The sequence below is a fragment of the Lolium rigidum genome, chromosome 2, assembly GCF_022539505.1.
Source record: "Lolium rigidum isolate FL_2022 chromosome 2, APGP_CSIRO_Lrig_0.1, whole genome shotgun sequence".
NCBI lineage: Eukaryota > Viridiplantae > Streptophyta > Magnoliopsida > Poales > Poaceae > Lolium > Lolium rigidum.
Window position 1 is genome coordinate 129438142 of NC_061509.1, and position 71168 is coordinate 129509309.

Genomic DNA, 71168 nt, shown 5'->3' on the forward strand with positions numbered 1-71168 from the left:
TTCCCACAACTTTACTTCCTTTTTCCGATGAACCTTCATCTTGTCTTTAAGATCTTCGTAGTTCGTCACTTCCTCACACGTTTACCATTACCCTCTAGATCTATAGCATCAAGTAAGGACTTGATATTGCAACATGCATTTGCATATCAACGTCAAACTTCATGTATGGATCTAGTCAAACAATGAAAATCCAATAAAATCCAAGAAGATTCAGCTTTGTGCATATAATACACACCATCATAAGCCTGAATATACTAGTTGAGTAAGACATCTCTAAACATCAGGCTGAGATGTGTAGTATATAACACCACATACGATAGGTTTATATCGTGATACTTAGCACGAATATATGGGATTCTACTATTTGTTTCAACCTTTACCTTAATTGCACATTTCCAATGAGATAAGCTTGAAACAAGTTGGTCTAGGATAGTTAAGGTTAACCTAATTTTCTTTGGAAGTACTACTTAACTTCTATTTTGTTGAGGACTATCTCACATGATATGTCTAGGTTCTAACATTGCTATTCTAAACACATAACTATGGAAATATAGCTCATATACTTTCATATGTTCTTACCATATAACTAGGGTTCTGATGTACTTGACACAGTTCCCATGGTTTTGGAACACAATCTTACTCTATTGTTTCGCGTCTAACTTCTTATCAAACTCCTCCTAAGTATTTATGATATTCTAGCCCATCACATAACGATTCTCAGGTGAATCATATATGATTTCTATCTCTACCATGTAAGTAGTCATATATTATTCCTATCCCTCTTCCTTTCCTCCCATGATTGACTCATCATGGTTTATACAACCTCATATAACTTGTATTCATTCCTTACTATCAGTTGTTTTTACACGTTTGGATAATTTTCTTACCAATTACATGTGTTGGTACACATCTTCCAATAAGATATCTTCCTTATGGTTGTATCCTCTCTTTGGACTACCTTGTATTGTATACCAACTGTGATCTACCCATCTATTCTTTTAAGACTTCAATGGTGTGCTACATATTTGGGATTAGCTAACTAACTTTACTTAGGAAAGATAGGTAAGAAATGTTGACTCAAGTGTGTCAGGATTATTCTCAAGTGAATATCCATCTCAAGTCATAAAAATATTTGGTTCACCTAAGACAACTTCCTATAGACACTACCAATCCTATAGGTCTCCTTTAAAGGGTTTTTAATCCTAAGGTCAAAGCATTTGCTCCGATACCAACCGTGGTGACCCGGCATACCACCGCATGGTGTAGTATGCAAGTCCGATATAACACCAATGAAACACCGTTCCACTAGTATTATATCGCTCGAGTGGTACAACGAAACATATGCGGGTCTAAGGCATGTCTATAGAATTACATACATTGACTCTGTTACATAAAATCATCACGACCTCCTACTTTACAATGAGGTAAAGCTGCAAATCAACTCCGGAAGAACGACTCGTAGCCTAGTCCTAACACGAACTCTATTTGTAGAGTATTTCACTAACTACGAGAGGCTAAGAATAGATTCTAGCTAAATAGGAGCTAGGTTTAGGGAGCTAGTCCCCTTCTATTGCTAATCTAGGTTTTCTCCTTGTTGGATGCGGTATCGACTCTTCGACATGGTCCTTTCTCTTGAAGTAGTTGTTGACTCCTCGGCCTTTGAGTTGCACGGTAGATCCTCCTTCGATGCCTCCATATCTAAGCGGGGATTTAAGAGTGGGATGAGTACGAGCGTACTCAACAAGTTCATTATAGGAAAGAGGTGTTTGATGCACTAGCTACGGCATTAGACCGAGAAAGTCTAATACCAATGCAGGTTTTCATAACCATTTCTTCAAGAGGTTGCTTTTATTCGGAAGAACTATGTCCGTCGGCCTTCACCGGTTTACTAGAACTTCATGGAGCTCCTTTCCGGCCGCGTTCGCAGTTCCATATCCCGGAACAGGGAGTGACAGGTCACGATTCATTACACTCTGCGAGGTGTGTTGCTTTACCCATAAGAGATCTTAACCTTGGTGCCAACCGGGCATATGTTCCCGTCCACACTTCCTTTGGTGTGAGGCCCGGTATAAGGTCTAGCCAATCATGTTCCTCCGCTACCTCGAACACCCACCCTTTGTTGCATGCGCCGACCACGGGTCCACGTCGGTCCCATTATTCCCTGTAGATTTCAAGGTGGACCCCGACCACGACGACGATGCTTGGGCTCTACCATACACTCCTACGCCGGTAGCTGCAACCCATCATAGACCGCAATACCGTGGGGACTTAGGACTCCCCAGCCTCACCGCTTGCTCCTTCGGGCGACAAGTGTACTACGGACAATGCCGTGGGGACTTAGGACTCCCCAGCCTCACCGCTTGCCCCCTTGGATTACAAGTGTACTACGGTAAAGCGCATCCGTTGATGAACGAGAGGTGGAAACACTTTTGACTACTCCGTCCCACTCCGGATCTTATGGTTAACACGGGTATTACGGCACAAGAATCACTGGCGACATTTGTTGTTTAATCCTAGATGGATATAAACCAGTGCAATGGAACCTCCACCATATCAACACAATCCATGGTTCCATTGCCCACCACATAGTCATATTCATAGTTATGAAAGTAGTGGTTTTGATTTTTATGCAATAGTGATAACCATAGTACTTTGCAATTAATTTGATAGAAATACTCAAATGACATGAGCAAGTGATGAACTTGCCTTTCTTGACTGCAAGATTATGCAGGCAAGGTCTTCGATACGTATTAACTCCAAATTCTGAAATAGCATCATCGTCCGGTAAGGACGATGTTTAAAAGATTGGCAAGGATGCAATAATGCATAAGTATGAGATGCAATCGCTCTAAACTTGACCTAACCCCGATGATTTAGGATTAGTGAGTTGTACTGATTAGTTTTAGGGTATATTGCACTTTTAGAGTGATTCACAAACAAGGTTCTTATTAGGGTTGATTACTTGGTATTATAAATAAGTAATGCAATATATCACAATAATAATATTACAAGCACACATCAAGGAGAATTGGTATAATCCTAACATGTATTGAACAGTGGTTGATTTAAGCACTATATGGCATGGCTAATGATTAATTATCATATACTTCAAAAGAATAACTTTTGAAGAACATGTTCTTTAATAAAGAACAAGTATGATAATTAGGGTTGTGGAGTTCTATGGTTTATTATGGTTTAATCTAATTTCTGGAGTAAGTATTAGATGGATCACAACATAGTTGGATTCATCAGTAACTAGGCTTGTTTGGTTTTACTTAAGCATAAGCAAATTAAGCAATTGTTAGTGTTTGATTGATATCAGGGTTGGTATACCTGATTGGTGCTAGATAGTTAAGGTTTATAGGTTCTATAAGACAGGGTTGCTGGCTACTCTTAGTTTTCTTCAAAAGAATAACTTTTGAAGAACATACTTCTGAAGTAATAAGAAGTATTGCAATTAGGGTTGAGGTTGTCTAGGGTTTGTTATTGGATTCACTAAGTAAGGAATGGTGGTTTCTTAAATAGGATGTTTAATAAGTATCTCACACTAGTAGGTTTTAGTGGAACAGGGTTATGTAGTGCAAAATAATAAGTATGGGTGCTATTTGGGTTCATCACCATGGTTTGATGTTAAGTAAGGATGATTAAAGATGATTGTTTTGGTAATAGGATCTAGGGTTTACACTTGGTTAACCCAACTTAATTATTTAGGTCTGATGAAGATGAACACATGGGTTACCCATATATTAGTGATAGGTCCTCTTCATTTTATGTGGACAAGTCAGGTATTTACTTGCTACTAAGGTTCTATGCTTTGAAGAAGGTACCATGATCACATGTTCTAACCTAGGGTTTAGGTTAGAAGCAGCTTAGGGTTCACATGTAATAATGGAACTAGGGTTCCTAATTTATTTAGGGTTTTAGGAGTCACATGAAATGATAGGGTTGTAATATCTTTCCATGTGGAATTTAGGATTTGCTATTTACAATTTAATTCTATGATTAATAACTTCATGCTAAAGTTGAAGTTATTAATAACTTTGAAATAAAATTAATATTTAATTTGGCTTTTTATTATTTTTAAATAATTTACTAATTAGAGTAGTTATTAATTAGGGTTTAAATCTCTCTAATAATTATTTAACAAAATAACAAATAAAGAAAATTAGTTTTAATGTTTTCTTTATTTAGTTACTGGTCTTTATTTAATTTTATAATCTTTTCCTAATTATAGAATTTTTAATTCAATTAGGAATAAAAGAAAATGCTTAAATGATAAGTATTAAATACTTAAATTTTTATTATAAATAAAAATTTCATATTATATTTTTATTGGATAGGTTTTTCTTTTCTAAGAATTTTTATATCTCATTTATATTTTTCTGACTTAAACTGAATTTTCTAAATTCATTTGAAGTTTCTGTAATTATGTGGTTTTAAAATAAAACGAAATCTATTAGGTGTACCCGGGCAGATCACACCCACAGTCTATGACTGGTGGGGTCCTGGCCAGGTCACATGCCACGGTGGCTTTGACCGAGGTCAAAATCGACGACGTGGCCGGGAGCACGGTGGCCGGCGGGCAGACGTCGTCGGCGACGACGATTCCGGCCACACGCGGACCCGAAACCGACTCCATTCGAATCAGTGTATCATAGGGATCCTAACGGTACCAGCGCCGCTATCTATTGGTCACCGGAGCGGCGGCGGCGCCGATGCCCGACGGCGGCGCTTACAGGCGGTCGATGCGAGCGCGATTTAAGGCGCTAGGTAGAAAACTGGGATGCTCTGGGGGATCAGTGGCTCACCGTGAGCACGCAGAGCTTGACGGCGAGGTGGATGGATGCTTGTATCGCCGGATTTCATGGCTCCGGCCGTCGGAGAAGTAAGGTCGTTGACGATGATGTGGATCGCCATGGCTCAATTCCTTCTGGACGGTGGGCATGTCGAGCATGGCGGTCACGATGGGGGTCACGGCGGGGTTTGGGGTGGCTCCAATCGGCGGCGACGAAGAATGTCCGGCGAGCTAGGGTTTCGGCTTGGAGAAAATTAGAGAGAGGAGGAAGAACTCGATGCGGGTGTTCATCCAGATACTTTTATAGGGCGCCTGGACGCGCCTCGTCACACCGTCGGACGAGGAGGAGCTGCCACCGGCGAGTCGAAGCCGAGCACGGCTTCGTGCTGTCACCCCCGCGCGAGAAGAGGATGAGGACGACCTCCTCTGGATTTTTTTTAACGAAGGGGTATACGGCTCCTGCTGGGCTGGCGCTTGGGCTGCGTCGATGGGCTGCTGTTGGGCTCCTGCGGCCAGGTAAGGTCCAGGTGAGTTTTTCTCCACTCTTTTCTTTTTCTGTTTTTATTTTCTGTTTTTAATTTCTGTTTTAAATTCAGAATTGAATTATTTTCTATTTTGCAGGTCTTGCTCATCTTAATTCATACAAAGTTTAGTACAGGGTATTGCAAAGTCTTTAGTGGTGTATTAGCAAATTTAATATAAGACTATAACATAGGTTTAGTTATTATTATTGGAACTTGAATTTACATTCCTATATGGACATGAATTTGAATATTATCTTTGTAAATATTCAAATTGTTTTCCAATGATAATTTTCTTACTTATATATATAGTTTTATTTGGTATTACTTTGCAAGAAACAATTTCAAAATAATATTTACTTATGGATTTCAATTAGGAGGTGATTGTTGACGTCAGAAACCCCCTGGCGGGCAGAGACGGTCAACACGGTAGAGCCGGGAACAACTAGGGCTGCGGCTGGCCCCAGTCCCTCAGAGCGACGGCCCGCAAAGCCTCCTGGTCGCACGTCCGATGCTTATCACAAGGGCGTGCCACCCGACCTATACCCGGTCGGGAAGGTGTGGATGATGCCTCGCTTAGTTTCCTGCATGGCATACACGTAAACATTAAATTCGAGCCTCGATCGGCTCTCAGGTTATCCTGTGAATCGGCTCAAAGAGCCGATCCACCCATGATTCGGACGAGGTGCCCGAATATATGGTGGTCCTGCTTGATCAAGATAAAGCTAATTAGATCTACGACGATTTAGGGTTTTCACCGCATAATCGGATCATCCTACTCACGATTGGGCCTCGCGCTCGCGCACGGTGACCGTAAGCCGATCCTAGACGGGGCCTAAAAACCAACACGAGGTTGATCCCCGGAACATCCTTTCTAGGGCTAGCAAACGCCACCCTACACGCCGCTGGATCCTCCAACCCTTTGTAAGGCCTAACTATTGCGGATGTTAAACTAATCCTTGATGAAACAAGGAGCAATCGTAACGGATCAGATCTACTAAACTATGATCAAGCGGGGTGCCGCCCCTACACCTAAGATAGGTGTAAGGGCGGCTAGATGTGCAAGGGTCGCATAACGACAACATGTAATTCGAAGAACAATGCTAACCCTAACACATCTAAGATAACTACGTTGCTCGCCATCAAAAAGGCTTCAGTACGAGCAACGCATGAACAACGTGGGCAGGCTTGTGCTGCCTAGATCGCAAGATGCGATCTAGGCAGCATGGTGCTTACCGGAGAAACCCTCGAGACGAAGGAGTTGGCGATGCGCCGAGATTTGTTTGTGGTTGAACGTTGGTTGTTGTTTATTCCATAAACCCTAGATACATATTTATAGTCCAGCGGACTTTCTAATGTGGGCGTGCACCAAACCGTGCACGAGTAAGATTCTAACTTCTAAACTAAGATGCGATCTAATATGTTACAGATACACGGGCAATTAAGCCCAACTTGGTATAAAAGGCCGATTCACGTATTTCTTCCATGTACATATCTTCAAGTCCATCTTGATCGCGGCCCACCTCTGACTCGGTCAAATTCTGGTGATAACACATGCCCCCTGGTTTTGGAAATGATATTTCCAAAAGCATTATGCTCTTCTCCCGTCGGGTCATGTCGCGGCAGAGCAGAACTGCCGCAGAATCTTCCATCATTACGCCTCGCCTCCTGGGCTTCTCTGTATGAATTGACAATTTCAGCATCACACCCTCGAGAACCGTCATGGCATTAAATCTCCACTTCACTCTCTTTATTTATCTTTGCCAAACGGTTCACCGCTCCATCCCCTTGCTCTGCTCTGTTCACCAAACCAAAAAACCCTCTCCCCCTGCAGCCATGTCTTCCTCTTCCTCCTCCGCTTCAAGCCTCTCTCTCCAACCGTCGCCGAAGAACAAGGAAGAGGACGATCCCCGCTCCGGGGCGAACCCCATCTCCTCTGACAAGGAGAAGAAAGGTGGAGAAGCGGAGAGGACCAAGGCCTCCCCTCCGCCGAGGCTTCCGCCGAAGAAGCGCTCCCGCATGTGGGCGGACAGCGAGGACGACGATGACGACGAGGAAGAAGAAGATGAGGAGGAGGAAGATGATTCCTCCTCCTCCGCTGGGTATCCTCCAACGAAGCGCTTCCGCAGCTGGGCGGATAGCGAGGATGATGATGATGACGAGGAGGAGGAGGAAGCTCCAGCCGACGGCTGGGGCAGCAACGGCGAGGAGCTTCCTGGGAGCAGCGCCGACGACCTCGACGACGGCGATGATGAGGACATCGACGACTAGTAGAGTAGGACTAGCGAGTAGCAGTGCACTAGGCACCAGATCCCTCTTTTGAGAGCCATCGGCTCTTCTTGTAAAGCCGCTCCTTTGAATTAATGAGAATTGTTCTTTCAATTTCTCCTTTCATTAATCCAATTTCCATCCTCCCGCTTGCCACACCAAGACCGATAGCAACGAATCGGACTATTATTGTTTTTCTTGACCGTGGCGTTTTGCAGTCCCACAGCCGATGACTGTTCATCGGCTAATTTGAGAAACCAGTCTCCTTCCTTTTCTTGCAGCACCATCACGGTCCAAACCTCGTACAAGACGACGGCTTTTCCTTCCCAGTTCCTCCCTGAGAAGATCATGATGCAGTGACAGCCGAGGTAACTCCAATCGGCTCTCAAAAATAGAGCACCTCCCAAGTTAGTGGTCCTCCGAGCCTTAGTCAAGGCGAGAAAGGTAGCGAAATAGCCAATCAGGTCGCCATTGACCTCACGCCACAACGCAGAGCCAGCCGATTCCAACAAAATCGGCTCCCCAGAGCAGAGAACCTTCAGGGTGAGTTGCCCCCCGAGCTTTTCAGTCTATTCCTTGCGCCTTGTTGATTAGATCGGCTCCCTTCCTTCGGTGGATCTGAGGCAATCCATCCTTGACCTGATCTGCACGTCCAGGCTTCTCTTGGCATTGCTCTTGAAGAGAGGATCTGAGCCCTTAAACTACTCCATTGAGGAGTTCTTCCATTAAAATCTCCCTTCGTGCTCTATTGACCCTCTGATCGTAACAGTTATTCCTCTTGAGTCGATGTCTGCCGCATCGGCTTTTATATCCTTAAGTCGATGTCTGCTGCATCGGCTGTGCTCAAATTTTTTCGAATTTTCAGAATTTTTACGGCCGACTTGTGCATCGCCCCCCATACTTCAATACCCATCCCCAAAGGATGAGACACTTCTACCGCATATCCTCGTGTTTTATCCACCTGGGTGCCCCCCCGAGCCGATTCTGTCAACAGAATTGATGGTATCGGCTCTGTTGGATAACATGTTGAACCCAGGCAGAATGGATGGTGAGGATAATTTTGGCCGATTGCTGGAATCGGCCTCCACGTTGCTTGCTCGGTGAAGGTTTCGTGATGTCCCTTCATAAATTTTTTGGGGCCGATCACAAGGATCAGCCTCGCCACGTTTGCTCATTGACGTGCTCTTGCTACACGTTCAGGCCGGTTGATAAAACCAGCCCAATCTCTGACTTTATCATGTTGATGCGCTTGCTGTCGTCCACCTTGAGTGCATCATATAATCGTGGAGCACTAAGCTTCGTTGGAAGAACGAGCACCATGTTTGTGCCAGCCGATGTTTCATCATCGGCTTTCCTTTGCTTGGGGCGCCACTCCATTTTCCGTGGACGACCCTCTTCATCTAGGGTTCGCTGAACCTTCGCGGCCAGATCAGGACTAGCCTTCCTCAATGTATGCAAGTATAACCTCTCGGCTTCCTCCAGGCCGCGCAATCGTTGAACCCTGCGTTTCTGGGAACGGCTGAGTCCATCAGGGCACCACCTTGGCCGGTGATACCTGTCTTCTTCTTCTCCCTCGTCTTCTGAATCTTCGAGATCTTTCAACCGAGGGGACTCAGCTCGTTTGCTCTGTGGCGGGAGAGGCCCTAGGCGCTTGAATACGGACACGTTGGCTGCCTCCTTCTTCTTCTGGTTGCATTCTGGGCAATTGCCGATTGTGGGCAATCGGCTCATTCCTGAATCCCAGCAGTGTCTGAAGAAGGGACAGTCCCAGTGCCTATCCTCGTCGACTCGCTCCCCCAGCTCTTCCTTGGCACGGCGCTCGTGCTCCTCCTCATCATGATCATGCCGACGACGTCTCCTGTCGTCCCTAGCCAGACGATCTTCTTCATCATCGCCGTTGTATCGCCGGCGTTGGTCATACTGACTCACATACTTGTTGAGGAGGTGATCAGAGAGAGGTCGTTGATACCTTATGTTTTTCACCTCTCCCTCTGTGACGTAGCGCTTGCCGTCTTGGCGGAGCCGATCGCGTGGAGCGGCTTCCTCTGTATCTTTGCTATGAGAGCAGCTGCCCTCATCTCCGTCCTTACCAAAGTGGTGTCCAGGTCCTACCATGTTGATATTGCACGGGAAATCCGGTCGGCACCCTCCATGGTAAGTATACTCCACCATGTTTACGGCGGGGAAGGGGTGTGTGTCGACCTTCATGGCGTATTGGTTAAAAATCAACCGTCCGTTTTCTATCGCCATTTGGATCTGCTGCCGCCACACCCTGCAGTCGTTGGTGGTGTGGGTGAACGTGTTATGCCACTTGCAGTATGGCTTTCCGTTCAGCTCTTGCACCGTGGGGATCTTGTGGCCTTCGGGTACCTTTATATGCTTCTCCGTGAGTAAGAGATCAAAAATCCGCTCAGTTTTGGTCACGTCGAAGTCGAACCCTTTGGAGGGCCTTGTGGCTTCACCCATTTGCAGGTCACGGGGCCTGTCGCTCGAGTCCATTCAGCCACTGCTACCTCTCGATCTCCCGCAGCACCTTCATCCTCGTCTGCCTCAACCAGGGTCACCGCACGCTTGAATTTGTCCTGGTAAACATCCGGGTGGCGCCGCTCATATGCCGACAACCTTCGCACCATGTGCGCCAACGAAGGATAGTCTGCTTGGGAGGCCACGTCCTTAATCGATGATGAGAGACCCACCACCGCCAACTCGACTGCTTCTTTTTCACTTATATGAGCCGAAAAACATCGGTTCCTAATGGTCCTGAAGCGCTGGACGTATTCTGACACTGTTTCCCCGCGCTTCGTCGTACTTGCGCTAGATCGGCAATACCAACATCGGAAGCCTCCGAGTGATACTCGCTCATGGAACCGTTCTTCCAACTGCTTCCAAGTCCGGATGGTGTTCGGTGGCAGCGATGTATACCACCCGAAAGCCGATCCTGTGAGGGACCGTGCGAAGAACCTCACACGCAACTCGTCTGATGCTGAGATCGTGCCCAGCTGTGCCAAATATCGGCTCACATGCTCGATGGAGCTGGAACCATCCGATCCACTAAACTTTGTGAAGTCCGGGAGCCGATATTTGGGTGGTAGCGGGATCAGTTCGTAGTCGTTGGGGTACGGCTTGGTGTAGCCGAACGTCTTCCTTTTCGGCATCATGCCGAACCGATCTTTCAGGATTGCACAAATCTGATCCGCCGTGATGGCTGAAGGTGTCGAACCCCGAAGATTCGCCGGGGTGGCATACTTAACCAGCCATGCTTGCTTTTCCGGTTCTAAGCCAACCGCAGGAGCTGGGCTGCGGAGGTTTGTCGGAGTGGCGTACTTAGCTAGCCACGATTGCTTCTCGGGATCGGCTCCCGACGTTCCTCCTGCCGTTCCGGAGGCCCCCGATGTTGCAGCCTGGTTCGAGAGTGCCCAGGCGTTGCAGTCCGGTACGTATGCGCACGCGTATCCGTGCGGGATCTCCTTGGGTGCCTCAGGTAGGAATTGGTAGTCACCAGGATCACCACCAATCTTGTAGACGACGTATGCCGATGAGTTCGGCAGTTCCGGTGCTGCCCATGCGAACGGCTGGGGCTGGAGTGGCATCTCTCCTTTGAAAGTCCCCGGCGCTGGTCCCGACGGAGAATACCGGTGGCTCATGATTTCCTGGACCACGCGCAGAGCGACACGCTCCAAAGTGTTCACCGAGGCTCTCGAGTGGCGGTGCAGCGAATGAGCCACCATGTAGTTGATTTCCTGCCGCAGCGACCTGGTGCGTTCTTCCGACGGGGCGGACAGGTCCACTCCATCGAGTGCGCCTTCAGGTGTGAAACCCTTCCACCTGACGCCATGGGAGCGGGTTCGGTGGAAAGAGCCGATGAGTTCGGCCTCGAGGGTTGCCTTGATCTCGTCATGTTTCTTCTTGAGTTCATCAGGCAGATCCTCGTACGTGACCGGAGTGTCTTCCGCCATCTCGGATGTAGATGGCGATGTTGTGGATGTTGAAGGTCGTCCCACCGGGCGTGCCAGAATGTGTTGACGTCAGAAACCCCCTGGCGGGCAGAGACGGTCAACACGGTAGAGCCGGGAACAACTAGGGCTGCGGCTGGCCCCGGTCCCTCGCAGCGACGGCCCGCAAAGCCTCCTCGGTCGCACGCGCCGATGTTTATCGCAAGGGCGTGCCACCTGACCTATACCTGGTCAGGAAGGTGTGGATGATGCCTCGCTTAGTTTCCTGCATGGCATACACGTAAACATTAAATACGAGCCTCGATCGGCTCGCAGGTTATCCTGTGAATCGGCTCAAAGAGCCGATCCACCCATGATTCGGACGAGGTGTCCGAATATATGGTGGTCCTGCTTGATCAAGATAAAGCTAATGAGATCTACGACGATTTAGGGTTTTCACCGCATAATCGGATCATCCTACTCACGATTGGGCCTCGCGCTCGCGCACGGTGACCGTAAGCCGATCCTAGACAGGGCCTAAAAACCAACACGAGGTTGATCCCGGAACATCCTTTCTAGGGCTAGCAAACGTCACCCTACACGCCGCTGGATCCTCCAACCCTTTGTAAGGCCTAACTATTGCGGATGTTAAACTAATCCTTGATGAAACAAGGAGCAATCGTAACGGATCAGATCTACTAAACTATGATCAAGCGGGGTGCCGCCCCTACACCTAAGATAGGTGTAAGGGCGGCTAGATGTGCAAGGGTTGCATAACGACAAGCATGTAATTCGAAGAACAATGCTAACCCTAACACATCTAAGATAACTACGTTGCTCGCCATCAAAAAGGCTTCGATACGAGCAACGCATGAACAACGTGGGCAGGCTTAGTGCTGCCTAGATCGCAAGATGCGATCTAGGCAGCATGGTGCTTACCGGAGAAACCCTCGAGACGAAGGAGTTGGCGATGCGCCGAGATTTGTTTGTGTTGAACGTTGGTTGTTGTTTATTCCATAAACCCTAGATACATATTTATAGTCCAACGGACTTTCTAACGTGGGAAAAATCCCCACCGTGCACGAGACAAACTCTACGATACAATCTACTATTATTAAAGATACACGGGCACTCTAGCCCAAATTCTTCGTGCAAGGCCGCTTCAGAGATCTTCCACATGTAATCTTCCAAGCCCTTCCTGATCGCGGCCCACCTCCTGATTTAGCCAAAATCTGGTGATAACAAATACAGGTGGTATGAATAAGTAGTAGCAACGGCACCAGAAAAGTGCTTTGCCCAGGACAGTAAACAAGCAGTTGTAACGCAGCAGTAGTAACGCAGCAATAGTAACGCAGTAAAACAGTAAACAAGCAGCGATAGCAGTATTTAGGAACAAGGCCTAGGGATTAGACTTTCACTAGTGGACACTCTCAACTTTGATCACATAACAGAATAGATAAATGCATACTCTACACTCTTGTTGGATGATGAACACATTGCGTAGGATTACACGAACCCTCAATGCCGGAGTTAACAAGCTCCACAAATTCAATGTTCATATTTAAATAACCTTAGAGTGCATGAAAGATCAATTCGACTAAACCAAGTACTAACATAGTATGCACACTGTCACCTTCACACTATGTAGGAGGAATAGATCACATCAATACCATCATAGCAATAGTTAACTTCATAATCTACAAGAGATCATAATCATAGCATAAACCAAGTACTAACACGGATGCACACACTGTCACCATTACACCGTGCAGGAGGAATAAAACTACTTTAATAACATTGCTAGAGTAGCACATAGATAAATTGTGATACAAAATACATTGCAATCATAAAGGGATATAAATAAGCACTTCACTACGCCATTCATAACAGTGAGTAAGTATTCTGTGAAATATAGCCTAAGAGACCCACACGGTGCACACACTCGTCACCTTTACACACGTGGGACAAGGAGTCTCCTGGAGATCACATAAGTAAAACTCACTTGACTAGCATAGTGACATCTAGATTACAAGCATCATCATATGAATCTCAATCATGTAAGGCAGCTCATGAGATTATTGTATTGAAGTACATAGGAGAGAGATGAACCACATAGCTACCGGTACAGCCCCGAGCCTCGATGGAGAACTACTCCCTCCTCATGGGAGAAGCAGCGGTGATGAAGATGGCGGTGGAGATGGCAGCGGTGTCGATGGAGAAGCCTTCCGGGGCACTTCCCCGCTCCGGCAGGGTGCCGGAACGGAGACTCCTGCCCCCAGATCTTGGCTTCGCGATGGTGGCGTCTCTGGAAGGTTTTCCGTATCGTGGTTCTTCGCATCAGGGTTTTCGCGACGGAGGCTTTAAATAGGCGGAAGGGCAGCCTCGGAGGGGGCCTGGGGGGCCCACACCATAGGGCGGCGCGGCCCCCCCTCTGGCCACGCCAGGGTGTGGTGTGGGGCCCCCAGGGCTTCCCTCTGGCGGCTCTCGGGTGTTCTGGAAGGCTCCGGGAAAAATAGGGACCTGGGTCTTGATTTCGTCCAATTCCGAGAATATTTCTTTACTAGGATTTCTAGAACCAAAAACAGCAGAAAACAGGAACTGACACTTCGGCATCTTGTTAATAGGTTAGTTCCAGAAAATGCACGAATGTGACATATAATGTGCATAAAACATGTAGATATCATCAATAATGTGGCATGGAACATAAGAAATTATCGATACGTCGGAGACGTATCAAGGCCTTGCTCTGATACCAATTGAAAGATCGAGATGTCGCCTAGAGGGGGGGTGAATAGGCAATTACAAACTCTTGCGGATTTGTCTTGTAAGAATGCGGAATTAAACTATCGTTTAGTTTACAAGCACAAACCCTAAATATGCTAAGCTCAACTAAGTGTAACAATAGCAACTAGAGCTAAGCAAGATAGGCACAAGATATATGTAGCACAAGTGATAGCAAGATATATGTACTTCAAGCACGATGGCTATCACAAGGAAAGAGAGCTCGGGTATAGAAATAACCGAGGCACGCGGAGACGAGGATGTATTCCCGTGTTCCCTTGCTTTGCAACAAGGTACGTCACGTTTGGAGGAGTAGAGGTCCCACGAAGGATTCCCCGCGCCACGAAGGCTCACCCTATTCTCCGAACCACACCCACGAAGGATAATGGCCCTTTTCTTATGGTTAGCTTTTCCTCCGCTCCGGAGATGGCAAGCTCCATAACCACTTCACAAGCTCCACGAAGGAGAAGCCCGGGCCCCTTCACAATCTTCCACGAAGAGATCACCGGGACACCAACGAAAAGCCAACTAGGAGGTCACCCTCCAAGAGTAACAAGCTCACGGTCTCTCACTCGAACAAATTGTGGTGGAGAGCTCAACACTATGCAATGATGCAAAGCAAGAACACCGGAGGTGTTCAAGTCCTTCACACTCAAATCCCACCAAAGCAACGAATGCTAGGATGAGATTGGAGAGGAAGAACAAGGGGGAAAGTCAACCAAAGACTCCAAGATCTAGATCCCAAGAGATTCCCTCACTTAGAGAAGAAACGGTTTGGTGGAAGTGTAGATCTAGATCTCCTCTCTCAAATCCTCAAGAATGAGCAAGAATGGTTGGAGGAATCAAAGGGGAGAGCAAGTTCTTCAAAATGGAACAATGGAGGTGAGAGAATGGGAAGAACTACTTGTCTCAAGGTGGGAGAAAGGTATTTATAGTGGGGGAGGAAGAAATAACCGTTGGGGAGAAAACATGGTGAAAAACGCATAAAAAACGGGCAGAAAAAAGTGCCCAGCCGGCCAGCAGGCCGGCCGACCGGAGCCTGGGCTGGGGAGGCCGGTCAGGCGTCCGGTCGGACCGGCCCACCGACCGGGCGAGGCGGAGCACACGCACAGGCGCGCGGGGCGGTCGGGCCGCGAGGGCGGCGGCGGCCCAGTAGCGCGCGAGCGGCCAGGAAGACAGGCCGCGCGGGCGGCGGCGGCCCAGCAGCGCTCGGGTGGCGCGGAGGGAAGGCCGCGCGGGGGAGGCGGTCGCGTGGGCCGCGCGGCGGTGAGGCGGCCCGGTGGGGATTCCGGTCGGGCCGGGGAGGCAGCCGGGCTGGGGAGATGCGGACCGGCGCCTGGGCCGGTTGGCCGGTCGCCAACCGGCTGCCCCGGGTGGGCCGGCGTGCGGCCCGGCGGACCGGCCGCCAACCGGCTGCCCCTCTTCTTTTTCCTCTTTTTCTTCTTTTCTCCTTTTTCTTTAATAACTAATGCTCCCGAGTTCCGATTCGAGTGAAACCAATTTTGTTTGGAAGATAACAACAAATGCTATCAAATAGAAAGTGAAAACACAAGAATCTGTAGGAGGGGATTTTATCATAAATATAAAAGGTAGAACCTTATATCATGAATAACCGATAAAACCACCCAACCTTGAAAACGCAATAGAAGATGCATGCGAACTCCGTTTTCGATGAACTTGGGCTTGTTGTAAAGCTAGCAACAAGCTCAAGAACCTTACACATAGAAACACCAAGAAGCAATAAGAATATGCAAAGTATGCAAAGGATTGAGCTCCCTAAGACGATGTGATCGAGTTACTCAACTGAAAGCCCCTCTTAATAGTGCGGCTATCTATCCTATAATCCGGTCTCCCATCAACCACCTTGAGACCGGTAAAAGAAAAACCTATCAAGGTCATACCTTTGCCTTGCGCATCCCGCTTGATCTTGATGATAACTCTTCAAGCTCTACACAAGCCGGAATGCCTCACTTGACCAATGTTGCTTCGTGAAGACTCACAAATGCTCCCCCATACACTATGATGGGAAAGCTCCATTGATGCACATCTTCACAAGTCCATTATCACCAAATGGACGGCAAGCTTCAAGCATGTGATTCACTTGAGATGCTCATCTTGAACTTGCCCAACTCAACCTTGTATCTTCACATACTCACTTAAGATAGAGCATGGCTAATATTGAGTTCCACATAAGAACTCCATCTTCATTTCTTCTTCTTGATCATATCACATATATATATCTTCATACCGATGATCTTGATGCCAATACACAAGGAATACCTTTATCTTCATGGCATTCATACTTGAATCCAACACATGGAGTACAAGTAGTACCTATGGAATATTCCTTCATATAAACTCAATGAAAACATTAGTCCATAGGGGTTGTCATTAATTACCAAAACCACACATAGGGGCAATGTACCCTTACACATGGTTAGATACCATACCATATTGTTTGTTTCACTTGTTCATAGCATGCCTATAGAAAACAACATTCACACTTTGTTAATATTACGGGCACCCAAAGAATGATGAGTTTATGAACAAACCCATAAAAAAATATTTGGAGATGATCTGCTCCCCTTTATGTGCGCCTTTCTGCAAATTTCTACAATCTGCAGGCACTAATTTGAACTCCAACTTTTCTACCACCACGAGGCTATGGTCGCACAACTTTGGGAGGGAGGGAGGGAGGAGATATGACATGTTGATGGAAGGGAGATGAAGAGGTGCTACAAGATGAGGAGACACTCAAAAGATCAAGGAGAGGGATGACAATTGAGAGGAAAGAGTCATTACTCTTTAGCGAAAAAACGAAATGGAAATATGGAAACGAAAATGAAATCTTAAATAATTAAATGGAGATGAAATTCTTTTGGCAGAAATAGAAAAAAAAAAGTGTTCACAGCGGAGCATGTACAGAAAAGAAATTTCCTCTTCCGGTGAATACGGAGTTTCCACTTTCGGGTTGATGTGCAGGGACTAATTTAGCATGCGCAATATATGACTTTGTCAAGCCAAACTGTTGAAGAGGCTATAAAAAACTGGTTAACGTGCAATCCCGTTGTACATCCGAGGAGGCTTCCACGGTTCGATCATTCCTGTATTTTCTGGTAGACCGAGCAACAGTGTTTCACTTCATGCTCACACTGTATTTGGTTCATATATGTTGTTTCCGCTTTTCTAGAAAAGTATAAAAATCAATGCAACACCACTCAATTTTATCCGTTTTTGTTGTGTTTTCGTCCCTATGTTATACTTTGACAAATCGAGTTCCCAAGATATATTGAATCTCCACCCGCAAAAAAAAAAGAAGATATATTGAATCTCCGATGTATAATACAAATTGTTTCCCGTAAATTAAGTACAGTTGTACTAATCCTTTATTTTCAGATCTGATATTTCCTATTTTAAATTGCGGGTTTACAGCCCTTTGGCATTTCTAATCCCACGGTATGATTGCTGCACCCCCATGGAGCTCTCACAGACGTTTGGATTTTCAGCCGTCCGATCGAGCTGACGTGGCGCGATCTCGGCCGGCCGTTCGTCCAGGGCGCTGAGGCCCTCCCGCAGACCCACTTTTTATCCATGGGTCACTAAAAGCCCCGCTCGGCCCGTTGTTTGGCTAGCCTCCACCAATCCCTCGCGCGCCTCCTCCTCCTCCAATCCCCTCCTGCACTCCTCCTCCTCTAATCCCCTCACGCGCCATGGAGAAACCCTAGCCGCCAGTCGCTCCCGCGGCCGCCAACCATGGCGCCCCTGCCCCTTCCCGCTCACCCTGCCTCTCCTTGATCTCCTCTCCCGGCTCCCCCTCCCAAGCCCCTCCGCTGGAGCGGCGCCGCAGGTGGAGCTTGGCGCGAGCGCGCGGGTGAGGCGTTGCCCCATAGTATTTCCATCCGCTCATCCCAGCAGCCTCTTCTCTGCCGATTTGGCTCGAGTCCTTGGGATCTACGGACTCCGTTTTTGGCTCCTCTTCGTCGCGCCCAACAGCAGGCTGAGCCTTGTCTCCTCCAATCGGAAGATCCCGCCATGTTCCTCGAGTCAGAGCTGCGCTGAGCCAACGGATCCGCCAAGATCCTCTCCTGGTCGAGCTCGTCGCCTCTCTGTCCCCTAGAAGAAGTCCATACCACTGATGCGGTTCTACCAAAGATTATGCCCTTATCTATTGGTGCAGGTTTGTCATTTCTCTCTCTACTTTTGATTCAAGTGTATTCTTGAAGAAGATCAAGTTCAACAGAATATAAGAGGCCCTAATCTTAATGTTTTACATGGAATGGTTAGAACTTTTTCAGGTCTGCAGTGCAAGTCGGGATTTTTCTCTTTCTTCAAAGAAAAATACTCTTGCAGTCCTCCCATCCTCGGGTTTCTTCAACTTATTATTATTGGGCATTGTCCGCAAAACTTAATTTCCGTGGTACATTCATGGTGTGGAGTCCCCGATCAAGGCCGTGGCGCTGCGAGCTCCGCGCTAGGACCAACAAGGTCGGAGAACTGCAGCCCTGCAGCTGGCTACCACATCTCCCATCGGTACATAGGTACACCTTTATTTGCACACACTAATTCCTTGTCGAGGTTGTCTGTTGGGTTTTGAGTTCACATGTTGTGTTATACGGCTCCAAGTGGCGTATTATATTTGGTAACTCTTGTAACGAGAAAGGCTTATATTGTACCTGCTCCTGTCTTGCTTATAATTATTTATATTACATTTATTTCTGGGAACTTGTGTCACGAGAAAGGCTTGCTTTTTTAAGTAGTCTCTAAATGTAAGTTGTAGAATATGTCCCAGGCTTTCTATAGAGTATCTAATGGTGAAATTTTGTTGGATGGTTTGGTCGCATCCGTCAATTCATTGTACGAGTCCAGAACTGAATTTTTGTTGCACAGAGTGATCTTATGTACATTTTTTGTTGTCAAGAACTTGGCATTTTATTATATATACCTCTACTAAAATAACTCAATTCATTCAACTTTATATGAGTATCGGTAAACGCTCTAAGTGAAATTTATTTCTTGCGGAGGGAAGGACCTGAGCGGCATCTCAGCTCAGTGGTGGTACGATCAATGAACATATACCAGATATCAATCTTCTAGAATTAAATTTGTCCGCAAAAGTTCTTAGGTTGTCCTGTTTTTCTGGTGTACCTATACCGAGATAATTTCAGTAGTTCACTCCTGCCAATTATTTATTTTACATCTTGATTCTTTTCTAAAGTTGTTGGTGTATCCCCGAGTGTCGTATAGTTATATGCTCATCGATTAAGCCCTGTTGTCACAGGTGGAGCTACTTGGATTTTGCTACGGTTGTGTAATTTGCTCCTTAGAGTTGATTTGTTTTGTTCATTTAGTACGACCAAAGGTAAGCCACCACAGCTCCGTTTGGTTCTTGAGTTCCTTTTGTATGATTTTGGATGAGCAATCCGCAAAATTCATGCTTGTTTGTTCTTACATTTAGTTGCAACTCTTAATTAAATATGTGATTTTCTCTATACTCGTATTATAATGTGTGTGTTAAATAAAGCATTGAATCTACTTTCCGGATGACAAATGATACAGTTCTGCAGTATTTAGATAGTACACACGTGGGTCCCAGTTTGGATCATATATCTTCTCGTTACGATCTTTGAGTTATGCCCTACCTGGTTCCCAAATTGGATCCTTATTTTTTTTATTAAGATCTTCCAAGTTCTTTCCTCCCCAATTTGATATCATCCACTTCTATCCTGTCAGTGCCTAGCTTTTTGTACTCTTGTTGAAATGACAATAAATAAAAGTCAGTTTATGCCTATGCGCGCTAATTTTAGGATATTCGAGAGATTAGTTATGCGTTTGTCGGATTTGTATGGATCTCTTCCGTTTGTCCGGTGGCGAGCCCCGGCCCAGCGAGCCCGGGCGGCTTTCCGGGCTCAGCTGAGGAATCTCCACGTAGTTGATAGTGAGATTAGTGATTTAATCAGCTGTTTATGGGGGCAAATGCTCCCAGACTTGTTGTGCTGCTTCAGTTTTCTGGTTGTAACAAATCATGGCAGGTCTATTTGAGTGGGGAGATGTCGGGCAAAAGGAAAAGGTATGCCTCTGCATTAGTTATCAGAACCATGTCCTTGCAATATTGGAGTGACTCAATTTATTTAATGGAATGGCATTCAGTAATCACTAATGGAAATTCAAGAAATGAACGATTTTTTTGTATTGTCTTGCTTTTCTGAGTGCATCTTCATGTACTTCAGCGCCAATGAAGCAACAAATAACATTTTACTGTGAATAGATTCATTGAGCAATCTGTTGTAGTATTCTCCAACTTAGATCTGAACATTTAGGTGTTGATATGTCAATCTAATAAACTGTAGTTCTATTCATTATCTTAATGGTCAATATGTAATCATTTATCATATGATTTAGATGCTCCTTTAAGTGCTGAGATAAGTGCTGAGGTCTACCTCGAAACATATAGTCTCTAAGTTGATTGACCTGGATATTTGAAAAAATAAGGTATGTTACCCAGGTAAACTTGTTCGCATCCAAAACTTTTATATCAGCAAAAAAATTTCTTCCTTTTACTAATAACGATTTTTTTCAAAAGGTACTGATAATGGATTTGTTCTTTGTTAGTGCATATATGTTTTCAGATGCTTGGTACATGTCACTTCTACCTGTGTACACATAAATTTCAGTATGCTCATAAAATTTTGTTTTAGAGAAACAAAATATCAGCATATGCAAAATTCAGGTTAGTTGGTGTATTTATCTTATGGTTAGCCAATATTCATAAATTAGTTAACCATATGCCATATTAACCATGTTCGGGTACAACTGTTGAAGATCAATCATAGGGGTAGATGCCCCATAATGTTTACGTAATATTATGCCAATTTTTTTTTGCTTAGCATCCCGGGTGTAATGCGGTAGTCTATCATGCTTAATAATTTTTATTTGGTTGGTTCTAAGCCTTGACGACGCTCTTGCATGATAGAACCTTTTATCCTCGTCCCCTAGAACGTGCCGGTTTACCTTGCCACGTTGTTTTGCTTCGCCAGACAATAGAGTGAAGTGAACTTTCCATTTTTTACTTAACCATATCCCTAAAGAAGCCCTCTAATTTCGTTAGGGGTCTACCTTCCCCGAGGCAGTCTATAAAGGCCCCTGAGTAAACTTGTTCGCATCCAAAACTTTTATATCGGGTTTTTCAGAATTTTCCTCCACCTCCCTATATTTTTTCTCAGCTCTTTTAGATTTCGGCTAATCCTTTTCGTTGTGTCTTTACTTAGGGAATGTGACTCCGGGTCACGGTGACCAAGTCGACAAAGCCATTTCCGAACTTTCAATTATTTTCATACCGGAAATCTTTGATTTTGGGACAGTTATTGAAGCTTCAATTTTCAAAATACAATGATCTGTATGGAAGGATCTTGAATATTGGACCAAGTGAAGTCTTGAATCTGCAAGGCTCTAATTGCATCATTAAACTGGCTTGTTTCAGACAATGCAGCCGATACTTCTATCCTCACCTGATCAGACTGTTAAAATCACCAGCGACATTCCAAGGTCCATCAATAGATGGTTGTATATGTTTGATTTCATCAAAGAATTCATCATGTTCTGCGTCCACTCGTTGGCCCATAAACATTAGTTGACCAGAGATGGAACTCTGAATTTTTAGATTGCAAGTGAACTGTTCTTCGCTATTGCATTGCACCATTTAAATTTTCTTTAGTTTCATACTTGTTAGAATTTCACCAGCATCTATATGCTCAAAATTTCCATGCATAGAAGGAAGGAAAGCACACTTTTTGAAGCAAAAATGGACTGCAATTTTGTCTCTTGTCGGAAACCAGCTGAGTCACGAACTAACTACCTTTCAAAATGTCTTGTCATGATGGAATGGGGCTTATTGTAAAGGTAACACAGACCTTGACAAACAAACAGACCCTGCAAATCTGCTACCACAAACTGACGCCAAACAACTGTAGACTGGAAAACTGCAACAACCAAGACGGAGAATAAAAACAACAACGAGGCCATCTCAGCTCCATCCTCTACCCAGAGCAAGAACGAGGCCATCATTGAAGCATCCCCTGTCCTTCCAGTACCAGGGAAGGAGACCATCGTTATACTCTCCTCCGACAAGGAGGACAACAATGCGGACCACTGATAGGTTGGAAGCAGTAGAACCGAACTAATTTCTATGCTTAACTCAATACAACAGGCGCCTTAGCGTACTATAGATTAGATCCAACGTATCTGTAATGCAGCTCTATCCCTCTATTCCGTCTCGCAGTGGAAACATGTAGTGGCGTCAACATTATTTGCCATTTAATCCAATGTAAATATATCTACTAGGGATCTAACTTTGTTATTAGTGTTTCCAATATTGCCTATCCAATACCTCACATCTAACAAATATTCAAGTCTTTCTTAAATTGCCAATCCTATCTGACATCTAACAAAAAAAATACCGTGAAAACCTACGGTAATTTTAGACATCTAACGGATATCAAGTCGATACCACTATCGTCGAAACTTAAATTCCATCTACAACATTAATCAACTATAAAATATATAATATACAATCGAAGGAACTAACACTAATTGTTTATACCAAGAAGGCCTCTTGGGTGACCCGGTTGGTGTAGGTTTTATTTAAAAGATGTATCAAATTTCTATGAGATATACTATATTTATTTGTCGTAGTTTATCTTAATTTCATCCATGGGACATCGTTTAGCGAAACATAAGAAGTGTATTTATGTTGACAATTATTTTTATCGCCACTATATGAAATAAACAGTGGCACGAGCTCCACGGGATCGTGCGCCAAGGCGCACATCTAAATCTAGTTCATGTTGTTTCCATCCTTCCGTGCGAAATATTGGCCGTATGGATAAGGGACTGGACCCAGCGAAGAAAAATTAACTGCAGCTTCGAGTTTTCCGCTCACGTCCACCGTCATCAATGCCCAGTAAAAGTAAAACCGGGACTGCTTCGTTTCCCTTCTTCTCCTATAAGGAACCCAGAACCCACTACTTCCCACAGTCCCCACTCAACCAGCCCTCCGACTCGCCGCCGCTCCCGCACAATGACCTCCCGCAGCACTCACTTCGAGGTCCAGCCCTCCACCGACGCCTTCGACGTCCCTCCCATCTGCAGCAGATACGAAGGTTACGACGACGATGAGTACCTCTCGCTCAGCCGGCGCCGCCGCTTCGTCGTCGACCTCGACGAAGACAGCCCTCCTTCCTCCCCCACCTTGCTCCGGCTCAGCAGGTACTCTTCGTCCCTCGCCCGGCAGTCTCGGCTGCACACCAAGTCCATCTACCGTCGCGGCAGCGCTTCCCTCGCTGCACCTTTGGGATTCAAGCACGCGGCTGCGGCTGCGGCGTCTTCAAGTTCAACGGAGGCCGTCATCCTTGGCCAGGCGGCGGATGAGAATCCGCTGCTGAGGCCTCGCCATCTGTCCTGCGGTGCTTCTGCCAGCGCCTCCCTCCGGTACACACCGGCCCCGGCTGCAAGAACGGTGAGCCCGGTCGCCTCTTCGACCTCTCCGCCGCCGACCGGTTCGTGGGCCGCCTCGGCCTACGCCCCTGGCCGTAGTATCCCCCGATCCGCGCCGAAGCCGCCCGTTGTCAAAACCCCGGCCACCACATTGAACACTTCTGCTGGAGGTGGCCCCAGTTTTCTCGCCGGCGCCGCGCCCAGGGCGGGGGCAAAGAAGGAGAAGGCTTTGCGAGCGTACGGACGGGACATGACGGCCGCGGTCGGCAACACCGATCCAGTGATCGGACGCGATGACGAGATCGATCGCGTTGTCTGCATCCTCTGCCGCCGTACCAAGAACAGCGCTGTGCTAGTCGGCGCGCCGGGGGTTGGCAAGACGGCCATTGCAGAGGGCCTCGCCCAGCGCATCGCCGCTGGGACGGTCCCTGCCGCGCTTGCTGGAGCGCGCCTTGTGGAGGTCGACCTTGGTGCGATGGTGGCCGGGACCCAGTACCGCGGCATGTTTGAGGAACGACTGAAGAATGTGATCAAGGAGGCGGAGGATGCAAACAGTAAGGTTATTCTGTTCATCGATGAGGTGCACATGCTCGTTGGCGCCGGGAAGTGCGGTGGCGGCAGCATGGACGGCGCCAACCTGCTGAAGCCGGCATTGGCCCGTGGCCGTATCCGTTGTGTGGGCGCAACGACTTTTGATGAGTACCGCAAGTACATCGAAAAAGATGCCGCATTGGAGCGGCGGTTCCAGATGGTGCACGTGGAGGAGCCGAGCACACAGGCAACAATTGCCATTCTGCAGGGTCTAAAACGGAGGTATGAAGAGCACCATGGTTTGAGAATTCAGGATGCTGCTCTTGTTGCTGCTGCACAGCTTGCTGGGCGCTACATAACTGGTGAGCAATCTTAACTTTGTTTACATCTTGCTTGCATTGGTTTCGCTGATGCTGCATTAATATGGCCACCTAGGGTTTGGCTTGGTGTGGCTGGTGGATATATCTGTTGCTGATAGAAAACATTGCTTTTTGTATGATCGTTAGTTGTATACGCAGATAGGATTTTTCATTCCAAAAGGCAATTGAAATTAGTGGAATTCAGGATCTACTTGAACACGATAGTGGAAGATATGAGAGAGACACAAATACTCCGCATTTCAACATTAGAGTTTGCTCGCATCTGAACATATAATTGGAAATAAGTAGCTGTTAGCTGTTAGCATCTGAAGAGTTTCCTATTACTGTAACTATGTACTCTAACTTGCTATTACCAAGTGTTCTGGTGATCCAGTGGCTAAAAGCACTACCGTCTTATATTGCTTCTACTGAGAATAAGCATGAGTGCACATACGATGACATAATCTACTGAGAAATAGCATGAGTCACATGCCATGACATTATAAAGTGCAATTAATTACTAAAACAGTGACATGGGTACTGAATTATAATTATATTCAGAATCTAATTTGTTTCTTAGCTAATCTGCAAAAAGACCTATTTGTGAAGCATATTGAGATTCTCTATTGCTCATATGTCAATAGATGGGGCAACAAGACAATTAGATTACATGTTACTTTGTCTGTATGTATGCTATTTGCGAACCCTATCAATCTCAAAAGTTTTGAGCTCTTCATGAATCAAACACGTGTTTCACTCACGTAGTTGTGTAGAAAATATAATGAAAATAAAAAGAAGGAAAAGAAAATAGTGTTCTTTCTTTTTTGCGATCAAAATTGGGTATGGCCTTGATTTGTCATGGTTCAAATTCCGGCCCTTACGTTGTCACCTCATACTGTAACTATGTACATAAAGGTTTTGTTCTGTTGGGCAGTACAATTCAAGGGCAAGAGTGATCATACATTCATACTACTCCCTCCATATCATTTTATTAGTCCTATGCGTAGTCCTAGGTTGTCAATTTGACCAACTTAATATAAAGTATATATCAAAGAAGATACATCTCTAGAAACTTTATATGTTCTATTATCTAATTGTATAATTTTTTATTGTATAGTTTATATTATATAGGTCAAATTAGCGACGCGCAAGATTGAGTCTTGTCATTAAAATCGTGTGCACAGATTGAGTAAATTTGTGCCAATGTCTATGAGTAAATGGAGCAAATTCGAATGCTCCCATTGAGCTGCATGCAATTGTGTGCCAACTTAATGTTGGAGAAAAGTAATGAATCTTACTGTTGCCTGTAGGTCGTCAGTTTCCTGATAAGGCAATTGATCTGATTGATGAGGCATGCTCTACTACAAGGATGCAAATTGACAGCAAAAGACATGTGACCGCAGCACAAAGTAGCTCTGCTGTAGTAGTGAAGGAAGGAATTCTTGAACCAGAACATGTTGCACAAGTAGGCATTTGTTAATGGTGCCTTCGTTAATATTTCCATTGTGTCATTGTGATTTCTTTTTGAATATTTTCCATTGTTACAATGCGATCTGTTTGTTGTTATTTGAAGGTTGTGAGTCGATGGACAGGAATTCCTGTCACTACGCTTGATCAAGAGGAGAAAGATAAGTTAATCCACCTTCCTGACAGATTGCATGAGCGAGTCGTTGGCCAGGATGAAGCGGTCAATTTGGTCGCGCAAGCGGTCTTACGCTCCAGGGCTGGTCTTGATCAACCTGGCCAACCGATAGGATCTTTCCTGTTTCTGGGACCGACCGGCGTTGGAAAGACTGAGCTTGCGAAAGCTCTTGCTGAGCAGCTATTTAACAGTGAGAAAATGTTGGTTCGCTTTGACATGTCTGAGTATGTTACCAGTGGATCTGTGCTGCGCCTCATTGGAGCACCTCCAAGGTTTGTATATTGTGCTCTTTGTCCACATTATATTTTCATACTCACTGACTGATTTTAATGTTGCTTTTGTAACATTCTAAAGCTATCATGGTCATCAAGATGGGGGACAACTAACTGAGAAAATTAGGAGGCGTCCATATAGCGTCATTCTTTTTGATGAGGTAGAGAAGGCAGATCCCTCGGTGTTCAATGTATTTCTTCAGCTTCTTGATGATGGTATGTTGACCGATGGTAAAGGCCGGACTGTGGATTTCAAGAATACCATCATCATTATGACCTCAAATCTGGGAGCAGAGCACCTGACAGCAGGAATGAATGGACAGACAACAATGGAAGCTGCACGTGGTCTTGTTATGGAACAGGTTTGTGAACTAAACCATTTTCTTAAGGCTGCAGCAGCTACCTTCTGACTGGCATATGTACTGTTTGAGCAGGTTCGGAAACACTTCAAGCCTGAGCTCCTCAACAGATTGAGTGAGATGGTGATATTTGAACCTCTTTCGCATGACAAACTAAAGGAGGTTGTCAAAATCCAGATGAAGAGTACCGTTGCCAATTTAGCTGACAAGGGCATCTCTCTAACTGCAAGTAATGCCGCGATGGATGTTATCTTGTCAGAATCGTACAACCCTGTAAGTGACGTTCATTTTCAACATCTGTGGGTGATCACGCTAGTGTAGTCGCATAACCAGGAGATGCTAATTCACAATTATGTATGTTTTGGTAACCGCGCTTATGTTCCTGACAGATGTATGGCGCAAGGCCCATAAGGAGGTGGGTGCACAAGAATGTGATGACGAAGCTCTCCGAGTTACTGGTCAAAGGAGATGCCGGCGAGGGGTCCATTGTTTCCATTGATGCTACGGCTGACAGGAAGGGGCTGAAGTATGAAGTGGTGAAGAAGAAGGTAGCAGATCTGCGGGGCAAGAAGCCAATGGTGGACCTTCCCAGCGATTCTGACGACAGCAGCGATGATGTGGTCGAGGTTGGTCCCGTAGCAAAGAAGGCGAAGGTGGTAAGCTTCAGCATCCAGCAGATGGCAAGTGAATGAGCTAGTCTGGTCAGCTTTGCTTTGGCAAGCAAAGCTGCTTTGTGGGTGTTGGGTAAAACCAGCAGCAAAATGAAGTATGTAGGCAGTTGGTTACTTGGTTTAGGTTATTACCACGTTATTGCTAGTGCACTTTCTTCCCGGGCGATAGCTTGAAACTGGTGCATCGTTTATGTAGCTTTAATCTAAGTTGCTTTAATATGAGACGGTTACCTTCTGTGTAAGTTGGTCAGTGCTTACTCTTTCGTAGAATCAGAGGCGGTGCCAGCGGGAGTATTTGTTTTCATATTTCAAAATCCCAGTCGATTGGGTACTAGGCTACTAGCATTCTCCATGCTAGGATGGCACTTGCTCTCAGACCCCTCTGAGCATTATAGTTTCATTCAGAAAGATAACAAACTGTCCGGTTCCAAAATCCAAATGGGTGCAAATAAGTGCAAGTTGAATATTTTGGATTCGTAATAATATTCGAAACAAGATTATGAATTTTTCTTAACAAGTTCTCAAAAGGTTTAAACACTTAAGAAAATTTTGATCAATTAAAAAATATGTGTCTAATGGATTATATTTATTGACATTCAAAAAAATGTTTTTTTCTGGAATGTTAAACATGTCCTTATCTTCGGTCATATGATGAGCAATCATTATTTTCCACCGGTAATTTTTTTTTTAAGAAATGCCTGGTGGCGATTTTATTCATTTCATTTGATAAAAGTATTACATCACGAATTAGATATGGCAAAATAAATTTCGGAGGATCACCATCCAACACATAGGTTTGCTTGGAAGCATAAGCAAACCTTGCAAGTTCGTGCGTCACCTCATTAGCACTCCTCGAACATTGTTGGAAAGAGACTCCAGTCATCTTGGTCGTGTATGTTCATGTGAGTCACCGCGGATAAAAATTCTAACCTAAATTATAGGTTTTTTTTGTTCGCATGAACCTAAACATGTTGCATGAGGCGGATGCACTTCTTTGCACTTCTATCATTTGCCATTTTTGCACTTCTATCATTTGCCATTTTATATCTCACTGACATGTGATGATCATGTGACAAATAATAAACACTTTAAAGAAAAGTGTGGCAAATCATAAAATATTCCTGCTCCTCGATTTGTTCACAGCTTCGAGGCCACGGTCATGCACCGCCTCCTGGTGAGCGGGTTCGAAGAAGGCGACTAGGGCGTCATGTTCGCCGATTGTCATCGGCTCGCCGAATTCCACCTCCTCGTCCTACCCCGCCCTCCTTGACGAACTCGTCCATCTCCTCCGTGCCATCTCGCTCTGTCGCTGCGCGTTCCACCGCCTCATGCTCCTCGGCGGTCTGCGGGTACCGCTCACAGGCAGAAAAGGTGAGCTTCCCCCACGTGGTATGTAGCCGACGAGGCATGGCGTGAGCCAGGAGAGGTGACAGGACACGGATGCCGCCTAGAAGGGGGTGAATAGACGGTTAAAAACTTTTAAGCTAATAACTTGAACAAATAAAACTAGTGTTTAATTTGTCAAGCGTAAAACCTATATCACTAGGATTCACCTACGTGCAAAAAACAACTTCTGCTAAGCAAGACAAACAACAATGTGATATCAATATATATAACATCAAGAACGAAGGCTGCTGCAAAGTAAAGTGCATAAGAAAAGAGTTTGTGTATAAAAATAAACAAGGTGAAGCGGAGACGACGATATATCTCGAAGATCACACTCCTGCGAGTGCTACTGTGCTACTCTCCGTTAGAACATTGTAAAAATCAAAGTATTCCAAACACCACGAAAGCTTTACCGTATTCTACTTGAGCCTTCCCACCAAAAGGAAAAAATTTCAATCCACTATGGAACCACCATGGGGGTCAATCAAACCCGTACAAGTTTAGGGCAATTTTCTTATTTTCAGAACTTAATTAAAGGATCCTAAGAAATCACCACGAAGGGTGGTTCGAGGATTTGAGCATTGGGGGGGGGGGGGGGTGACGAAGACATTGCCCATAAAAAAAGATGCAGAACGAAAAAATAGCAATTCGATTCTTATAAGGTATCAAACTGTGACTATACACTGGAAGGAAAACTAACTTTTCACTAGTTTGAATGTAGATCTTTGGTTGCTCAAGAAGAGCATGTTGATCTGAACTTCATTAAAAGCAAAATAGTTTAACAACAATGCTTATAGGAGTAATTTTCGTAGTAATAATTATAGGCCATATCCTTCTAATAATGGTAATGCTTATGGAAATTATTTTGGTAATTCCTACAACAACAATAGAAGTGCATCCTCTGATCTTGAAATCATGCTTAAGGACTTTATTAGCAAACGACTGTTTTTAATAGATCTGTTGAGGAAAAGTTTGGTAAAATGATGTTCTTGCTTCTAAAGTTGACAGTCTTGCTCTTGATGTTGAACTTCTTAAATTAAAGGTTACGCCTCATGATGTTAAAGAAAGCGAAACTTTGAATGCTATTGAAGTTAGAATTGATGACAATGTTAGGATGTTGGCTGATTGCATGCTAGGTGGAAAAGAGAGGATGAAATTGCTAGAAATAATAATATGACTAAAGTTTGTACCATTATCACCACTAATAATGCTGAAGTCTCAATGCTAGCAAACCTCGTACTATTAATGGTAAAATAATTGGTGTAGGAAAAGTCCCCACTCCTTCTACAAAATTGCCTAGAACCACTGAAACTATTTCTGATAAGAGTGCTGAATTTTTTCGAAGTATGGGAAACAATAGTCCTTTTACCTTTGATAATAATGACTTTGATTTTGATGATTGCAATGTCTCTGAAGTAATTTACCTAGTTTGCATTTTTGACACGAACACAATACCTCTCTATGAGGTTATTTTCATACATATCGGCGATCACGTGTTTGAGATATCTCATCACGATGCTTTCCCTCATCTTGATGACCATTATGACCTAACGACCTAGGAGCGCCAGAAATGTGTCGCAACGGAAACTTAACGAATCAACATTTCGGCGCAACGTTGGCAACTCATTTCATCTCATCAAATCGCTCGGTCGCCGACATAAACACAAACACAACATATATATGCCACACACACTTTGCTTCAAATTTCCAATATACGATGATTTTATTCCTCAATTTGTTCATTAATCACCTATTTGGTTGATATATTAGTAGTCGAGATCGAGACGTCACACCGACCACGACGTATGGATTCCTACTTTCTAGATATAGATCTAGATTGAGCGGTCAATGCGGGATAGAGAGATCTAGATCTACATAGGGATGTGGGAGATGCACGTAGGAAGGGAAGATTTGCTAAAAAATATTAATTTCTTTGATAAAATTGGCTAAATTATGGGTAGAAAGGGGCAAAAACTAGCTAGGTTGGGAGAAGGGTCGGGTTGTGTGGGAGTAGTGTGGGTGAGTGGGTTGGCAGCAATAAGTGTCCAGGTTACTGCCGGCGCACCAAGGTGTGGGTGCGCCGGCAATAATTTGGCCGTTCGTCTGTATTTGCTCCGGGTCAGGCTCAGCAAATACTGCCGGCGCACCAGGTGCTTTGCTGGATCTGAAAATGTGGTGCATTTTGTGGCTGATAATGCCTCAAATATGGTACTAGCTGGAAATAAATTAGAGTCTAAGTTTTCTTCAATTTATTGGTCTCCTAGTGCTGCTGAGTGTTTGCATTTGATCTTGACTATTTGGGAAAGCTTGAAATAGTGAAAGAAGTTGTAGAAGATGCATCTAAAATCACTAGATACTTGTACAACCATTGCAACGCACTTTTTCTTATGCGGCATTCACTAATGGACATGGGATATTTCATCCAGCACCATCTCGCTTTGCTACTAATTTTGTTGCATTGCGAAGTATACACAAGCAAAAAGACGTTCCGCAGGAGAAGCAAAATCACGACATTTTGTTGACCTTGTATTGGATCAAGAATTTTAGAAATATTGTGCTTCCATTTATAACTTCTGGAAACCTTTAGTGAGATATGTATTTTGAGCATCACATTGTACAATATAAGAGATTGAGAAGAGGTTCCAAAAAAAAAAGCGAGCAATCCAAGAGCCGGTTCTTAAAGCTATAGAGGAGAGGTGGGATAAGCACTTAAAAAAAATCAGCACGCATCTGGATTTTGGTTTAACCCAACCAACCAATATAATGAAGACTTGAAGAGGTTATGTCAAAGTATCACACCACTACTTCTGGAGTTACATTGTTATTGAGAGATATGCAGCAAAAAAATCCAGCTTTACGCAAGGCTTTGGCAACAGAGATGAGGATTTTTAGAGGTGCATAGGGTGATTTTGGTCGAGTGGCAGATATTAATGATAGATACAATGCTTCATGGTATGCCGCTTTATTTTCCTTTGTTCCTCTATATTAATTTTATAATTAATATGCATTTTTCATTTCTCTAGATGAATGGTGGTTGACTTATGGATGCAGTGCTCTGAACATGCAAAGGCTTGCTATTTGCGCTTTAAAAAAAACTTGTAGCACTTTCGGTTGTGAGAGAAATTGAAGTTTGTCTGAGCATATACATTCCAAAATGAGAAATAGAATTGAGCATCAAGTGACGAGCGACGACTAAATCATTACAGATCAATAGAGAAAACTTGTAAAACCCTTGCTTTTTGTTATTTTCAATCTTGCCGGAAACCGCATTGAACCGTTTGACCTAGACCAAACCGTTCGATCGCCGGTTCAAGTCAAAACCGGCAGGTCGGTGGTTTTTCCTAGGTTGCCTGGCCTCCGATTCCTGTTTTTTCGGTTCAACCGCCGGTCCGGTCCGATTTTAAAATTATGTTGTGCTGAACTCGGCCGACACGGCCCAATATCTCGAGTGTTCCGCCCTCCTCGCTGCTCCGGAAATGGAGAATAAGCCTTGGCAAAAAAGAAGATAAAAAGAAAAATCTATCTCGCTCGGCTTTCTCAGTGCCGGTAGGAAGGGCAAGCCGGGGGTTCCGGCAGCTGCGGCGGCGCACCATGCCACCTTGTGAGCGGACAAAGGCTAAGATAGTTTGGGGGTGGCCAGCGAGTGGAATCGACGGAGACGGAGACGGAGATGGCGACGGCAAGCGCGGGGATTCTTGGAGCCCGCCGCATCCGCCGCCGTTCGGCAGGTCGTCTCCAGCCGGAGCAGCGGGAGCCGAGGGCGATGGCGGGCGCGGGGAATCGGCCGTTCGGCCGGTCTCCTCCCAGCCGGAGAAGCGGGGGGTCGAGGGCGACGGCGGGCGCTGGGATCCGTGAAGCTGGATGCGGCTCCGACGGCGGGCGCGGAGCAAGGCGTGACGGCGGCGTCCCCTCCCGGGTGGCGACTGGTGGGCGGCGAGCGGAAGACACGTCACGCGGGCGGCATCAGGGCCGTCCGTTCTGATGAAACGGCCGTGGCTGGTCCCTGGGACACGTGTCTCGCACGGGCTCATCAGGGCCGTCCGATCATCCACGTCACGGGCGGTTAGCGATCGGAGGGCAGGGAACGTGCCAGTGCGGAGTCCGAGAAAGAAACGCAGCCTCCGTCGCTCTGCCGGGCGAGCTGTATATTTGCTGCCGCATGCAGCTCTGCACCACCGCAACAAACTTTTCCCCTCTCTTCTCCGACTCCGAGCAGAAGCAGAAGCGGAAGCGGAGGCAGAGCAGCGGAGGAAAGGTGAGAGAGGTGATCGTCCCTTCCTCTTCCCGAATCCTCCACTCTCCTCTCTCGTGAGATCTTCTGCTTCTTCGGTTCGTTTGTGGGCTGCTGATCGACGAGAGGACCACGGTGTGTCGGCATTCTGTTCCGTGCCCATTTTTGTTCCTCCAAGACGCCATGCTTGTTGATTCTACTTGCTGTCGTTGCTGTTTTCGATTCGAAACCCGTGGGATTCCCTTCTTCTGCTTCTTCTTCGGTTGGTGCGTGGGCTACTCATGGAGCAGAGGAGCCGCGGTGCGTCAGCGCGCGTTCTGTGACCGCTTTTGTTCCGAGACGACGGCTTGCTCGTTGATTCTTCCTCTTGCTATTGTTGCTATTTTCGATTTGAAACTCGTGGGATTCTTCTGCGTCTTCGGTTCGTGCGTGGGCTACTCGTCGATCGAGCAGAGGAGCGCGGTGCGTCGGCGCGCGTTCTGTGACCGCTTTTGTTCCGAGACGACGGCATGCTCGTTGATTCCTCTTGTTATAGCTGCTGTTTACGATTCAAACCCCGTGAGTTTCGTCTGCTTCTTCGGTTCATGGGATGCTCATCGAGCAGAGGGCCGTGCGCGTCAGCCTTCTGTGACCAATTTCCTTCTTCGGCGACGCCATGTTTGTTGATTCCTCAAGCTATTGTTGCTATTTTTTTGCATCAAAACTCGTGTGACCTTCTGGATTCTTCTTCGGTTCGTGGCCTACTGATCGAGCAGAGCACGCTGTGTCAGCGTTCTGTGACCAATTTTGCTGCGACACGATGCTTGTTGATTCCTCCTGTTAGTCTTGCTGTGTCTTGATCGTCTATTCGTGCTTGCTGTTGAGTCCTAATAAATGTGCCTTACCATTAATTAGACCAAGCATCCACCAAGTCTTACTTCTTGAATGAGATCGTGCACTCTTGCTTACTCTACTCTGTTCGTTTCATACATTCCCCCAATTCCAGTATAATTTCAGTTCCTGAAGCCTGTATGTGCGGTTTCATTCTTGTGTAAGATCTTCGGTGCAAACCCCTATGTTCTGTTAGGAGAATGCAATTTCCTCCTACTATATAAGCATCCCAGGATGCAATATGTACATGCAGTAACATGATGGAGCTACTTGACCCTTTCTTAAATACAGTTTCCTGGCATATAACGATCTGTAACGCAGTCAGTATCAGTACATTAAGTTTTCTTCAGTTCCTAGTTTTTTTCTTTCTTGGATAACATTTCCTAGTCTACTATACTCATACTTACAAACCCCGCAATGGCTCAAGGTCTTCTGTTCGTTGATTCATCTTGCTATCGTTGCTGCTTTCGATTCGAAACTTCTGGGATTCTTCTGCTTCTTCGGTTCGTGGGCTACTCATCGAGCAGAGGAGCACGGTTCGTCGGCGTTCTGTGCCCACTTTTGTTCTGAGACGATCACATGTTCGTTGATTCCTCTTGCTATTGTTGCTGTTTTTGATCCAAAACTCGTGAGTTTCATCTGCTTCTTCGGTTCGTGGGATACTCATCGAGCAGAGGGCCGTGTGCGTCAGCCTTCTGTGACCAATTTTGTTCTTCGGCGACGACATATTTGTTGGTTTCTATTGCTGTTGTTGCCAGTGTTGTTGCTGTTTTTGCTTCAAAACTCGTGTGATCTTCTGGCTTCTTCGGTTCCTGGATTCTTGATTCCTCCTGTTGTTCTTGCTGTGTCTGGATTCGTCTATTCGTGTTTGCTGTTGAGTCCTAATAAATGTGCCTTGCCATTAATTAAATCAAGCATCCACCAAGTCTTCTTGAATGAGATCGTGCACTCTTGCTTATTCTACTATGTTCATTTCATACATTCGCCCAATTCCATTATGATTTGAGTTCCTGAAGCTTGTATACATGTGGTATTTCGTGTGGTTTGGTTCTTCTGTAAGATATTCGGTGCAAAGCCCTATATTCTGTTAGGAGAATGTTGTTTCTGCATATTATATAAGCATCCGAGGATGCAATCTGTACATGCAGTAGCATGATGGAGCTACTTAACCCTTTACGAATCAAGTTTTCTGGCATGTAATGATTTGTAATGCGGTCACTGTCAATACATTCAGTTTTCTTCTTTTCCTAGCATTTTTTTTTTCTTTTTGGATTGCGTTTCTCAGGCTACTATACTCATACTTTAACTTTCAGGAAAGCAACCCCCTCCAAGTCCCAACCACGCATGGACAATGGTAACCAAGCCATGGTTCACGAGCAGCAGGAGCCTATTGAGGCCCAAGATGTTGCTGCCGATGCGGCGGAAGGACTCAGTGAGGAGGAGGCTGCCATCGTTGGCTTCTTCAGGAGCTGCAACGGCGCCAATCGCCCCTGCGTGCAGGTCAGCATTACACCTCTTGTGTTAACTGGTAAGCATCAAAGTGTTGTTCTCTCACTTAGTTTTTGTTTCGTGTCATTCAGTGCTATTTTGAGTCGCTTGATATCAATAAACCATGTACTCCGAGATACTTACATCCCACTTCAATGGCGGATCACTACAAAAGAGTACACAGGAAGTTTAGCCAGCAGACAAAAGGTAACAGTGCAACTTGCTCTTGTTGCTCAAACCAATTTGCTGCTGGAAGCCAACGGTACAGACGCCACAAGGAAACCCTGCGCAATATCCACTAAGCAGGTAGTAATAATTAGCATAATAGCATTACTTGTGTGCAATAATATGATCAATTCTATCCTAAATATTTTTTATCGGCTCACAAGTACTTGTGGTTAAATCTCAAGCTTAATTTTGGCTCTTATTATATTTTCTACAGGATGAAGATTACCAGAACAATCTGGATGATGCTGTGGGGCACATGTTTTTCAGGTTATTTAACTAAATCATGTACATATATCTCACGCTCTGTAAGTTTTATCCTTTTTCTGTTGTCAAAGGTGAAAGTGTCAATATTACACCTGTTTGTTCATAGTTGTCTTGTTCTCATAGAAAAGAAGGTTGGTCATGTTACATGTGCAAATATGAAATATGTTATCACTGTTCCTGCTCAAATGTTGCAGAATGGATGAGCAGCTTCGAGAAGATGATGAATGGAGGGCGTTAGCTAACCCCTGCCACCGCTTTAGTTTCAATTTGCTAAAGTGTCTCAAGGCTCCTGCTTGTGTTAAGGTTTGGTTTCCTCCAAATGGATTGTCAAGTAATTAATGTGCTTTCAGTATCAAGCTTTTGAAGAAGTTAACTAAGATTGTATCGCTTGGATAATATGCATACTATAATCTGTAAAAATGAACATGAAAGGGGTCGATTGGTGTGATATGGAATATGCAGGCTGCTCTACTGCTCTATGGTACTTTCTGGAGATACGCTTTACTCCTTTATCCAATTTTTGAGTTGGAAGTTGGAGTAGTTGTTATGTTGAGTGCCTGGTTTATGAGTTGGAGGTCAAATGCTCCTAAGTTCTTGTTGCTCATTGCACCTTGGCTGTTATCACTTATCATATTCCGAAAATCAAGGTATGCCATGAGAAATAGCTGCACCTCTTTCCGTGTGCTCGAATTCATCATTCATTCTTGCAGTTGTTTGCTTCTTTATCAAAGGGCACACAGAAAATGTTTTTTCCTCTCATTGACTATCACTGTTTTTTATTCCATATAAGAGTTGGAATTGGTTTTCGTATAGTTTAATTTGGAAACTTTTTCATTTCAGGGAACCCCTTACTCTGAAGGAAGCACAGCCTCTGTGGCTCTCATTAGCGGAAACCGGATCATTGTTGGAAGTGTTGGTGATTCTCGCTGCGTACTCTCAAGGAATGGTCAGGTATAGTTACTGTTCCCTTATCAAATGTCTAGGTAGATGGCACCTAATTGTTCAGCTCTTTCGTCATAATAAAATGCATTCAGTGGGTGCCTAAAAGTCCTTTTATCCATTTATCCAAAGGCAATGGATGAACGTCGGAGAATTCAAAATGCTGGAGGGCAAGTAACCAGGGATCGGGTACATTTTAGGTGTGCGACAAGATTTCAGTTGGGAAGCTATGGTGTTAATGGGGATCTAGCCATGTCTAGATCTATTGGTATAATCTTATTTCATTCTTTTTGGTCAAATGCATACTTGCAATCTATCTACTCCCTGCATTTCATTATAATTGACAATTTGCCTACTTGTATTTCAGGCGATATTCATTTCAAGTCAAACTGTTTGCCTGCTACAGAACAAATTGTGACATGCAATCCTAACATCTGCACTGTAAGTTTGTAATTTAGTTGTGTTACAAGTGGAGTATAAATTGTTTCCATGGGTGTCTTCTAATGGAAATTGCCCTTTTTTTTCTAGGTGGTCATAACGGATGATACTGAGTTTCTTCTTATAGCAAGTGACGGCATCTGGTTAGTCTTCGGTTCTTTATTTTTTGAAGTGGTTACTTTATTTTGCTTCCTTTTAAGTGTAAATTTTCTTCCAGAATAAATCTACTCCGAAATGATGGTTGTCTTGCATGTTTTGGAAGTCTTAGGACAGAAGAATATAGCAGAGCATCTTTTACATTTTGATTCAGTTAAACTTGTTGTGGCCTGTACTGGTAGCTTCTGAGCCCATGCTACGTAATCGCATGTGTAGTTCTTTTCTGTGTGGTTTCTTATATTGGGGGACTTGAAGTTCAGGAACATGAGCCAATCTTACCTTAGCTAGTTCTTCACCATGCCGAAATAATTTTTTAGATTCGATGGTTTCGTATCTGTTTTACTTAGCTACATTGAAATCTATGCTTCATTCATCTTGCAAGAGCTTGGTTAATAATCTTACCACTTGATGAAACATTTACACTGATAAGATTCATTCTAAGTTGTGGAATATCTTGTAGTATTCTGCTCAGCTTGGAGAATGCTAAAACTAATACAAGAGTGAACTCAGTCACCATGCCCCATTTAGTCATTTTTTATGTTTCAGGGATATGTTCTCAAGTCAGGGTGCGGTGAATTTTGTACACCAGAAGTTAGCAAGTGTAAGCCTTTCTTGTACTCATTCAGACATTCTTCCCTCTTGTCGCTAAAGTAAAAAAAAAATCCTACCGACGAAAAGTTGTTATGAAAGACTATTTAGAATCTATCTGCTCATGCATGTCCCGCACATGAATGATCTCTACTTGGCTATTCGACAGTTGATTGATACGTAAAGCCTGCAATTGAAGTACATATAGCAATAGTGTGCTTTCATTTATGCATTTGTTGATAGGATTGTCACTCACATATATGCTGTGTCAACCAACACAGGGAACGACAGGTCTGCATACCATTTGTGATGGGCTTCTTGACCATTGCATTAAGTCGAGGGACAACATGACCGTGATACTGGTTCAGTTCAAGCCTGCTGCCAGGATTCCTCTTCCTGCTCCGCCCGCTGTCATGCCAGCGGCCCAACCAAGTGCTTGTGAAACTTCCAGTGGCACCAGCAGCGTGATCAAGGAAGATCCTCCTGCCTCTGTCAACAATGCCTAGCTCCTTGCAGTTGTGAGTTCCGATTGAGAAGAGAGAGCTCCTGGGTTGGGAAGCATGCAGTGCTATTTGGTTTCCTATTTTGCAAAGACGATGCCTCGATGTGATACCTTTGCCACTATGTAGGATGATGATATACCATGCGTGTAGGAGTTTTTGGTTTGCTATTTTGCAAATACGATGCCTCGATTTGATACCTTTGCCACTGTGTAGGATGATGATATACCATGCGTAGGAGTATTCGTCCTGCTTCTTCCTGGTGTCTGTTTAGGAGATTTTGCCACTTGATGTTGGATTTACGCACTTCGTTTTCTGCTTCTGATATTAGATCTGGACGATGCTCAGTCTGTCAGTCGTGCAGTGTCTCTATTCCTTCAGAATTCGTCTGTGCTATGTAGTATTCTGCCTTCAGAAATCTTTCTTGGAACTTGAATGAAGATTCTTAGTCAAGTATTGTTTCTGTAAATGATTGCTGCCTTCAGAATTCCTCTTCGTTATGCAGTAGCGCTATGCTTTTAGCTAAAATATATTTAATTATCTATTTAATGATTTTAATTTTGTAGTTTGCATGTTAATGATTTTTGATAAAAGGTAAGTTGAGCTTAACATAGTTTGACTTTCTAAAAATAATATAAACCTTAAATTTTGGGATAGAGGTGTGACCTCTTCCTCTTCACCGCTATTTTCCTCTTTTTTTGGGTTGCCTTGTTTGTTTTCGGTGGGTTTCCTTACGGCGTGTGAAACCGATAAATAGTGCATGCATGACATCTTATTTGATTGTTTGCCTTCGGCCTTTAATACCGCTCGATAAACTGAACTTAAACGGGAGATAGTGTTTCAGGAAGATTTTCTTTGACCTATCTATCATCTTAGTTGCAGCGTTTTGCTAATTCAACCGCCAAGAGCATTTTCAGTTGTGCCGCTCCAAACGTCTTAAAAAAAAGCGCTAGATCGAGCGGTTGAGTGATGCCACAAGGTGCTGCCGCTTATGTAGGACTAGCAAACTACTGGCACGGCGGCACGCCGCGCCCAACATGTGCCTGTGAGTTAAAGAATAATAAGTGGTATTTTTAGAGTGGACGCATACTTTTGATTGAATGCTCCTTCATCACAGCATTATTTCTGTCCAAGTTGTCAGATAAATCATCTATCAAGCAACAATGTAGATGAATTCGCAAAAAGAAAAAGCAACAATGTTGATGCATGTGGTACATGTATGGGATCTCGTCGCAACTTTTATTACACCATCAAAGATAAAAACTGACTATGCAATCCCTGGAAGCCATCGTATGCACATTACACTTGGTAACTGGGACGTAAAAACATAGAACACAATTTTTGGAAAACCTTATTATTTCTACTTGGAGGGCAATCAGTATTTACCAAAGTCACCTCTTCTTTGTCAGAGAAAAGGAGGCTAATTTCCATGCCTTTGCCAACCGTGTTGGGGATAACCTACTCCTTGGTGGCACGCCTGATATGTGCTTCTTCTTTGATCTTCAGCCTGAACTCGTCCATTATAAGCAAGGAAGCAACTCAGACTTAGTAAGAACATGTTTTTTAAAACTACTTCAGAGGTCATAAAGCTGAATATATTTGTAGATGAAAAAATAGAGAACTTCCAAACATTGAATTCCAAGAAATCAATAATAGATCCCTAGATCTAAGTAACAAAAAAGACAACTTCCTATGCCAAAGCTCATATATCTGGCACCTTTTAGAAGCGGGCAACTTACATTGTAGCCTCAAGAAAAGTTTATTTAGTAGACTATTATAAGGACACATGCGTAAAAAAAGAAAGTAATACATCAGAGGTAACAGCCGGCTTGGAAATGATAGCATGTTACCTAGGAAAAAAAATATGTTCAATGTATTGACCAAGACGCATCTAGATGGCGACATGAGATACTTAGTATGCATGGTTCTATTAAACTGAACTGTGTTCTATGTTGATAACGTGAAATAAGTAGTTGACTTCAGAAACTCGTCTAAACAGCTCAGAAGCATCTTTCTAACATTATCTGTCTTAAAAAAGAAAAAAGAACAACCAGGGGTAAAAGAACATTCAAATAACTTATCAACTCTGATTAATATAAAAAGACGAAAAACATGGTTGAGGAGCTTTCCATGCTAGCTAGTATAAAGTGTATGCAAAATATAATTCAGAAGATCGTGTAAATTCACGAATTGGTTTGCATGAAAATTATTACTTTGTGAGGTTGCAAGGCAAGATAATTTATATATTGCAAGAAATATAAGTTTAAGGGTGGTGGCAAAACAAATATTTTTTATGCGAAAGGAAAGTTCAGATATAGGAGCATCCATTGATCTTTAATACAAAATGCAAGAAAAGTGTAATTCGAAAGATTAGGCATACTTATGAATTAGCAGACGAAAATTATTCACTGCTGTGGGATCACAAGGTTAAATAAATCATACAAAACAGGAAACATGAGTATAAGTGTATTGCTATGAAAACAATTATGATATGCAAGAAGATAACCAGATATAGAAGAATCGGTTTATCTTCGTCCACGAACGCAACGTTCTAAATTAACCAGGGACAAAAAAAGAGGGAAAACAACATGGGAGCGCACAATGCAAGGTAGTTCAATACAATGTTTCAGATCATAAAACAGTACCTCATCGACAATAAACTCTAGCTCATATAAGTTCTGCTTTGTTTTTCTGATGCCTACACTTCCATATTCGAGCAGCACACACAAGAACCTTCCAGTTGAATCTTGGGATGATAAATCTTTTAGCGTCAAGACTTGCATATTTAGCACTTTTTGGTCTGTATTAAAGCGAAAATTCTGAGTAGAGAATTGTAGGCGGCATACCAAAGAGTGAAGATCTAATTACAAAATAATGGAAATAATTTCTTAGGGTGATTTTGTTCAACTTCGTTATGGGAGATTTTGCTCAGCACATCAGCAAGGATATTAAGAAGATGAAAGAGCTTGTACCAGTTTTTGCTCATTGTAATGAGAACACCAAAACGCTCCATACATCTCAGAACCAAACAACAGTGTGTAGGTGTCTTGCAAGTGAAACGGCAAATGGGGTTGATTCAGTTGATATCTCTGTTTCATATTGTTCTAATACAAAATCATCTGTGATGTATAAAAAGAAAAGAAAAATACATAAGTTAGTTATAATGCTTTTAATTAAAAGCAACAGAATATGCAGGCTACAAACTGAAGTTGACTACCTAGCATGAAACTTGCCTCACCCCTTCAATTGAATAGTAATGCATATTTTTATAACTTTTAAGAAAACCTCTTGCCTGCTTAATTCGTAGGTTTGGCGAACTTAACATTGCATTAATGCTTGTGACTCCCATCCAAAAATATCATTGGTGTTCTAGTTTTTTTTCATCTGAAAGTTCTGTAGATTCCTACATTGGGATCAATCATATTACTTAAACTTCTGAATTTGTGTGGCAAAAAGTGTATACCTAACCGGTAATTAATCTAAGCAGTAGGTTTATTTGGGAATCATACGTATGTCCTTATTTTGGATTGATTATATGGAAAATCAAAATTCCCACCATTCACTTCTTAAAAAAGTTTATACCTAACCGGTAATTAATCTAAGCAGTAGGTTTGTTCAGGAATCTTACATATGTCCATATTTTGGATTGATTATATGGAAAATCAAAATTCGCACCATTCACTTTCTTAAAATACATCTACTATCAAAGTATACTCTATAAATGCATCAATACGCAAGGCTTTTGAGCTTTCTGAAAAATTTAGCTGTCCACAAAATATAGAGGCCTCCCAAGCCTTCAGAAAGTCTAAAAGTTTGTATTTACTGTAATGCCTTGAGGTAGCTCCAAGTGTGCAAGCAGAAGTCAATATTAATACTTATGGGTGTGTAATGATTATGAGAAAGATACCCATATTAGCATATTATATATGTATAAGCACATGAGAAAAATCTGCACATTTAAGACAACTGAAATGAAGTTACAAGTGCTTCTTTTTACGTGGTTGCTAATTTCAAGGTTCTACTACTAATTACTGGAATGCAAAAAGTGTATGTTGCGCATAAGGGAGACGATATCACATTTTATCTAACCTATGAGAAGAACCCGGTCAGGAAATTTAGGCCTATCAGTAATCATCCACATAGCCGAATGATTTCAAGCCTTGATGTGAAATCAAAGTAACACAATTGGCTAAATGTCTGCATATACAGAATAATTTGTTGTTAGTTTACCTCAAACAATAGTACCGAGAAGATCGCAATAAGTTACCTGTAAGACATGAAGTGCTCCGAAAAGTGTTTGAGCCTACAGAAATTTGCAAGGCGACGGAGGTGGCTGATTCGATTGAAAATTGTTTTAAAGTGCTCAACACCACCTTGGCGGCGCACCGTCCCGCAAGCTCGTGCCCCTCCAAACTGTCACCTTTGACCGTCAACATCCTTGCTCGCAGTGACACTACACCGCCACAACAACCTGTCGACCCCTTCTGTGCCTGCACCAGCCGCCTCGGCTAGGATACGGAGCGGGCGTGTCCACGCTAACTGGTCCGGCAGGAAATAAGAAACATTACAGAGTAAAGATAAGATTTGGTCGATAAAATCTGAATCTATCACCACACAAAAAGCAAGACGAAAACTCTGTGATTTAGATATGTTTTTTCCAAATTGATTCATGTATGCTAGAAAATCTAGGCATCTCAAGATCTGGAAATTAAATCCAAATCTTGCGCAGCCTTTGTGGAGGCACCATACTGCTTCATGTATTGTTAAGGATAAATTATATTTGAAATCCGCAGGTCTGTAACGAATTCTTTCTGATTGAAGCGAGGGTTTTAGCATGGCACCATGTAAACTTTTCTTTGCTGCTAATAAGAGAACTTCAACAAATTTATAACTGACTGGTATCGAGTATTCAGTATAATCTTTAATACTTACGGAGTAGATCTCAAAAAAAGAGTGGGAGGCAGAATGATAAAAACGTCACAAATTATAACTCAAGTGGTATGAGTGGATGAATCTTTCTTGTGTGGAGATCATAAAATTTAACCCATCAGCATTAACTGTAATATCCAACACTGATGAAGTTAGCACTATCTTCAGCCTGAATTAACAATGCACACTATTATTTAAATAATAAGGGATGGTAAGATGCTTTGCTGCAAAGGTACATGATACACGTAGATTGAATGGTAAAATAAAGGTCGATTTTCGTCCCGGTGCAACATTGATTGAGTACAGAGAACCTCGAGTCGGATTTTCACTTCAGCAAATGGAACAACATTTCACAGCCAAAGAAGGAAGGTAAGGGTGCCTGTGCTACAAAGAAGCGAACACCCGCAATCATTACTAATTCAAAGTGGGCAGCTACATGTATTTCCCATCGTGGGCATACAGTGTGTGCTTTTAGAAAATGAAGTGTGGTTCAAATATCCACTGCTGCAAAGGATATGTGCAGCTCGAGCTTGTGTTTCAACTACTTACTGAACTTTTTAATTCCAGCACTTGGCAGACACTTTGTAACAGCTTATGGATTTTACTAAGTTCGGTACATAGGAAGCAACCGAAAGCGGCTACCATAGCTGCCTTCTTTCCTTTGAATAGTTCTTCAGGGCCTATTTTCATCATCCTTATTTCCTTGACCAACGCTCTGTCCGTATGCTATCTTGACAGCACTTGATCATGCGCATCTAGTTCTTCCAAAACCAATATGAAACCAGTACGTGCTTACTTCCATCATCAACTAACTTTGCTGTCCACACGTTGGTCTTCTATGTTCGGCTGCAATTGATTTATCACTTGTGTAGTAGCATCTGGACAGATCAGGCGCCATCTCTGGAGAGTTCGATGAGGTTTAATCCATTGCACCAGCATCATTTTGTAAGTAGTCATCGCAAGTAGGGACTTGTTGGTGTGAGTTGGAATAAAATATTTGTTAAAGGTTTTAAATGTAAAATGTACAAATTATATATGGAAGAGATGAGAGATGGATCGGTAGAGATCCAGAAAATTCCCCTTTCACCCCACTCCCTGTTCTTCTACTCAATCCTCAAAATCCTGATGATTTCCATGTGAGAATCAATATGGTATCAGAGCGGGACAGTTCCTGAGTGTTCACCCCGCAATCTTGAGCAAAGATTGGCCGCCGACGAGGTGCTGTGTCGCTAGAGTCTGGAGCTTGAGGTCGTGTGTGGTGGTGCAGCATCTCCTAATCCCTCTCTTGATCCCTGCTGCAGTCCGCCGGAGCAAGAGAGATTGTTCTGTCGCCATTGGATCTGGACACAGGTCTGAGACTTTGCAACAGTTGGCCTCAAGTAGTGGCAACGAGATCAATTTCTTCCCAAGTCGCTGTCCATCTTCCTGGTACTTCACACGCAAACAGCTAGCTTATTTTCAAGTCTTGTTTTTGGCTGCCATTCTCTTGCTGTGAGGTATCCACTACAAACAAAGGAGAAGCCAAGTTGATTTAGAGTAGTGTGCTGTAATAATCTAGCACTTGCCGAGCTTTCTTGGCGTGTGGTTTTTGCATTGAAAAATGGCAGAACAATCCAAGGACAAGTCAGGGGATTCAAGCATAGACAAGATGTATGAAATTTTCAGTAAATTGCTTGAACAACAACAGCTTAAAGCAGTACCAGAGACAATCAGATATGCTCTGGAACCAAATCCAGTGAAGCTGTCAGGTCCAAATAATTATGTCAGTTGGGCACGCCATGCTCGACTGATACTGAGTTCCCATGGTTATGAGAACCTACTTGATGATGAAGAGGAGCAGAAAAGCGGCGATACTCACCCAAAAATGATCAATGATAGAGTTCTAGTTTGGCTATTGGGAAGCATGGAACCAATAGTGCGACAGCAAGTCGAAATAATGTCAAGAGTATCTGAGGTGTGGACTGCCTTGGAGAAGCAATTCGCTGGGAAGTCAAACAAAATGCAGGCAACCCGCATCATGGAGGAGTTAACTCATCTAAATCAAGGTACAAAGTCTGTAACAGAATATGCTGGTGAACTGAAACGGCTATACAGGGACCTGCACTATTATCACCCTTTTCAACCAGTTGACAAGAAAGACATGGCCATTCATCATAAATGGTTTGAGACAATAGTGGCCAAGCTATTTCTAGATGGACTAAACCAGGAGCTTAACCGTCGGCGACAACTCATATTTTCTGAACCGGAATGGCCTAGTCTCGATGATATCATTTCTAGTATACTTGAGGAAGAAACTCGGTTGGGTCAACCTAAGGAGGATGATCTGAAATGTGGAGATGATCGTGCGGCTTTATCTATGCAATACCGCCGTACTCCCAGACCCTTTGGCAAGATAGACAAAAGCAAGCTCTTCTGTGATCACTGTAAAAGAAATGGACACACAAAGGATGCATGTTTTGATCTGCATGGATACTCCTCTTGGTGGGAAAAAGAAAAAACTCGGCCAGGGGGAGTTCAAGGTGTGAATAGAAGGCAAGCCAACCACATTGCATCTCTGCGGGAGCCACCAGTGGTATATGTACGAGCTCTTGAGGAGTTCAAATCCAAGCTTAAACGCTCAGAAAGCTCAGCTTCCTCACAGGGCAACTCTAAGGTTGATTCCCGTCTCATTTCGACTTCTCATCAAGGTATGAAACTTTATCAAGCCAACACCACCACCAAATCAAAACCTTGGATTATTGATACCGGAGCCACAAACCATATGACAGGGGCTTCAGACCTGTTTATCACTTATACACCTTGTTCAGGTAAAGACAAAGTCCGTGTAGTAGATGGATCTATGGAACCTATTGCGGGGCGTGGATCCATCCAGTGCACCAAGTCATTGTCTTTATCTCATGTTCTACATGTACCCAAGTTCCCGGTTAACCTATTATCCGTTAGTTCTCTCAATAAATCTCGCAACTGTAGAAGTTGGTTTGATCCTACATCTTGTGCTTTTCAGGAGCTAGGGACTGGGAAAATCTTGGGGATTGGGACCGAGCATGAAGGACTTTATCATCGAAGTGGCTCTTGCATCATGTCTGCCTTCCTGCCAAGAGTTATTGCTGCAACACCGCAGGCTTGGACATCCTTCTTTTGCTATTTTATCCCATGTTTATCCCGCTTTATATAAATTATGTCCTAAAGAGGATTTGGTATGTGATGCTTGTGAACTAGCTAAACATACTAGGGGGTCCTATCCTAGTATTGGCCTTAGAAGTAAAAAACCATTTGAAAGAATTCACTCTGATGTTTGGGGACCTTGTGAGGTTCACTCAGTTTCTGGACATCGCTGGTTTGTGACCTTTATTGATTGCTTTAGTCGATACACTTGGCTTTATCTTTTGAAGCATAAGAGCGATGTGTTGTCTGTTTTCAAAGACTTGTGTGCCCTTATTAAAAATCAGCATGCAGCTACAGTTAAAATTTTACGAACAGACAATGGTACTGAATATGTTAATCACGAGTTTGAATCGTTTCTTGTTTCGAATGGTATTGAACATCAAACGTCATGTGTTAATACACCAGAGCAAAATGGTGTTGCTGAACGTAAAAACAAACATTTGCTTGAAGTTGCACGTTCATTGATGTTTACAATGGATGTTCCCAAATTCCTTTGGGGTGAGGCAATTAAAACTGCAACTTACTTGATAAATCGCATGCCTCTTCGTGTTCTAGACTACAAAACTCCTGCCGAGTGTCTTCTGAATTCTAATGAATTTGTGGTTCCTCCGAAGATCTTTGGGAGTGTTTGTTTTGTGCATGATTATAGAAATTCGGTTGGAAAATTAGATCCTCGTGCGCTTAAATGTGTGTTTATGGGTTATTCTCCCTCAAAAAAGGGCTATAGGTGTTGGTGCCCTACGGAGCATCGTTTTTTTGAGCATGGATGTAACTTTCCGTGAAAATGAACCGTATTATGGGTCAAATGTTGGGTCTGGTATTTCCTTGTCTCCACTTGATGAGCAGCAAGAAAGGGGGAGTGAAGGTCCTGTCCTTGTTCTTGCTCCCACTTCAGCTAATTCCCCGTCTACTAATAACTCTCAAAATCAGGGGGAGGAAAATGATGGTGTTAGTGATGATAACTCTTGTTGTGGAGATGAGGATGATGCTACAGGACACTTATCACTTCCATCTCATGGTGAGGAGTCCGAAATGCATGAGGACCCAGGTAGCAGTACTATCCCTTCTAACTCTGTAGCTCCTACTAGCACTTCTGGGCATAGTGATAATCAACTTTCTACCTCTGTAGATAGTTTACCTATTGCCTTGCGAAAATCATCTAGAACTCGAAACACACCAGGATATCTTAAAGACTACAAATATGATATAGCCAATTATATCTCCTATTAATATTGTAGTCCATCTCTCCAAACTTTTATTGCTTCTCTGGATCCTATTTACATACCAAATGACTGGAAAGTAGCTTTAGAAGACCCAAAATGGAAGGAAGCGATGTCGGATGAGATGAGAGCATTGGAGAAAAACAAAACTTGGGAGCTCGTGGATCTACCACCGGGTAAGCAGCCGGTAGGATGCAAATGGGTGTTTACTATTAAACATACACCAGAGGGTAAGATAGACAGATACAAAGCACGCCTTGTAGCCAAAGGGTACACACATACGTATGGTATAGACTATGAGGAAACCTTTGCACCTGTGGCAAAGATGAACTCTGTGAGGACTCTCATATCTTGTGCAGTTAATCTTGATTGGAGCATCTACCAGATGGACGTAAAAAATGCATTTCTTCATGGTGATCTTCATGAAGAGGTCTATATGCAAATTCCACCTGGCTTTGAGTCCAACCATAATACAGGAAAAGTACTACGCCTACATCGTTCCTTGTATGGGTTGAAACAATCACCGAGGGCGTGGTTTGATCGTTTCAGACAAGCTATGCAGAAAAGAGGCTATCGACAGAGCAACGCGGACCATACATTATTCTATAAACATGCTAATAAAAAGGTTGCCATTTTGATAGTCTACGTTGATGATATTGTGATTACAGGCAATGATATCAAGGAAATTTCTGGCTTGAAGCATCATCTCGCGCAAGAGTTTGAAGTGAAGGATCTGAGACACTTGAGGTACTTCCTTGGCATAGAAGTCTTGCGTGGTCCAAAAGGTATAATTTTAACACAAAGGAAGTATATTTTAGACTTGCTCAAAGAAACTGGCATGTATGGCTCAAAACCAGCAGCTACTCCCATTGAACAAAATCACAGATTAACTAGTGATGGAGGGAGTCCAGTTAATAGAGAATGCTACCAAAGACTTGTGGGGAAGTTAATTTATCTTTCCCACACTCGTCCTGATATTGCATTTGCTGTGAGTGTTGTGAGTCAATTCATGCATAATCCGAGAACGGCTCATATGGATGCTGTTAATAGAATCCTACGTTACCTTAAAGGGTGCCCGGGAAAAGGTCTTCTCTATACAAAGCAAGGTAATTTACAAATTGAATGCTATACAGATGCGGATTGGGCTGGTTCTCTAGATGATCGGCGATCCACGTCTGGCTATTGTACATTTGTTGGGGGAAACTTAGTCTCTTGGCGAAGCAAAAAACAAAATGTGGTAGCTAGATCAACTGCCGAGGCTGAGTTCAGATCCATGGCACATGGTCTATGCGAGCTATTATGGTTACATATTCTGCTATCGGAATTGAGGTTGTGTCGAGTAAGCCTTTGATGCTTTACTCGCGATAACAAAGCAGCAATTGATGTTGCAAATAATCCGAGTACAACACGATCGTACTAAACATGTTGAAGTTGATCGTCATTTCATCAAGGAAAAATTGGATAGAGGAGTAGTTTGTATGCCATATGTGACTTCAGCAAATCAGATAGCAGATGTTCTAACAAAAGGTCTGCCGGATAAATTGTTCTCTATCTTCCGTAACAAGATGGGTCTATTTGATGTGTTTGCCCCATCTTGAGGGGAGTGTTGGTGTGAGTTGGAATAAAATATTTGTTAAAGGTTTTAAATGTAAAATGTACAAATTATATATGGAAGAGATGAGAGATGGATCGGTAGAGATCCAGAAAATTCCCCTTTCACCCCACTCCCTGTTCTTCTACTCAATCCTCAAAATCCTGATGATTTCCATGTGAGAATCAATATGGTATCAGAGCGAGACAGTTCCTGAGTGTTCAATCCGCAATCTTGAGCAAAGATTGGCCGCCGACGAGGTGTTGTGTCGCTAGAGTCTAGAGCTTGAGGTCGTGTGTGGTGGTGCAGCATCTCCTAATCCCTCTCTTGATCCCTGCTGCAGTCCGCCGGAGCAAGAGAGATTGTTCTGTCGCTATTGGATCTGGACACGGGTCCGAGACTTTGCAACGATTGGCCTCAAGTAGTGGCAACGAGATCAATTTCTTCCCAAGTCGCTGTCCATCTTCCTGGTACTTCACACGCAAACAGCTAGCTTATTTTCAAGTCTTGTTTTTGGCTGCCATTCTCTTGCTGTGAGATATCCACTACAAACAAAGGAGAAGCCAAGTTGATTTAGAGTAGTGTGCTGTAATAATCTAGCACTTGCCGAGCTTTCTTGGCGTGTGGTTTTTGCATTGAAAAATGGCAGAACAATCCAAGGACAAGTCAGGGGATTCAAGCATAGACAAGATGTATGAAATTTTCGAGTAAATTGCTTGAACAACAACAACTTAAAGCGATGCCGGAGACAATCGGATATGCTCGGAACCAAATCCAGTGAAGCTGTCGAGTCCAAATAATTATGTCGGTTGGGCACGCCATGCTCGGACCGATACCGAGTTCCCATGGTTATGAGAACCTACTTGATGATGAAGAGGAGCGAGAAAAGCGGCGATACTCACCCAAAAATGATCAATGATAGAGTTCTAGTTTGGCTATTGGGAAGCATGGAACCAATAGTGCGACAGCAAGTCGAAATAATGTCAAGAGTATCTGAGGTGTGGACTGCCTTGGAGAAGCAATTCGCTGGGAAGTCAAACAAAATCCGAGCAACCCGCATCATGGAGGAGTTAACTCATCTAAATCAAGGTACAAAGTCCGTAACGAGAATATGCTTGGTGAACCGAAACGGCTATACAGGGACCTGCACTATTATCACCCTTTTCAACCAGTTGACAAGAAAGACATGGCCATTCATCATAAATGGTTTGAGACAATAGTGGCCAAGCTATTTCTAGATGGACTAAACCAGGAGCTTAACCTTTGGCGACAACTCATATTTTCTGAACCGGAATGGCCTAGTCTCGATGATATCATTTCTAGTATACTTGAGGAAGAAACTCGGTTGGGTCAACCTAAGGAGGATGATATGAAATGTGGAGATGATTGATACGTCCAAAACGTATCTACTTTCCCGAATACTTTTGCTATTGTTTTGCCTCTAATTTGTGTATTTTGGATGCAACTAACACGGACTAACGCTGTTTTCAGCAGAACTGTTCTGGTGTCTCGTTTTTGTGCAGAAATCCAACTTTCAGGAAAAACCTCGGAATTTATGCAGAAGGTCCTATTTTCCCAGAATATTGGCGGAGCCAGAAGGGCGAGCCAGGTGGGGGCCCGAGGGCCCCACACACTAGGCCGGCGCGGCCCAGGAGGGGCCCGCGCGGCCCTAGTGTGTGGCGGCCTCGGTCGGCCCCCGACGCCCTCCTTGGGACTACTTATCGCCTTCGACCTAAAAACGCAAAGAGAGAAGTCGAAGTCGCCAGAAACCCTCCAGAACGCCGCCACATCGTGAAACTCCGTCTCGGGAGCCAGAAGTCTCCGTTCTGGCACTCCGCCGGGACGGGGAATTGGAGGAGATCATCGCCACCATCACCACCGACGCCTCTCCATCGACCAGCCATGTTTCCCCCATCCATGTGTGAGTAATTCCCCCGCTGTAGGCTGAAGGGGATGGTAGGGATTGGATGAGATTGGTCATGTAATAGTATAAGATTGTTACGGCATAGTGCCTAGTGTCCGTAATTGGTACTTTGATGATATTGTTGCAACTTGTTATGCTTAATGCTTGTCACTAGGGCCCGAGTGCCATGATCTCAGATCTGAACATGTTATTATTTCATCATGATATTCATTGTTTATGGTCTTACCTGCAAGTTGTATACACATGTCGCTGTCCGGAACCAATGGCCCCGAAGTGACAGAAATCGGGACAATCGGAGGGGATGGTAGTGATGTGAGGATCACATGTGTTCACGGAGTGTTAATTCTTTGCTCCGCTACTCTATTAAAAGGAGTACCTTAATATCCAGTAGATTCCCTTGAGGCCCGGCTGCCACCGGCTGGTAGGACAAAAGATGTTGTGCAAGTTTCTCATTGCGAGCACGTACGACTATAATTGGAACACATGCCTATTGATTGCTTTGTACTTAGACACCGTTTTATTATTATCTGCAAATGCCCTGCTTGATTGTTACATGAGTTTCTCTCATCCATGCAACGCCCGTTATTCGTCCCCGTGCCTACAGTATTTTAATCCTGCTGTTTACTATAATCACTACTGCTGTCTCTGTTACTCTGCTGCTGTTATTTCACTACTGCTACTGCTATAAAACTGTTACTACTGATAAACTCTTGCGAGCAAGTCTGTTTCCAGGTGCAGCTGAATTGACAACTCCGTTGTTAAGGCTTTCAAGTATTCTTTGTCTCCCCTTGTGTCGAATCAATAAATTGGGTTTTACTACCCACGAAGACTGCTGCGATCCCCTATACTTGTGGGTTATCAAGACTGTTTTTTGGCGCCGTTGCCGGGGAGCATAGCTTTATTTGGAAGTTCACTTGGATTGATATTGTTCGCTGCAAATTCTCCATCATGGGTAAAACTCGCGATCCTAAAGTCGCCATATTACCATCCACTACAAGAAAAGGTACAACTCTGAGTACCTCTGCTGCTCTTGATTCACCATCTGTGATTGATAAACTTGTTTCACCGCCACAAGCTTCACTTGCTGGTACTTCTGCTGAATCTGAAAACTCTCATAATATTGATAATGTTTCTGATGTGCTTGATGATAGTGGTTCATTGGGATCCTTTCTAGATGCTACAATTGCTAGGTCTAGACAAATTGAAAATACTGAAACTCCTAATGCTACTACACCTGTTAATTCACCTGAACTTGATTATTCTAGTGATGATCCTGATGAAGATTATGTGGAGCTTAATGATGATTTTATTAATAGATGCAATGCTACTACTGATTCAAGTAAAATTAAAAAGTTTCTCACACAATATACTGTTAGACATAAGTTATCTCCTAATCCTAAATTTGCCATATCTCCTATATGCATTAAGGATAAAGATTATGATTTTTCTCTTGATCTATCTCATATAGCTATTGTAGAGAAAGCACCCTTGTGTGGTACTGAAAAAGAAAGTGCTGTAGAACACATGATTGAACTTTCTTCTATGAGTAGCTTGTTTTCTGATGATGTCAAGATGCGTACTTATTTTGTCGCTAAAATTTTTCCTTTCTCATTAAAGGATGATGCTAAAACTTGGTATAATAATTTGCCTCCTGGTTCTATTAAAAGTCCAACTGATTTGCGTGATGTTTTCTTTCGAAAATACTTTCCTGCTAGTGCTCAACATGTTGCTTTACAGAAAATTTATAGATTTGACCAGGGAGATGAAGAGAAATTGTCTGAGGCTTGGGCAAGATTTTGTTCTCTTATCAGAGCTCGACCTGGACATGATTTGGAAAAGCATGATTTACTTGATATATTTTATAGTGGACTAACCATTGAGTCTAGGGCATATTTGGATAGTTGTGCTGGTTGTGTTTTCAGGAAAAGAACTCCAGACGAAGCTGAAGAATTATTGGCTAAAATAGGCCGGAATTATGATGATTGGACTACGCCTGGACCAATTCCAACGCCAATATTGAAGAATAGGGGTTTAATTAAATTGAATGATGAAGATATGAGGGAAGCCAAGAAGTCTCTCAAGGAGAAAGGTATTAAATCTGAAGATTTGAAGAATCTACCTCCCATAGAAGATATATGTGAGATAATTCCCCCTTCATCCATGATTGAGGTAAACTCCCTTCAGCGCTTTACTAGGGAAGATATTCCGTATTCAAAACCTCCTGGGCAATGCTTAGATGAGTTTGATAATTATATTGTTAAGCAAGAAAATTTTAATATGAGAGTAGAGAATCATCTAATGGAAAATTCTCAAGCTATTAGCAATTTGCATGATATTGTGGAGAGAACCTCCAATGATGTTAAGATGCTTGTTAAACATTTTCAAATGGTTCAAACTCAAATTGATCAACTCACTAAAGTGCAAAATGACTTATTAAAAAATAATTCTAAAGAGAAACATGCTTATGAAGTAACAACTAGAGGTGGTGTCTCTACCCAGGATCCTCTATATCCTGAAGGGCATCCCAAAAGAATTGAACAAGATTCTCAACGCATTGAACCTAGTGCTCCTTCTAAGAAAAAGAAGAAGAAACATAAAAAATGTTGTAGAATCCTCTGAACCTGTTAATGATCCTAATAGTATTTCTATTTCCGATGCTGAAACTGAAAGTGGTAATGAACATGATAATAATAATGGTAATGATAAGAATGATGTTTCTGATAAAGAAGAAGTTGAAGATGAACCTGAAAAGCAAGATAAAAATAAAAAGTATACTAAAGAAGATTTTATTGCTAAGAAACATGGTAATGAAAGGGAACCTTGGGTGCAAAAGCAAATGCCTTTTCCTGCTAAGAAACTAAAATCAAAGGAAGAAGAACACTATAATAAATTTTGTGATTGGATGAAACCTTTATTCTTGCAAATCCCTTTGATCGATGCTATTAAATTGCCTCCTTATTCAAAGTATATGAAAGATATTGTTACTAACAAAAGGAAAATCCCCAATGAGGAAATTTCCACTATGCTTGCTAATTACTCTTTCAATGGCAAAGTTCCAACGAAGTTGGGCGACCCAGGTATACCTACTATTCCTTGTTCTATTAAGAATAATTATGTTAAAACTGCTCTATGTGACTTGGGAGCCGGTGTTAGTGTTATGCATTTTTCTCTTTATAAGAGACTTTACTTAGATAAGTTGATACCTACTGATATATCTTTGCAAATGGCTGATAAATCTACTGCTATTCCTGTTGGTATATGTGAGGATGTTCCTGTTCAAGTTACTAATAACTCGCTTGATATTAACTGATTTTGTTGTGTTGGAAATGCTCGAAGATGATAATATGTCTATTATTCTTGGGAGACCTTTTCTTAACACCGCAGGGGCTGTTATTGATTGCAATAAAGGAAAGGTTACTTTCAATGTTGATGATAGGGACCATACCGTTTATTTTCCCAAGAGGATTGAGAAAGCATGTGGAGTTAATACAATTTCTAATGTGAGAACTATCAAAGTGGGAACTATTGATTGTCCAATATATGAGCCTAAAGAAGAATACCAAACTCTTGTGATTGGATCCATATCAATACAATACAAGGTAACATGATTGATTTGAGGTTTATTTCTTCTTATGCTATGTAAAATTTATTTGGTGGCAAGACTTGATCAACCTTGTTAACAAATACTTTTTATATGCATAGAGGAGGTAAACAACATCTCTTTGTTTCTCCACTTGTTATACTTGCTGTAGCACTTTTGTTTTGTAAAGTTCCTTAGTTAATTAGAGATTTCAAAAAATTTCCTGGCCAGTAATAATAAACTTAATACCCAGAAATGTGCATTTTTCAAAGTTTTCAAAAATTCACAAAAATTACACCGTTGGTCCTATTTTTCGACGAGGCACCTGGGAGCACCTGGGGATGACCAGTGGGGCACCCCAGGGTGGCACCCCACAGGCCGGCGCGGCCAGCAAGGGGGCGCGCCACCCTAGTGTGTGGGTCCCCCTTTGCCCCACTTCAGCATCTTTTCCTCCCACACTCTTCTCTCTCCCGAAAAAATCGACACCAGCTTTCTCTCACTCGCGTTTTTGCTCAAGAGCTCCAGATTTCTCGATCTCTTTGCTCAGCCCAGATTTACGTCCGAAATTTGGCACATTTGCTCTTCGGTATGTGACTCCTTCGATTATCCAAGTAGAATTTTGTTTGGTGGAGTATATCTTGAATATTTTGCTGCTGTAGGTAACATGTTTAGTGAGCTTTCATGCTTGTTCTAAGTGGTAGAAACTAGTTTTGATGCATGTTTAGTACTCTAGCAAGTTCCTATGGTAGTTTCCCTCAATTATATGTCACCAAATCAAATTTTATAATGTTTGTTGAAAATTTCAGAAAAGGAAGATGGATAATTGTAACTTTGGAGAAGTGTTTGAAAGAGAGACAACAAGCACGGGGAGGCCCTCTAGGTCATCCACCCGATTCAGGCCATCCTATAATGAGGACCTCATCGCACCAAGCTTCGCACCCGAAGAGGACAATGGAGTCCCTAATGCTGCATCCTTCCTATGCTATGACTTTTTGAGTAATGCAGGGTTGTTGGATGATTTCTTGACCCTCGTCGGTAAGGCAGGTTTAACCACCTATGTGGGATATGAGAGTGAGCAATACTATACGCTCACTAAAATCTTTGTGGAGAGCTTCAAATTCAACAATAAGCACTTTCGCCCGACCGTAGAATTTAAGATCTATGGTAAGCCTATTACTATGAAGTTAGAGAATTTTTGTGCTGCATTGGGTATTGTCCTCGTAGGTACAGCAAGGAAGATCGAGGACAACCCCAAGGAATTGCTGGAGCTCTATCGAGGGATCACCAATGATGATTGTCGCACCATTCAGCGTGGCAAGATAAGAAACATTCAACTCCCCGCCATTAAGTATTTTGCTTATTACATTGGTACTAGCATTCTTGGTAGGGAGAACACTAGTAACATATCTAGTTATCACCTTGGTTTCTTAATTGCTGCACTCACTGGGGACACGCCTTATCATCTTGGTGCTCTTGTTGCTCGCCGCTTGTCTAACAAGGGGCCCATATTTGGAGGATTATTGCATCGCGCATTTTAGCATATTTAGAGCTTCCTCTTGACCCTAATGATGTAAAAATAGCTCCTATGAGGCTCGATATTGCTGCTATGAAGAGTCATCAATTTGTTACAACCGACTCTAGTTTAGATAAGATTGTCTATAGAATATTGTTTGCTGACGGGGAAGAGAGGGAAATCCTTTTGCCGCAGCCAGATTTGTTCGGTATTGACGAGGAAACCATGGTCGCGCACTAAGGAGGAGGTGGATGAGCAATTGAAAATACAAGGCTTCCACCAGCAGCATGACTCCGAGGACGCCGAGCCCTCCTACGACTACACCGTCACGTATCCGGGTGCTTCTTCCGAGCACATACTCGGAATATGATCCATCTTCGTCGTACTACGGAGGTGCTACTTCATGGGCACCATGGGATTGATCTCCACTTAGGCCAAAAGCCTAAGCTTGGGGGAGGTATACCGGCATCACTCATTCTTTGCATATTATGGTTGCTGGATACTTGTACATACTTGTTTAGTTTCTTTGAGTGGTTTTCTAATAAGAGGGAGATGATATTTGGGGAAGTGCTGCCTGAAAAACAGATTCTGGACTATTACTAAAAAAATTCGTGCACACAGCCAGAACGCTATTTTGAGCTGCCAATTTTTGTGCATGTTCCCCAGGTTGTTATCTAACTTTCATTAGTTGAACACTTTTCGAGCTGAGCAGCTTAAGAATTTCTTTAAAATCGATTACTGTACTGCTGTCAAGTTTTGGCAGATTTCTGCCATCTTGCTTTTCTGTGTTTCTTTTAGTTTTCATTTTCTTATTCTTACTTTGTTTCTTTCCCAAAACACAAAAAGACCAAAAATATTTCTGTTGTTTCTCTTCACCATTTGTTTATCTTGGTTTCTTCAATTTGTTTCGCTTTATTTGCTATTGCTAGTTTGCTATAAAAAAAACCCAAAAAGATTTTGCTTTGTTCGCTTGCTTCTTTTTATTCTTGTTCTCAAATTCGAAAACACCAAAAATATTTGTTGTTCTTCTTTGATTTGTAAAGTTCATTATGAGTTCAATGGTCTTCGGTGGCTGGAGCGTGGTTTTCATTCCATATTATTCAAGCTACACAAGTGAAAAGGCAATAATGACGATATACGACGATCTGATTGTGGTGAGAGGCTGGTATGAACTCTATTTGTTTTCATTTTTGTACATATACTCATCCATGTGAGCATGCTTAGTTGGTTCATGTGAGGTATATCTCATTTAAGAAAGTCTAGTAGTTCATGATCTCTCATGTTTAGCTCCAATTTATTAATATGAGTAGCATGTCATGGATGTTTGCTTGCATTGTTTTATTCATAAATAGGTATGATATTGTCGTATCCTCCTCTGAATAATTCGTTTGAATTAACTTGTCACATGCTCACACATGCATATGACTGAACAAAAGTCAATTAAGCTTCGATGATTTACATTGCTTCAGAATTCTTGTATCACTTTTATGCCTCAGTTAATTTATTTTGTCACAAGCATGATTATGACAGTTACTGCTCTCTTGATTGTCGCTTCCCAGTCTATTGCTAGCCTTCACTTGTACTGAGCGGGAACGCTGCTCGTGCTTCCAAACACATGAAAACCAAGTTATTCCAAAGTGTCCACCATAAATACCTATGCATGGCATTTCAAACCATTTCAAGTAAATTCTCATGCGCTACCTTTAAACCTTCAAAATGCTTCTCAATTTGTGTTAATGTTTCATAGCTCATGAGGAAGTATGTGGTGTTTAACTTTCAACCTTGTCATTTACTCTTGACGGACTTTCATATGGACTAGTGGCACATCCGCTTATCCAATAATTTTGCAAAAAGAGCTGGCAATGGGGTTCCCAGCCCGATTAATCAAACTTTACTAATAATTCTCTTCACATGTTTTGCTCCGATTCATCGGTAAGCAACTTAATTTTGCAAATAGATACTCCTCCATGGTATGTGATTGATGGAAGGCACCCGAGGATTCGGTTAGCCATGGCTTGTGTAAGCAAAGGTTGGGGGGAGTGTCACCCATAATAAAACTAAAATACGTGTGTAAACAAGAGAGAAGAGGGATGATCTACCTTGCTGGTAGAGATAACGTCCTTCATGGGAGCCGCTCTTGAAAGTCCGGTTGGCGAGGTAGTTGGTGTACCCATTACCATTCGTTGACAACAACAAACACCTCTCAAAACAATTTTACTCCTGTTTTAAAAATAAAAAGCTCTAGCGCATGTTAATCCCTGCTTCCCTCTGCGAAGGGTCAATCTTTTACTTTTATGTTGAGTCTCCATCCTTTCTTTGAGCACTTTCTTGAGAGCACAACTGTCATTCTTAGTGTAATATGCTTGTCTCAAAATATGATTGATTGTGGTATAACTCTGATGCTTTTATCTTTGACAATCACTATTTCTAGTCTTTCTATGAACTTCAGAGGTGCTCGAGCATTTATGTTTTGCTGATCAAATATGGGCAAGCGAGATACCACTCTATCATACTCTTTTATGAACATTGCAATCTTGCTTATATACATGATTCATGATGCTTATTATTAATTGTTGGTACCTTTCCATGATTGACATAGCTATTAGATGATCTTATTTGCATGTATCTTATTATGAACTGCCTAAGTGTTAGCCATAGCATGAGAATATTTACATCATATGAACAAATGTGTTCGTGAAAGTTCTTTTATCGCTCGGTTGTTAACTGAATTGCTTGAGGACAAGCAATAAGCTAAGCTTGGGGGAGTTGATACGTCCAAAACGTATCTACTTTCCCGAACACTTTTGCTATTGTTTTGCCTCTAATTTGTGTATTTTGGATGCAACTAACACGGACTAACGCTGTTTTCAGCGGAACTGTTCCGGTGTCTCGTTTTTGTGCGGAAATCCAACTTTCAGGAAAAACCTCGGAATTTATGCGAAGGTCCTATTTTCCCAGAATATTGGCGGAGCCGAAGGGCGAGCCGGTGGGGGCCCGAGGGCCCCACACACTAGGCCGGCGCGGCCCGGGAGGAGGGGCCCGCGCGGCCCTAGTGTGTGGCGGCCTCGGTCGGCCCCCAACGCCCTCCTTGGGACTACTTATCGCCTTCGACCTAAAAACGCAAAGAGAGAAGTCGAAGTCGCCAGAAACCCTCCAGAACGCCGCCACATCGCGAAACTCCGTCTCGGGAGCCAGAAGTCTCCGTTCTGGCACTCTGCCGGGACGGGGAATTGGAGGAGATCATCGCCACCATCTCCACCGACGCCTCTCCATCGACCAGCCATGTTTCCCCCATCCATGTGTGAGTAATTCCCCCGCTGTAGGCTGAAGGGGATGGTAGGGATTGGATGAGATTGGTCATGTAATAGTATAAGATTGTTAGGGCATAGTGCCTAGTGTCCGTAATTGGTACTTTGATGATATTGTTGCAACTTGTTATGCTTAATGCTTGTCACTAGGGCCCGAGTGCCATGATCTCAGATCTGAACATGTTATTATTTCATCATGATATTCATTGTTTATGGTCTTACCTGCAAGTTGTATACACATGTCGCTGTCCGGAACCAATGGCCCCGAAGTGACAGAAATCGGGACAACCGGAGGGGATGGTAGTGATGTGAGGATCACATGTGTTCACGGAGTGTTAATACTTTGCTCCGGTACTCTATTAAAAGGAGTACCTTAATATCCAGTAGATTCCCTTGAGGCCCGGCTGCCACCGGCTGGTAGGACAAAACATGTTGTGCAAGTTTCTCATTGCGAGCACGTACGACTATAATTGGAACGCATGCCTATTGATTGCTTTGTACTTAGACACCGTTTTATTATTATCTTCAAATGCCCTGCTTGATTGTCACATGAGTTTCTCTCATCCATGCAACGCCCGTTATCCGTCCCCGTGCCTACAGTATTTTAATCCTGTTGTTTACTATAATCACTACTGCTGTCTCTGTTACTCTGCTGCTGTTATTTCACTATCGCCACTTGCTATAAAACCGTTACTACCGATAAACTCTTGCGAGCAAGTCTGTTTCCAGGTGCAGCTGAATTGACAACTCCGCTGTTAAGGCTTTCAAGTATTCTTTGTCTCCCCTTGTGTCGAATCAATAAATTGGGTTTTACTACCCACGAAGACTGCTGCGATCCCCTATACTTGTGGGTTATCAATGATCGTGCGGCTTTATCTATGCAATACCGCCGTACTCCCAGACCCTTTGGCAAGATAGACAAAAGCAAGCTCTTCTGCGATCACTGTAAAAGAAATGGACACACAAAGGATGCATGTTTTGAGCTGCATGGATACCCCTCTTGGTGGGAAAAAGGAAAAACTCGGCCAGGGGGAGTTCAAGGTGTGAATAGAAGGCAAGCCAACCACATTGCATCTCTGCGGGAGCCACCAGTGGTAGATGTACGAGCTCTTGAGGAGTTCAAATCCAAGCTTAAACTCTCAGAAAGCTCAGCTTCCTCACAGGGCAACTCTAAGGTTGATTCCCGTCTCATTTCGACTTCTCATCAAGGTATGAAACTTTATCAAGCCAACACCACCACCAAATCAAAACCTTGGATTATTGATACCGGAGCCACAAACCATATGACAGGGGCTTCAGACCTGTTTATCACTTATACACCTTGTTCAGGTAAAGACAAAGTCCGTGTAGCAGATGGATCTATGGTACCTATTGCGGGGCGTGGATCCATCCAGTGCACCAAGTCATTGTCTTTATCTCATGTTCTACATGTACCCAAGTTCCCGGTTAACCTATTATCCGTTAGTTCTCTCAATAAATCTCGCAACGGTAGAAGTTGGTTTGATCCTACATCTTGTGCTTTTCAGGAGCTAGGGACTGGGAAAATCTTGGGGACTGGGACCGAGCATGAAGGACTTTATCATCGAAGTGGCTCTTGCATCATGTCTTCCTTCCTGCCAAGAGTTATTGCTGCAACACCGCAGGCTTGGACATCCTTCTTTTGCTATTTTATCCCATGTTTATCCCGCTTTATTTAAGTTATGTCCTAAAGAGGATTTGGTATGTGATGCATGTGAACTAGCTAAACATACTAGGGGGTCCTATCCTAGTATTGGCCTTATAAGTAAAAAACCATTTGAAAGAATTCACTCTGATGTTTGGGGACCTTGTGAGGTTCACTCAGTTTCTGGACATCGCTGGTTTGTGACCTTTATTGATTGCTTTAGTCGATACACTTGGCTTTATCTTTTGAAGCATAAGAGCGATGTGTTGTCTGTTTTCAAAGAATTGTGTGCCCTTATTAAAAATCAGCATGCAGCTACAGTTAAAATTTTACGAACAGACAATGGTACTGAATATGTTAATCACGAGTTTGAATCGTTTCTTGTTTCGAATGGTATTGAACATCAAACGTCATGTGTTAATACACCAGAGCAAAATGGTGTTGCTGAACGTAAAAACAGACATTTGCTTGAAGTTGCATGTTCATTGATGTTTACAATGAATGTTCCCAAATTCCTTTGGGGTGAGGCAATTAAAACTGCAACTTACTTGATAAATCACATGCCTCTTCGTGTTCTAGACTACAAAACTCCTGCCGAGTGTCTTCTGAATTCTAATGAATTTGTGGTTCCTCCGAAGATCTTTGGGAGTGTTTGTTTTGTGCATGATTATAGAAATTCGGTTGGAAAATTAGATCCTCGTGCGCTTAAATGTGTGTTTATGGGTTATTCTCCCTCAAAAAAGGGCTATAGGTGTTGGTGCCCTACGGAGCATCGTTTTTTTGTGAGCATGGATGTAACTTTCCGTGAAAATGAACCGTATTATGGGTCAAATGTTGGGTCTGGTATTTCCTTGTCTCCACTTGATGAGCAGCAAGAAAGGGGGAGTGAAGGTCCTGTCCTTGTTCTTGCTCCCACTTCAGCTAATTCCCCGTCTACTAATAACTCTCAAAATCAGGGGGAGAAAAATGATGGTGTTAGTGATGATAACTTTTGTTGTGGAGATGAGGATGATGCTACAGGACACTTATCACTTCCATCTCATGGTGAGGAGTCCGAAATGCATGAGGATTAGCAGTACTATCCCTTCTAACTCTGTAGCTCCTACTAGCACTTCTGGGCATAGTGATAATCAACTTTCTACCTCTGTAGATAGTTTACCTATTGCCTTGCGAAAATCATCTAGAACTCGAAACACACCAGGATATCTTAAAGACTACAAATATGATATAGCCAATTATATCTCCTATTAGTATTGTAGTCCATCTCTCCAAACTTTTATTGCTTCTCTGGATCCTATTTACATACCAAATGACTGGAAAGTAGCTTTAGAAGACCCAAAATGGAAGGAAGCGATGTCGGATGAGATGAGAGCATTGGAGAAAAATAAAACTTGGGAGCTCGTGGATCTACCACCGGGTAAGCAGCCGGTAGGATGCAAATGGGTGTTTACTATTAAACATACACCAGAGGGTAAGATAGACAGATACAAAGCACGCCTTGTAGCCAAAGGGTACACACAGACGTATGGTATAGACTATGAGGAAACCTTTGCACCTGTGAGGACTCTCATATCTTGTGCAGTTAATCTTGATTGGAGCATCTACCAGATGGACGTAAAAAATGCATTTCTTCATGGTGATCTTCATGAAGAGGTCTATATGCAAATTCCACCTGGCTTTGAGTCCAACCATAATACATGAAAAGTACTACGCCTACATCGTTCCTTGTATGGGTTGAAACAATCACCGAGGGCGTGGTTTGATCGTTTCAGACAAGCTATGCGAAAAGAGGCTATCGACAGAGCAACGCGGACCATACATTATTCTATAAACATGCTAATAAAAAGGTTGCCATTTTGATAGTCTACGTTGATGATATTGTGATTACAGGCAATGATATCAAGGAAATTTCTGGCTTGAAGCATCATCTCGCGCAAGAGTTTGAAGTGAAGGATCTGGGACACTTGAGGTACTTCCTTGGCATAGAAGTCTTGCGTGGTCCAAAAGGTATAATTTTAACACAAAGGAAGTATATTTTAGACTTGCTCAAAGAAACTGGCATGTATGGCTCAAAACCAGCAGCTACTCCCATTGAACAAAATCACAGATTAACTAGTGATGTAGGGAGTCCAGTTAATAGAGAATGCTACCAAAGACTTGTGGGGAAGTTAATTTATCTTTCCCACACTCGTCCTGATATTGCATTTGCTGTGAGTGTTGTGAGTCAATTCATGCATAATCCGAGAACGGCTCATATGGATGATGTTAATAGAATCCTACGGTACCTTAAAGGGTGCCCGGGAAAAGGTCTTCTCTATACAAAGCAAGGTAATTTACAAATTGAATGCTATACAGATGCGGATTGGGCTGGTTCTCTAGATGATCGGCGATCCACGTCTGGCTATTGTACATTTGTTGGGGGAAACTTAGTCTCTTGGCGAAGCAAAAAACAAAATGTGGTAGCTAGATCAACTGCCGAGGCTGAGTTCAGATCCATGGCACATGGTCTATGCGAGCTATTATGGTTACATATTCTGCTATCGGAATTGAGGTTGTGTCAGAGTAAGCCTTTGATGCTTTACTGCGATAACAAAGCAGCAATTGATGTTGCAAATAATCCAGTACAACACGATCGTACTAAACATGTTGAAGTTGATCGTCATTTCATCAAGGAAAAATTGGATAGAGGAGTAGTTTGTATGCCATATGTGACTTCAGCAAATCAGATAGCAGATGTTCTAACAAAAGGTCTGCCGGATAAATTGTTCTCTATCTTCTGTAACAAGATGGGTCTATTTGATGTGTTTGCCCCATCTTGAGGGGGAGTGTTGGTGTGAGTTGGAATAAAATATTTGTTAAAGGTTTTAAATGTAAAATGTACAAATTATATATGGAAGAGATGAGAGATGGATGGGTAGAGATCCAGAAAATTCCCCTTTCACCCCACTCCCTGTTCTTCTACTCAATCCTCAAAATCCTGATGATTTCCATGTGAGAATCAATAGGACTATTTGCCTTTCAACTAAGATTTAAGAAAAAAATTGATAGTTATTAGTAGCAAGCAGAAGGTGTATGCTTTCAACCGAGAATTGGCAAATATGTTTCACATAGTGGGCACATGTGAGCCGTCGCTAGCTCTGTTTTTTCCGATTCAAATTATGTGTTACCATCCAGCCTATCTAAATTACAAACTTATGGTCACAGTAATGCATATTTATTTTGCACCAGTGGTGCATTTCTATATACACACTATGTAATCGCCTTTATACATGACTACCTTTGAGCTTCAGATTCGGCAATTTGTGCAAATTTAATTCAGTACATAGAAATTGCAACTTTAGCAGAAAGCCAACAGGAGAAAGCCGACAGGAGGAACGACTTACCCAATGAACAAATGGTAATACCATTTTAAAGCATATGTTGTGTGCGAAGTATCCACTAAATCATAAGCCAAACAGATCGAAAGTGCCTGCTACAAAAACAACATTAAAACTGAATCATATGCCTGAAATCATCAGAATTTTGGACATGTCGGAAAACATGTCTGAGGTGTAATCTGAATAGTTTGTCAAATAAAGTTTATTTACTTTTTTTTCGAGAAAACACAATGACATTGTGTTTCTTTTCATTGCATAGAAGAAGAGTACATGACTCGTAGGAGGGGAGAAACATCAAAGAACATTAAGATTGAAGCTAAAACAACATTAAGATTGAAGCATCAGACTCCGTACCTTGCAGTATGCCCGCACAAGGTAGCACCAGTTTCTGGTCTACCTGTCACAAGTCCAAAGAACATCATTAGGCGCAGAGGGTTCAAAGAATGAAGCTAAAATAACATTAAGATTCAAGTATCAGACTTCATACCTTGCAGTATGCCCGCAGAAGGTAGCACCTCTGGTCTACCTGGACACAAGGATCAAAGTAGAGAAGCAAGAAAACAGAAGATAACTTGTAACAGTTATAGCAATAAATTTAACATCTGAAACAAAGTAATTCAATTGAACACTACAATAATTTACAAATGAACATAATGTGAAAAAAGAAACCATATAGCTTTTGTTTGACCTCCCTTCCTATACAGATCACATAAGATAAGAAATCATATTAAACGGTGTTCAAATACCAGAAACACATCAATTTTTTATCTTATGAATTCATGTACTTAAGGCAGGTATAAAGAAAAAAAAAACAAGGAAAGAAAGTCATTTTTTCTTATCTTATGAATTCATGCACTGTGGGAGGTCCACACCGACATTCAATTTTGCTTTCGAAAAATTAGTGAATAAAACTTATATGATAAACTAAGAATAAAAAATACATACCATTTCAATAAATTAAGGTAAAGCAAGTAAATGCATTAATACATATAGATTTACCATGAACAGTCAATTACTTTCTGATATATCACGTTTCCTGTCTCCAGGTCATGCACCGTCCCCATCTGTTACATCAAGGCTGATTTCGGCAGTCGATACCAAGTTAAAACAACCTCGAGCTACCCTCTCTATGATGCCAGCCCAAGAGAGTATGAGGAACGAAGAAACCCGGTAGTGATGCAAATTAGTTTAAGAGTTGGCCACAAAGTTCAACTTTTATATGAGCTAGTATCGAGGAAAAGAGATCACTTACTGATACTTGTGCTTGCATATTGCCTCTGAATTATTCCCGGGAAGCCAGTAACCCAGTTTGCAACATTCTCAGTAGCTCGGCCAGGCTGGTAAAGTGATAAATCTTCTCTGCATTTAAATTGAACAGCTGGGCGTCCGAAATTGCGGGCCAGCTTTCGGTGGATGCAGTTGTGCAGTACCTGGGCCTCTGGGGTCGGATCCAGGAGGCGGCCGCGCTCCGTGGAGGAGATAGGGACTCCTTCGCGTGGAAGTGGCATGAAGACGGCCATTTCTCTTCCAAATCGGCTTACCGCATGCAGTTCCAGGGTTCGGTCGGCCTGCCCTGAGCGCCTCTCATCTGGCACTCCTTCGCACCATTGCGGTTCAAGATGCACGCTTGGCTTGCGCTTCGTCGCCGCTGCTGGACGGCAGATCGCAGGTTGCGTCGCGGGGGCTTACCTCCCACGTGCTCTGCCCGTTGTGTGGCGCCGAGGACGAAACCCTGGACCACCTCTCCCTCCACTGCAGTTTCGCTCAAGGGTTGTGGAATGGGCTGGTTCAAGGCCTCGATCTGCCCAACATCTTACCGCAGCAGGGCCTGGGGATCAATGACTGGTGGTTGCATGCAAGCAGCTCTTTCGCGGCGGCGGACAGGAGGAATGCCAACTCGCTAATCATGCTAGGGTTGCGCCACATTTGGCTGGAACGGAACGCAAGAGTCTTCGATAGAGTGAGTGCACCGATGGCTACGGTCCTCAATTCCATCCTAGACGAATGGCGCTCGTGGCTTGCTTGTAGGGGTAGACCGAGGGGAGAGATTACCTAGATTAGTCTAGCCTTGGGTCATCTCCACCCCAAAGGGGCGGAAGGGTGGTACGCCAGGTTGCTCTTGTAATCTTGGTGTTTGAACATCTTGGTCCGTCTCGTAATCTTAATATAATGACGCGCAGATCTCCTGTGGGTTTTCGAAAAAAGAACACTAAATGATGTTGCCTTGGTGTTGCCTTGGAAGACCCAGAACACTAAATGGTTTGCAGATGAATCCCCGTACATTTTTTTATTTAAGTGAGTCAGCTTTTTGTTTCGGGCCCACGTGTCAGAATTCTGTACAAGGGGAGTACATTGGACTCGTACATGCAATACATATAATATACCATGCGGAATACCTCGCCATGTACTGGTCCAGAGAACAAGGTGTCAAGCAAAGCCGTTGGGAGGGTAGCACCTATGTGCTGCAATACATTTTCCTAGATAATCTTCCCTAAATACGACTACCTCTCTTCCAGATATTAAATGTGATTACGTACATAGTGAATGAGTGAAGAGACAAAGGACAAACGATTCGTAAAATGCTGCAACATCTTACAATTTAGAAAGAACTGATATTAACCAAGGAATGGTGTTATCCAAATCGGAGGCGGAAAATTAAGCCAAGAATGCTCAGGCTGCACATGGCCAAGAGTAGCAGTTTTGAAGTTCCACATACCTATATCTCGCCTTCCAAATTTATGAATACATATGCTCTCCAATGTATCATCGGTAAAATAAGCACAATCTCGACCAAAGGCAAGAAAGTCTTGTGTTGGAACAAGTATAGGTGAACTGAAGCCCATGAAAAGAGCATAACCTTCCAAGCAAGTGGACTTCACAAGTTTTTGCTCATCAATATCAACCTTGTATAACTCCATTGTAGTAGTGATCCACTCTTTGTCGTCGAATTCATCATCCTCATCATCCCAAATATTGGGAACATATGTCCCAGGGTTGGTTGCGAGCCTGCATTGCGAAAACCTCCATACCTGAAAGATACTGCCCATAGGTGTGATAACAATATATTTGGTACAGTCATCTATTGCAACTTCTTGGAAAATTTTCCTTGCCACCGGGAGAGGGCCATTGAGATCCAATGTGAAGATGCAGCCATACCGTGATACCACATAGAACAAGCAATCATTCTCGTTGTAGACAGCATCCATAAGGTGCAATTCCAATTCATCAAACACATCGCCTTCACCTATTATCCGCGTCCACCGTTGGTCGCCGATGCGAGCGAATGAGAGCTGCCCAGTCGGCCTGTGAATGAGGAGGACCACGCACTGTCTCCCGGCAGAAGGACTGCAGGACATGACCACCCGGTGGTACAAAAACAGGCGTAATTCCTCGGGGTGATATACAAGAGGATCGGGATCACCTGGTGCGTCGTAGTGGTGATTGTACATGATGCGGCCTAGCTGGTCGAGAAAGCTCTCAACGTGGTAGAGCCCCGTGACAGGCGGGAGATCTACCTGGGCGCCCGTCAGCGGGTTGAGAGCCTGGAGGTTGGACATCTCATCAGCAGTGACAATCCACCCGTGCCCCGAGCCCACCACATGGCGGCAACGGAACGGGGGATCGGGGAGGCGGACCTTAAAGGTCATCTTGCTTGAGGGGCTGTAGATCGTAGCGGTGTTCGAATCGTCGGACTCGCGCGAGTAGAGAATGCAAGGTGACGCATTGGTGATTGGGAGCCGGATACTGCGGATGGCTAAGTAGGCGGGGCGCCATGAGGAGCACACGGCCCCGGCGCTCAAGAGATCTCGAATGTCCAGAATCTGCATCACGATGAGCAGCATATCATCCGGTAGGCAGGACCAATCTGGAGGAGCAGCTACCTCAGCGGCTACGACGCCGACGCCGACGCCGACCACAGATTTCATGTGTGCGCTGTGCGAATAAGCCGAACCCTAGAGACGGGAGGTTGGGATTGTCGACTTGCGTTTCCACGACAAAAGAGTAAATTTAAAGAAGCCCATGACGCGGGCAGAACCAGAGTTGGATCCGAATCGAAGTTGGAATTCCTCCTTTTAACGGGTAAGACTTACCGTAAGAGCATAGGCTCAAAATCGTGCCGGGACACGTTCACGAGGTTGCCGGACAAGATCCATCGGGGCATCTCCAACATGGCGACCCATTCCGCGCCCGCGCGTCCGGATGGGTCGAGCCGGACAAAAACCCGGTCCGGCGCGCGGACTCATCCCAAAAACGGATGGCCGCGACGTTCAGGACGACCCAAACCCGGCCTAAATCTGGAACGAGTTTGCGTAGCCGCGGACGCCGATGGTTGGCTGCTCGCGTCCGCCCCTTGTCTGCCCCTGGCCCGCGTGTCATAGCCAGAAATCTTATTTCTTTATTAAAAAGGTAGCCATTACATTTTTTTAAATCTACTACTCCTATCCTAATACGTACGGGGCCGGCGGCCTCGTCGGCGACTCCTCGCCGACTCGCCGTCGGGGCCGTGGATTTCACTCAACGCGGACGGCCTGTACGCGTGAGGATTCCACTCCAGCTTACAAGGTGGGTGGCGCGGCGGAGGCCTTCATTCTCCTCCTTTCCGTCCTCGCGCCTCGGGCGCGCTCGCGCTCCGCGTCCTGCGGCGGCACCATCCGCTTCCCGCACAGCTCCAGCTCCTGCAGGGCGGCGTTCCACAGCGGTCCGCGCCTCCAGGCGGATGCGGCCGGCGGCCTGGGCCTCGTGGTTCTCATTCCGACGGCGCATGCGCTCTTGTCGGCTGCGCTCCACCGACGCAGCAGCCTCTCGAGCGCGCCGCTCGGGCGAGGGCAGCTGGATGAGGTGGCGGGCTGCTCGCATAGCGAGGAGCTGGTTCTTCTGGCTGAGGAGGTCGCCTAATCGGCGACGGCCGGCCCGACAGGTGGCCTCGTGCTCCTTCGTCACGCGCGTGAGGTCGGCGAGACGCTCCTCGATGGCGGCGTTGATGTTCGCCAGCGCGAGGTCCTCCTCATCGCGCGGCGGCCGCCCCCTCCTCCGCGGCCTCGTACCAGCCGTCCGCGGTCTCGTGCCAGCCGTCCGCGGCCGCCTCCACCATCTCCGCGTCCTCTTCCTTCTTCGCCGCCCCCTCGGCAGCGACGCGGAGCGCCTCGTCGTCGGTGACCCAACGCGCATCCGCCCGCTCCTCCTCCTCCGTCCGCGGGAACCTGGCCCGGACGGCGAGGGAGAGCTTGGCCCACGTGGCCTGCAGGGTGCGCGGCATGGCGATGGAGAGGGCGCCGGAGAAGGAAGAGGGGGAGAGGACGGCGGAGCGGGTGTGAGGTCTGTGAGGCCGCCTCCGTCTTTTATAGCCGGTGGCCTTGGGCAGGAAACTTGGGCGCGAGCGCCGCCAATGGCCTTTTCGCTCGCGCGGGAACCTTGGTGCGCGCGGGAACTTTCCCGCTCGTTCTCCCGCCCGCCATTGTTGTCCTGTCGAGCCTGCCATGGCGCAGCACCGCGCAGGGAAGACGAACCACGTGGCGGCTTTTTGGGTCGCCGTGTTGGGCGCAGCGTGCAACCCAAATGGACACGCGGACGCGGGCCGCTGTCCAGGTGTTCGCTCGGCCAGCCAAACAACCCAAAACGGACGACCCAGCGCGTCCGTTTGGGTCGCTCGGTTGAAGATGTCCTCACTCTCACTAGGAGAGACTAGATTTATGAGTTAAGTCCATTTTAAACCTTGAACTTATAGAAGAAAGCTAAATCAAACCCCAAACTTTTAATCCCGGTAACCAGCACACTGATCTTTGCAATCCCAGTCTAAATCGAACCCGATCGTTAGTAGAGAGGGGATTGGCTGACGTGGCATGTTAACTGCGCCGGATGGGTGGTTGACTCAGACTTGCGTGGGGTTGGTTCGCACAGTCGATTGGGGAAATAAAAGATTCATGGTCGCGGAGAAGAGCTGGCAGCGAAGGTGAATTAGGAGCGGCCCGCAACCGAATCGACGATGCCGTGGTCGTCGGAAGCTTCTACCTTTCCCGCCGGCGGACATGAAGGCCGGAGAGCTCCGCAATGGAGGCCGCGAGTGCAGTATTGAGAGGATCGGCCGCTGAAATGTGCCGTTGCAGTCCGGCGAGGAAGGCGCCGCGCTGGATCTCCGGTAGTCTTTGCAATCCAGGGAGAAGATACGTGTGCGTGGATGCCATGGTTACAC

At 44.0% G+C, this 71168-nt stretch overlaps 3 protein-coding genes and 1 long non-coding RNA gene across 5 annotated transcripts; 2 read left to right on the top strand and 2 right to left on the bottom strand.

Annotated features, from left to right (window-relative positions):
• Positions 1 to 23356: 23356 nt before the first annotated feature.
• LOC124690103 lies at positions 23357 to 23823 on the top strand (the record flags this gene model as incomplete). Its single annotated transcript, XM_047223538.1, has 1 exon — positions 23357 to 23823. A coding segment is annotated over exon 1 (453 nt), but the record flags the coding sequence as incomplete, so codon positions are not given.
• A 106-nt stretch (positions 23824 to 23929) lies between these two features.
• LOC124687230 (chaperone protein ClpB1-like) lies at positions 23930 to 27879 on the top strand. Its single transcript, XM_047221036.1, has 6 exons — positions 23930 to 24679; positions 25987 to 26141; positions 26250 to 26590; positions 26673 to 26952; positions 27025 to 27222; positions 27339 to 27879. Exons 1-6 carry the CDS (start codon positions 24037 to 24039, stop codon positions 27639 to 27641), a joined length of 1920 nt encoding a protein of 639 aa, XP_047076992.1. The 5' UTR covers positions 23930 to 24036; the 3' UTR covers positions 27642 to 27879.
• An 11957-nt stretch (positions 27880 to 39836) lies between these two features.
• On the bottom strand, positions 39837 to 43099 carry LOC124687231. 2 transcript variants are annotated; one of them, XR_006998151.1, is made up of 5 exons: positions 42976 to 43099; positions 42798 to 42905; positions 41681 to 41754; positions 41354 to 41508; positions 39837 to 40215 (listed from the first exon to the last, which is right to left on the bottom strand). It is a non-coding gene; the product is annotated as an uncharacterized LOC124687231 (long non-coding RNA). The 2 variants fall into 2 exon arrangements; XR_006998149.1 differs by having other exon boundaries at positions 41681 to 41827.
• Positions 43100 to 67593: 24494 nt separating this feature from the next.
• On the bottom strand, positions 67594 to 68904 carry LOC124690104. Its single transcript, XM_047223539.1, has one exon. It carries the CDS (start codon positions 68902 to 68904, stop codon positions 67594 to 67596), a length of 1311 nt encoding a protein of 436 aa, XP_047079495.1.
• Between the last annotated feature and the right edge of the window lie 2264 nt (positions 68905 to 71168).

Coding starts and splice junctions, on each gene's coding strand:
- LOC124687230 (XM_047221036.1), top strand. CDS start 24,037: ATGACGGCCGCGGTCGGCAACACCGATCCAGTGATCGGACGCGATGAC. Junction 26,591..26,672: donor CTCATTGGAGCACCTCCAAG/GTTTGTATATTG, acceptor AACATTCTAAAG/CTATCATGGTCATCAAGATG. Junction 27,223..27,338: donor TGTCAGAATCGTACAACCCT/GTAAGTGACGTT, acceptor TGTTCCTGACAG/ATGTATGGCGCAAGGCCCAT.
- LOC124690104 (XM_047223539.1), bottom strand. CDS start 68,904: ATGAAATCTGTGGTCGGCGTCGGCGTCGGCGTCGTAGCCGCTGAGGTA.